The sequence below is a fragment of the Rhipicephalus microplus genome, chromosome 8 (genome assembly GCF_043290135.1).
Source record: "Rhipicephalus microplus isolate Deutch F79 chromosome 8, USDA_Rmic, whole genome shotgun sequence".
Lineage (NCBI taxonomy): Eukaryota > Metazoa > Arthropoda > Arachnida > Ixodida > Ixodidae > Rhipicephalus > Rhipicephalus microplus.
In genome coordinates, this window is record NC_134707.1 from 126,830,267 (window position 1) to 126,902,355 (window position 72,089).

Here is a 72,089-nt window from a genome sequence, read left to right on the forward strand (position 1 = left end):
TTCGTGTCAAATCGAAACAGCGAGACATTCTGACTTTCGCCCAAGTACAGGGTATTGATGTGCTCTTTTAACAAGAGACTAACTTCCGGTCGCCGTTAGAGGTCTCAACCTTCAGAAGCGAGTTCCAGGTGGACGCCTTCTTCTCCATAACTAAATCAAGTGCCTGTGGAGTGGGAGTGGTCTTTATTACGTGACGCTTTCGGCAAAAGGCATTCTGCATCTTCGGTGCCGACGCTCATGTTGAACCTCTACATCAGCGAAAGAAGGATTCGGTCGGAAACGTGTACGCCCCAGCGACGCGGAAGAACACAAACACCTTCTTCCAACAGCTGCATGACCTTCTTTTGGAACCCGTCCCGCACGTCCTGCTGGGGGAATTCAACTGCGTCGTGGACTCGCAGCGCGACGTCAGGGGACCGGGCCGAAGGGGGTCCACGTACTATGCTAGGGAGCTCGTGAAGACTCTTCGACACCTTCGGTTATCCGACGCGGGGCTGATCGCGCACGGCGACCTTTTTGTCGCAACTCGCAACTCGAGCCTCTCACCTCACAGCCATTCGATTAGATCGGATGTATCTCCCCGACTTACTCCTTTCCTCGCTCGTGGCGTGGGAGGTCCTTTCTCCTCCAGCAGACCTAGTGAGTCCGTCAGATCACCTCCCCCTTGTCACTACGCTTAGCGACTCTCCTGGACTCCGTACTGATGACCATGGGTGGCGAGTGGACCCAGCGCTCCTGCAAGACGATGATAGCATCGAACACATTAAGGCGCGGCTGCGGGCCTCCGTGGCGAACGTCCCGGACCTAACCCCACGCTCGTGGGACACCTTGAAAATGGAGTGGAAGGGAATCCTTCAAGACGAAGACAAGGCCAGGAAGCGCCGCATAATCGATAAACTGAATGAGATCCTGCGCAGAATACGCATCCTCGGGGGGGGGGCGGAGACAATGACGACTTGCATGCGCGACTATCTGAACACCCTGGAGGTCGAGTATGCCCGGCGGCTTCAACTGCGCGCGCGCAGACCACCTGGGGAGCGGGGCGCACCCATTAACCACCTCGGAGCGCACCCCAGTGACACAACTGGGAATGGCAGCATAAGAATTACCCGAGTGAAACGCCCGGACGATTCTTCCGCAACTGAACCAGAGGGAATCTGCGATGTCTTCTGCGAGTACTTCTCGGCCCTTTTCCGGGACGCCGACAGTGACGGGGAAACTGGCGGAGAAGACAAGATCAGAGAGGTCTGCCAGCACCTCCCACGGCTGGGAGCAGAGAAGGTTGCGTTACTGAGCACAGAGCCTTAAAGGGGTCGTGCCACAATATTGGTGGCTTGCACGGTGGCTTACTGAGCACAGAAGTGTCTGCAGAAGAGGTTAGGGGCGCGATAACAAGCATGCCCCCGAACTCGGCCCCCGGTACTGACGGTCTCACAGCCAACTTTTACGCCACTTTTTTCGACAATCTAGAGGGAGTGCTTGTCGCACTGGCGAACATGGTGGTTACGAAGCAACTGAAACCCGCATCTTTTGGAGATAAGAGGATTGTCCTCCCACTGAAAGAGGGAGTCCCGCAGGAGGAGCTGTCGGCGTGGCGCCCCATAACCCTGTTGAACGTGGACTATAAAATGGTTGCATCCATCCTTAATAGCCGCCTTAAGCTCCTCTTGCCATCCATCGTCGCTCCCTGGCAGTCCTGTGCGGTTCCAGGCCTCTTGATCTTTGCCAATCTTACCGTAACAAGGGATGCCTTGGAATACATGTCTGCCAAGTCCCTGTCTGGAGCCTTTGTCTCCTTGGACCAGGCAAAGGCATTTGACTGGGTGCGCCATGGATACATGATCAAGGTACACGACCAGTTCGGGTTCCCGACATGCTTCGTAGACACCATCGCCATCCTGTACAGCAACCTCACATGCCACGTAGTAGTAAATGGCACCCCGACGAGTAACTTTGTATACGAGAGAGGGATCCGCCAAGGGTGCCCGCTAGGGCCCTCCTTCTTCGCACTCTCGCTTGAGCCGTTGCTGGTGAACATCGACCAGAACATTCACGCCAGAGGCTTTCCGCTAACGGGGGAGCCCAACATTAAGGTCCTTGCTTACGCTAATGATGTATCCCTGTTCGTCAGGGACCCGGTAAACCTGCATGCTTTTTGGCGAACATTCGCACACTATGCTGACGTCTCAGGTGTGGCCTTGAAGATGAGGAAGAGCAAGGCCTTACCATTTGAAACATTCCCTAACGGCGCTCTTGGAGAATCGGAAAGGGTCGACGCCGTCAAGGTGCTCGGCCTATAGTTTTGCTGCGGTGGCGTCGCTGACCTAACCTGGCCACGAGTGTTCGAGCAAGCACAAGATGCAATAGCATGCCTCCAAACGAAGGATCTCACGCTTCGTGAGAGGGCCATAGCCGCAATGACAACCATATGCGCCTTTCTCTTTTATGTAAGCCGAATGGGAGTGATGCCTACCAAGACTGCGACGCAATTGACAAGTATGATCAGTGCCTACCTGTGGGACGGCAAACCCGCGCCCTTAAGTCGAACGCTCCTGCAACTCCCAGCTTCAGAGGGTGGCCTCGGGCTCACGCATGTCCTTACGAACATGCGTAAGCCCGAGGCCACCAAGGTAAGCAAAGTGCTTACCTTGAAGACCACAAGGAACGAAAAAAGAGAGACTTCGCTGTGTCATAAACGAAGCTTTATCCACACGTTGTTTGGTTCACACAATGCACCCGGACTATACACGCATGTACAACGTATAATTCACTCTATAGCAAGCCTGGAACAGCAACAATAGGCTTTGACAACTTTTGCACGAAACGTCTAAGGAACTCGTGTCGTATAAAACATGGTGCTAGTGTTGCCCATAAATAAAAAGTCCTGATGAAATCAAAATTTACCCACTTCATTGAGCGGCCAGGTCTTTCTTTGTCATTTTCCAAAAGACTAGTAAAGTTCTTGTCACTGTCACTGTTAAGCCATATCAAACCCGGGTCTTTTGAATGGCAATAAAGTCATCTCCCACAGAGCTATGCTCGTGCATCAAACTGCTATTTCTGAATACCTATAAAAGCGTCATGGCGGGGAATACATGTCATCGTGACAATCATTAGTATAAGGTTTTATAGCAATTTCTTTGCCAGAGTCTCTTGTTAAGAAAAACTACTTCGTCGAAATTTACGCAGCTGTATAAGACAAGGGCCATCATACTCGTATCAGGATTCAGGGTTGCAAAAAAGCCAGATAAAACTGTAATTTAATAGAGAATGGCCACACAAGCCGTAGTCAGCACTTGCCACCGGGCTCCATTATTGTCTTTTGTACGTTAGGCGGTGATTGTTCACGATGGATGAACAACTAGCTCAATCTCAAATTTTGCTTCAGTGCTGCCCAAATACGCTGTGTGTTGTTGATTACACCGTCGCATGGACTTCGTTACTCCCAAAGGTATGTCTCTGCTGAAACGAGAGCATGGGTAGGCAATCTCCTTCTTCGGTCGACTCACTCAGACTTACTGGAGCGCAGATCGTGCCGTGGGTCTGAGAGGAGAGCATGCTCATTTTTATTCAATGATGTTCTGTGCTCTATCAGCCTAGTGTTTACTCATGGTCCCGTTTTCGTGATAGAAGAGGCCCCACCAGACAACGCCGTTTCACTCGTAATGTTCGCGGTACAAGAAACAAGACACCTATTATCTTCATGACTAACGCCACTCCATACGTGCCCTTTGTTACATTGCTTCGTAAATCCTACCTTGCACCGCTCCGCATAGGCTAATATAAAAAAAGCATACTCACTGCTGCCTCCTGCATTAGTAAGTGCAATAGCTATCCTATCCTAAAAGAAAAGATAGAAGTGTCACACTAAGACATCAAGATCTCAGCATCACGGAAATCATCAAAGCATATCACATCAAAAAGGAGGGAAGGAGTTGTATCAGCCAGGCGTCATTTAATCTTCTGGAAAAAGAGCGTACCTTCTGGAAAAAGAGATGTCTTGCGAAACTCGCGCTCGCCGTCATAAATGTGTAACCTTCATACACATTCGTTTCATCGTGCAACGCTTATCCGCCTTTTTTATATTTACATATGTATGATGAATACAGATTTCAGTTCGTAGCATGGTGTAAGAATAAGGTAGGTGCGGACAGTCACTGCTCCGCGCAAGGAGAAGGCGCGGGCAGGTTGTGTTCGCCGATGACCTTGCACCATGACTAAGTTTTGTTCAGATAGCACTAGTGTATAAGGCACCATGTATTCGCAGGGCGTTCATTGTGAAACTCACGCGCAAAAGAACGTCTTCATGAAACATTTGTGTGCATAGGATTTTGACATAAAATAACTCGTTGCCTTGTGCCTTTGAGCCCTCTCAGCGTAATTGTTTTGCTGATTCGCACTTATTGACTCAGTGTACTCATACGCACATGTGACTCCGAGTACACGTCAGTGGCCTTGTTGCTGGCTGCGCCTCGAAGTGGGCAAGTGCTGTTTTGTCCCAAATTGCAAGAAGGATGTGGATTTGTAACGTGGATGTGTCGTTTTTCTGGCCTTCGTGCGAATCAGACCACTGGCATGAGTTGCGACGGGCAGTTTCAAGAGCTGACAGAGCCTTGAAGTCTACTGGCCATGTGTGCGCGAAGCATCTGACACAAGAAGCGTTCTGTGCCAGATGAAGACGCGTAGCCAGAGCTTTTTTTGGGTGGGAGAGGGGAGGCACCTTTTTAATTTCAGAAAGGTCCCCCCATATAAATGGTCCTTTTTCGCTTTATATACGAGGTTAAAAAAATTTGCAGATCCCACGTTCAGGGGGAATCGATGATATATGAAGCACTAATTAGAAATGTTGATATGTCACCTTAAAATCGGCAAAAATTACGAGGTGGAGCTCCATTATGCCGTACACTCTAAGCCAAAACGGAGCAACAGGGGTATAGGGGTCGCTCCTTTCAGGGAGCAATTGCATTGCCACTCCCATTACTCTCCTAAAAGGAGTAACTGCAGAGGGAGGAACCGTTGCTCTCCTTTCAGTGCTCCTTCGGGGGATGAGCAGTTACTCCCTCCAGTTCCTCCCTGCAGACCAACAGTTACTCCCACCAGTGGCTCCCTGCCGAACAACCATTACTCCCACCAGTTGCTCTTCTAAGAGCAACAGTTACTCTTTACCGTTCCTCCCACGTGTTCGCAGTTACTCTCTGAAAACCAACTGCACATGCTTCCAGTTACTCCTTGGGGAAATGAGTATTTATCTCGAGTATGCTTGTCACACGCTTAACACATGGCGAGAACTCCTTGGAAGAGCACTGCTTGGGTGCTGCTAACACAAAAAGTGGACAATATTGAAAGGAAAATAAATGCTTTATTGTTCTTTTTATGAGGCGACGTGTGACCACACGTAAAAGTAGACTTCGCCACACCACAGCCAGCACTAAACAAACACCATAATACATCAAAGGTTTTCTGCGTCATCCGTGGAAAAACAATCTTGAATTTCTAGCATAGGGCAGTCTGTGTCATCATTGGTTAAAGAAGGGCAACTTCTCCAATTCTGAAGAACTCAAGTTTCGCAGCTGGTGTTTCCATCAGGCTAGCACAGCAGAACGTCACCGCAGGCATATGTGAAGCATCTCATTGCTGCAAGAAAAAAAATAGAAGTGTGAGGTTAAACACGCCAGAATCAATTCATAACAATGAGTCACACACACTGCAGCAGCGCTTACATTCTAGGATGTATACTGCAAAACGAAATGTGAAAAAATGGAAGGTTCGGCGAAACGTTACTTGGCAAGCCATATAAATGCTGATGTGGTAGGCGCTCTTCACATGATGTCTCAGACAGCAATATTCTGAAAGAAAATGTGCCGCACCTCAACAAGGCATATTTGTAGCAGTTAAGGATACCCTTAGACTCAGTTGACTTGTTTCCTATACACAGCTGAGTGACATTTCTATGAGCCCATTCACCAATGGGCATTCTAAATGAGGTCATGTGTGTGGCAAATAACACGTACTGTCCGCTCATGTTAAAATACTTATTTAGCTCGTGCACATAGTTGCTCTCGATTCTACTGTTCTATCATACGCTGCTGCGTATTGAATTGTGCAATACCTGTAGGCACGTTCAGCGCAGTACGTTCAGCGCAGAGGTGAAGCAAGTGACGCAGTGATGTGGGCAGTTTTTTTTTTAGGCGTGCGGGGAGGAAGGGGGGGGGTCCGCTTATCTGAATAGGCCGGGCAAGCGAATATGGTCGTCAATTTGAGCTCCCTACGCCCGGCCTAAAGAAATTCTGTGCGCAACCGCCTGGCTAAGCCAGTGAAGTGATGCGACAATGATTTGTTCACTTACGGATTTACATACACTTTATATCTCTAAAAAATGTGGCCCAAGGCCCCAACACTCAGCCGTTAACGTTACATAAAGCCAATGGTAGAAAAGTGCCAGTATGAATGCAGCTACAACCCCGCCCCAACGTTTTTTCAAGCGAGGTAGTGTTGCGGAAATCAACTTTTAACTGCAAAAGTACACTGGCACTGCAGTGGTGACAGGGGAAGCAAGAGGGTATGCAGGCGGTAATAGAGGTAACTTAGTCCGATACGGCTAGCAATGGATACGGTGAATAAGAGCAAATCATTTCTCTTTCAATAGCGCAACCACTCAACAATGTATTGTGAGAGCATTAAATGTTGCTGGAAATGCCACTCACCTGCACGCTGATGCATGCACAGTCCTTTGTCCGACGAGCGAACAGGCTTGCAGATAGCTGAAGACGTGTTTACGATGTGTTTGTTCCACCCAGCAGCAAAATCCACAACTACTTCGCGCTCCATAAAGATAAATATACACTAACCTTCATCACGAATAAGTAGAAACGCAAATCTGCGACACACACACACGATCAACACATAGCTCACAAGCTCGCACGTCCATGTGCTCGCCAACCACAGACCATATGAAAATGAGTAAGTAGTGCGAACACGAACCTAGTTGCGCCGAAAAAAAAAAAACGTCGAGCAGTGGCAGCACAGGCATCAGCGCAATAATTTCAGTGTGTTCTCCTAATGCGATTATAAAAAAAAAACTGAGGTACACTAAAACTCATAAATAAATATAAAAAGTTGAGTGTAGTTTTTATTTAGTGCTAGTCAACATAAACACTGAATAAAAATTAATTTGTAACTGACATCGTTTGCTACACTAGCGCCACACTTGTCGTGCGGGCGCAGATGGCGCAGATTTGTCATTCTGCCCTCAAACTACACGGTGAAGCGTGCTACTAAGTGTATGGCTGATGAGAAGCGCGTCTGGGTCCGCTTTTTTTTTTCTTCTCCGATATATCTGGGCGGGGGGGGCTCCTTATGCACGTGTTTTGGTGCTTGATCGACTTTGACGCCCTTACTTCGCGGACGAACGGCGTGTCTAGGCTTTTTTTATTGTTGTTTTGCACGTGTTTCGGCGTTCGGTCCGCTTTGACGTGCCAACTCTCCATTCTGCTGTTGCGTGTGTTAGGTATTTGCCGTACTGTATTCTCAGGCCTTCTGTGTTCAGCCAGCGCTGCTATCTTATTATCTACGGGTGCTAAAATAAATCACTGTTTTCGTTTGGTGAAGTTTGGCACACAGAACAAACAATAACCTGGCCCAGGAATATCAATGTGGGCGGCATGCATATTTGTGTGCGGTGTCCTGCCGGGGATTAACCGTTGCGTGACGAGAGCATTTACAGCGGTTCCTCCTTCCGTTGCTCCCTTACAAACTTAAGATGAATACAGTTGCTCCCCCATTCTCGAACAAGTCGGCCATCTTGTTCCGCTTGGTCTTTTCGGAGAGTAACAGTCGGTCTGAAGGAGTAAAAACAGCCGTTGCTCCCATTTTGGCCATTTTTGGCTTAGAGTGTACATGACTTCCGTGTCATCATTATCATGTTTGGATGTGTGGTTCACTTGCGTCATCAATTCACGTCACGAAATACCGATTTTAGTATATGTGGAGGTAGCGAAACGGCCGTGACCACGCTATGAACGTGGTATGTTGTCATGTTTTTACATGACACGTGTGTCAGGATTATCGCACCACTCATATATTTAGTCATACATTGACGTCACGTAACACCAAATTTGGTACATGTGGAGCTAGCAAGATGGACGCGAGCGCATCGTGAAGGGCCCAATCTACTCCAATGTAGCAATGACGCGCGACCACACTGGGCACACCAACGCTACGTTAGCAAAACGCGAGAACTCTATACGCCAGGCGCGACAAGCGTTCGTCGACGCGGCCCGACGGCAACCGGTGCGAAATGCGACAGGCTGTATTTTGCACCGATGCGCTACCCAGACAACACTGCGTCTCCTTCTTTTTGGGACGGAGGGACACCGGATGGGTGCCACTGGCGTGGCAACGCCGGCGTGACGCTACCAAATGAACGCCGGCAAGGACGCGCACCACGTCATATCGAAATGTATTGGCGCCTTGACTGTGGCATGTAGTCATGTTCTCACATGACAGAGATCTGATGATTATCCTGTTTGCACCAGTCACACACATTTGTCATCCATTGGCGTCAAGTAATACCCAATTCGGCATATGGGAAGCTAGTAAAACGGCCACGAGCGCATCATCAGTGTGGCGTGTATTCATGTTGTTACATGACAGGCATGTCATGAATATTATGTTTAGATGTGTCGTTTGCCTATGCCGTCCATTCGCGCCGCGTAATACCGAGTTTGGTACATGTGAAGCTATCGAAACGACTGCAAGCAAATCATGAGCGTAGCATGTAGTCATGTTACATGACACGCATCTCATGTTTATTATCTTTGCACCAGTATCATACCTTTGTCATCCATTCACGTGTTGTAATATCTAATTTGGTATATGAGACGCGAGCGAAACGGCCGCGAGCGCATCATGAGCGCTGCATGTGGTTATGTTGTTACATGACACGCATGTCATGAATATCATGTTAGGGTGTGCCGCTTGTGTTCGCCATGCAATCATGTCATACCATACCAGTTTTGCAACGTACCGTGTGAACGAAACCACCGCGAGAGCTGCAGGACAATCAAATGTAAATCATGACATTCATGACATACATGTCATAAATTTCATGTCATGACTAGTCAATTTTGTTATTCATACAGTAATGTTATGCCATACCAAGTTTGGTATCGATACCATTATCCAAATGTCTAGGAGAACCAAGAGTCGTAGGCGGCTAGATAGATAGATAGATACGCTCAAAGTCACCGAAGTTCGCTAAATAATGTTTCGCATTTAAAAACATTATGGGGGTGCACGGGCCCGGTCTGCCACACCTGGCTACGCCCCTCGCCACATATCATGCATAATTCAAGGCAAACGTCCTCTTGCACGCATCGAAGAAACCTGCACTCAATTCGGATGCTGTGTCTGCCATTTTACCTCACTCACCAAAGGCCCTGACTGCGCAAGAAAAAACAAGGAAAGCTCTGCGGAAGCGACAAGCACTACTGCCAACTTCTTCGAGGTGACGCAGACCAAGACGTTCAACTCATTTATTCATATATTCATACCTCAAGGGTTCAGAGGAACATTACATTAAAGTTAGGCAAGAAAAGCATAATAGATGAAACATTTAGAAAGCCAAACAGCACTAACAGTAACAACAAAATTGAAAAACAGCCGTAGATCATAAATATAAAGATAAATAATGGCTTTTTACGGCAGTTTAAAATCAGGCGAATTGAGATGACATGTTGATGCGGGTGCGAAAGTCGTTCCAATCTTGCACTGTGTGTAGGAAAAATGAAGGATATAGGGAATAGGGAAGCTGCATCTGAAGTGGATCACCCGATCGCTGAAAGTACACCAATTTGCGCTTGGGGAGAGCGACTCTACAGCAATGCGATGATGAATCAACAGGCACGCATGCGAAATGCAGCGCTTCGACCTCAGCAGCGATGGGCCTCCTCCACATGAAGAGAAGGATGCTTCTCAACACGACACTGATAGTGTGGGCCTGTGCACTGCCGACTGAGTGGTACGCCAAAAAAGCAATTTTTTGTTTTATATCCAGGCACCAACCATTTTTTATCTGCCTTGCCTATGCCTGTTTGGATCAAGAAATAATAAATGTTTTAGAACAAATTATTGTACGTACCATTTCTGGGCTGCAGCTATGTTTCTTTACGCTCACCCTATTCACTCTCAAACCATGACTCTTCACCACCTCTTAATACAAGAAGGCTGCAACATCTACTTTCAGTGGTTACCTAGGCATTGTGGTATCAGCTGAAGTGATTCTGCAGATACTGCTGCTCTCGTGTCACATCTGAAAGCGAACAGCGTTTTCATTACGCTTCCAAGAGCACACGTTGTGAGGCAGATTCGTCAACTGGCCTGCAGTCTCACACTGACTGAGCGGAACACACAAGCATACAACGTACCAGACTACACGAACTTGACCCGTCACTACAGCTCCGTCTCCGCCCGGACTACACCGACGTGAGGCTTCGCTATTCTACCGCCTGTGGTTGGGATTAGCTTTCACCAAAGCTTACACCTGGTTAATCGGAATGAGTCAGTGCGGCACGTGAAGTTTCCGGCACCAATTGAAAATATCTAACACTTTCTGTACCACTGTCCTCGATTTGCTTCAGAGAAACAAGGACTTGCCAATGCATTATGGCGACTGCATAAACGGCCTCTTCTGGTACAGGTGCTATTACAGCACCGTCCGCATCCCTAGACAGCCCAGGGCTCGCCGCTACGGGGCTAACGTGAGTGGAAGCCTGAAACGTCGGCTCCGTCAAACGGTACGTGCTACTCCTACCCAACCTTTCCTACGGTGACTAACTTTAAAACCCGTAATAATTCAATTGGTGAAGAAATGTTAGATATTGCCTTTACGTTTGATTTATTACAGATTGTCGATGACTTTACCAGAGTACAAGGTAGCTCTTCGGCAATCCTTGATCTTTTTTTTTTGTTAGCGGGTCAATTTCTTCCAAGACAGCTTGCAGTGTTTATCCCGAAATATCGGATCACAAGACTGTGCTCCTGGAACTATCAGACGTTTCTCTAAACAAGAACTTAAAAACTAAAGCTTTCCCAAATTTCTCTCGCGCAGATCACACGTCGTCAATCATAGATATGCTGTCTTTTACCTTTGATGCCTTTTCACACAGTAATCTTGACGTTGAAAGTCTTTGAATTTCTTTAAAGATATTGTTAATGAATGTGTCAAGCGATTTGTACCGCGCATCACAAACAAAATGCCAAAGAAAAATCCCTGGATCACTCGGGACACATTACGTTTGAAAAGGCAATTAAAAAGGCAAAAAAAGCAACAGTCACGCAAATGCATTTCTTGTAGAAAAACAAAAATATCTGGATTTAGCTGCAAGCTCAAAATTCAGCTGACTGAAGATAAAAACCGCTCTTATAGTGAGTCTCTCCCAAGGTTTATAGCGACAACCCCTGACGAATTTCGGCAGACAATCAGTCCAACATCTTCAGTCTGTGACGTGTTCGATATTGACGGTGAGCGAGTAAACGATAAATCTATTATTTCTAATGCATTTAACAAGCACTTTAAATCTGTCTTTGTACAAGACAATGGTTTACCTTCGATATTTGAAGCGAATATTCCCCCCATGTCAGACGTAGTAATACCTGAAGAAGGTATTCTTAATATGCTTTTAAAGCTTGATGTAAAAAAAGTCGCCAGGACCAGACAATCTCCCGAACATGTTTTTACAGCGTTACGCAGAATGAACTTCAAAATATTTACATGTCTTGTTTTCGAGATCTTTACATGAGGGAGAATTGCTGAGTGACTGGAGAGCCGCCAGAGTAAAGCCATTACATAAGACAGGATCCAAGCATATGATTAGTAACTAGCGTCAAATTTCTTTAACATCAACTTGCTGCAAATTGTTCGAACACATTATACACAATGACATATCTGAATTTCTGGAAACACATGGTGTACTAACCAATTTTCAACATGGGTTCCGGAAGGGATACTCTACCTGCACCCAGCTGGTACAGACAGTGCATGACTTTGCTATCTCTATTATTAACGGCAATCAAACCGACGCCATATTCATGGATTTCACCAAAGCCTTTGATGAAGTTTCACACCAAAAATTACTTTTCAAACTAGACAAAATTTTCAGGAACAACCAATTACTTAAATGGATCTTAGCATACCTATCAAACCGGGAACAGTTTGTTAATTTTAAAAACAGCTGCTCCTGTAGGCTAACGGTTAGCTCTGGCGTTCCCCAGGGTTCGGTGCTTGGTTCCATACTCTTTCTGGTATATATTAATGATATAGTTGACAATATTCCTGTGAAAATGAAACTTTTTGTAGATGATTGCGTAATTTACTCTGAAATAAGCAGCATGTCAGATCAATTTCTTCTATACAATGCCCTTCAAAGAGTTATCACGTGGTGTGACCAATGGCAGATGGCTGTAAACTTCGATAAAACTGTAGTTATGAGAACCACCCAGAAAAAGAATCCTTTTGTCTTACACTACTCTGTAAACGCAATCACTCTGAGAGAAGTAAATCAATATAAGTACCTTGGTTTATGGATAACTAATAATCTTAATTGGAATAAGCGCATTGATTTTGTGATTGCTGCCGCGAATAGAAAGCTTTTCTTTCTTACACGAGCGCTGAAACTTTCCACTCCTAATGTTCGTTTACTTGCGTACAAATCAGTAGTTCAACCAGCATTAGAATATTGCGTTGTTATCTGGGATCCATACGCAAAGACAAACATCAGCAGGCTGGAAAACGTACAAAAGAAGGCTGCGCGCTACATATTTACCAAATTTGGGCGCACTTCAGTTACCGAACTTCTACGACGAGCCGACTTACCGTCGTTAGCACACAGGAATCTTTTAACGCGACTGAAGTGTTTCTATCAAATAATCAAGGGGCATTATAAAATAGATTTTTCAGATGTGATTTCATTTTCAGCTGGGTACGCGACCAGACAAAGACACCAACTAACAGTTACCCCCATCGCACTTGTACTAACTCCTATAAGTATTCCTTTTTTCCCAGAACTATTTCTGATTGGAATGAACTTCAGAATTCACAAGTTCTACAGCCTTCTCTAAGTTTGTTTGAGTCCCACTCTAATTAGCATTGTATAACAATCCTCTGTTGTTGTTGTATTGTTTGTAACAGCTTTTTGTACCCGAGAAGAAGAGCCATTTCATCTGTGTTGAATTGTACAGTTGTTGTAAACCATGTATCCTTTTTATGCACTGTAACCCCCCTGCTAAAATCTCTATCAGGGATTGCAGTATTTAAAAAAAAATAAATAAATAAATAATAGAATAAGAAGATGCCAGCTGCTTAACGAAAGACGCTGGGTGTTTTCTAAGGCAATGGTTTTATAATCAAAACCATATCGAAACAAGCTTGTAGTTGCCGATGCTCTTTGCCGTCGGTGTGTGCTTGTATGGATGAAGATGCCGAAAGGCGGGCGCGCAGGGCAGCGGCAGCACACACTCGCAGACAGGACCCTGAACTGAGAACGCGTGAGGCAGATGCGCGCCGGGAAGCTGCGTGACGTCGCCGCCAAGATCCTGCTGTACGGGAACAAGAAGCCACATCAGCAAGGCAGCGTCGGCAAGATCCCACCGTACGTGAACAAGAAGATGCAGCGGCACGTCAGCATCGGCAAGATCCTTCCGTACGAGATCGTGAAGCCACATCAACAAGGCAGCGTCTTCAAGATTCCGCCGTACGTGCACAAGAAGCTGCAGCGGCACGTCAGCGTCGGCAAGATCCTTCCGTACGAGATCGCGAAGCCACATCAACAAGGCAGCGTCTTCAAGATTCCGCCGTACGTGAACAAAAAGCTGCAGCAGCACGTCAGCGTCGGCAAGATCCTTCCGTACGAGATCGCGAAGCCACATCAACAAGGCAGCGTCGGCAAGATCCCGCCGTACGTGAACAAGAAGCCGCAGCGGCACGTCAGCGTCGGCAAGATCCTTCCGTACGGGAACCAGAGGCCACATTAGCAAGGCAGCGTCGGCAAGATCCTGCTGTACGGGGACAAGAAGCCACATCAGCAAAGCAGCGTCGGCAAGATTCCGCCATACGTGAACAAGAAGCTGCAGCGGCACGTCAGCGTCGGCAAGATCCTGCTGTACGGGAACAAGAAGCCACATCAAGAAGGCAGCGTCAGCAAGATCCCACCGTACGTAAACAAGACGCTGCAGCGGCACGTCAGCGTCGTCGAGATCCTCCAGTACGGGAACGAGAGGCCGAGACGGCACGTCAACGTCGCGAAGCAGATCTTGAAAACGTTTGGCAATGGGAAGCGGTGAGGAAGCGCGCATATCGCCAGGCGGATTAACGGAAGAAATTTTCACGGTATTACTTCCAGGAGCTTCGCCCAATCTCATCATCATTCAACTCGTGGATCTGCCGTCAATATTTTATTATTTTGTATTCGTGTGTGTTTGCTGTTTTATAAGAAAGATTTACGAGCTTGCCCAAGTAACCCAAATATTCAAGTTTAATTTTTGGATACCTTGAACTTGTCCGCGGACTAACTATCAAGTCTCGTCGAGTGTACAACTCTTTTAGCTTCACTAATCGTGGTAAGTGAGTTCAAGGTTAAGATTGTATCATGACACATCCAGCCAGTAGTATGCCCACCTTATGTGAGCATGCTACTCGGTGGTATAAAACCTTCCCCGAGCCATTCCTGAAAGATCTGAAAGTTTTATTGTCTTAGTCGTATCAACGAGCGAGGTCGCACAGCGGATCCCTTTGCGTCACTTGTGAAGAGAACCATGGAGGGCGTCAGCATCTTGGAGATTTTAGCGCACAATGAAAGACCACCGAATACATCACTGAACACTTCTAGTCGCAAGTTTAACCACTTCTTACAAAGAGTAAAAAAATCGCAGATCCCACGTACAGTGGGAGACAATGATATGTGAAGCACAAATGAGGAAGGTTGATATGTCACTTTGAAATCTTCACAACGTTACGAAGTGGAGGTAAATTATGCCGTACACGACTTCCATGTCATGATTATCATGTTTGGATGTGTCGTTTACCTTCGCCATCTATTCGCCTCACGTGATGCCAAATTTGGTATATGTGAACTTAGCGACACGAACGTGAGCACTCTATGAACGTGGTATGTTATCATGTTCTTACATGACACGTGTGTCATGAATATCATGTTTGCACCAGTCACATATCTACGTCAGCCTTTGACGTCACGTGATACCAAATTTGGCATATGTGAAGCTAGCGAAAAGGCCGTGAGCGCATCATGAGCGTAGTATGTAGTCATGTTGTTACAAGACACGCATCTCATGATTATCATGTTTGCACCGGCGACGTACCTTCGTCATCTATCCACGTACTGTTATACCCAATTTTGTATATGCGACGCTAGCGAAATGGCCGCCAGCGCATCATGCAGGGCATGTAGTCATGTTGTTAAATGACAGGCATATCATGATTTCCACGTTAAGGTCTGTCGCTTGTGTTCACCATGAAATCATCCCACACCATGCCAGTTTTGCAACATTTCATGTGAACGAAACCACCTCAAGAGCAGCAAGAACATTAAATGTAAATCATGAGATTTATGACAAACGTGTCACGATATTTATGTTATGACTAGTCAGATATGCTCGTCATACAGTCATGGTGTGTCATACCAAGGTTGGTATCGATACCATCATCCAAATGGCCTGGAGAGCTAGATGTCCTAGGCGGCTAGATAGATACGCTCAAAGGCGCCGAAGTTCGATAAGAAATGCTTCGCATTTAAAAAATACTGCCCTCCCCCCAACATTCATGGGTCTACGTGCATGGTGGCAAGCCCAGCCCGAACCGCCGCTTGAAAACGTTGGCACGCGGACCCAAGTTTGGATTCTAGCCGAGGCTTTTACCTGCGAAAAAGCTTCGAGCTGTGACGGCTGTTGCAGGTGCATACTAGAAGAGTAGCTAGTGCATGTGCTTAGGCGAATGCGCTTGCTATGTCTCCAGGACTACGCGTCAACCGAGGGTACAAGGACGTTAAAACCTGTAATTGACTATCTCGTGTCAGAGGATATGGGAGACGTTTTGTAGGATAAAGAGGACATGCTTTAGGATTTTACCAGTTGATATGTTTTCACAGAAGGATTTTGAGGCGATATATTGGGATTAGGATTTGTATGCTGAAGGTAGCCAGCGGATCTAGTTAAACGTTCGAAAATATTGTCACGGGGTCGTGACGTGGCCGAAGACAGGAGACTTCTTGTTGGAATTTAACTGTTTATTTGGGCGAACCCTTGCCCGGTAACCAGAAAGTCCAATTACAGCAGCAATCTCGCACAGATAGCAGTCTCAGACTGATAGCGGCGAACGGAGCGTCGGCCTTCGATCAACAACTGACAAGCGGCGAAGCGCGTCGGCATTTATATTCCCGCCGTCGAATGTTCTAGCGCTATCGCTGGTGGCGGCGTGCGTTCCAGAACAATCTGTACCATTCGCACAGTGGGCGTGATCTTATCGAAATGATCTACTATAGTCCGGAGCCCTCTAGAAAACTGCAGGCGCGGTTTGCGCTGAGAATCGTGTGGTGTTTTGGGACGATAACAAAAACTTGGAAAATGGAACGTGGCATTGCCCCCCTCTGAAAAAGACATCGTCTCGATGCTTTAGCTAAAGATGAAGGTACAATAATAATGCAAGAAAGTACAATGAATAAATTACGATACAACAATAATACAAAAAAACACTGTTTCAGTTTGTTAACGCGCATGAAACGGCTTGAGGCGTGCAACATGGACGACGTCAGGTCGCGATCGGCGTCGTTGAGAGTTCGTGATGCCGTCGGGGACAACCTCGTAATCAAGTGGGCCGAGACGTCGAACAACCCTGTACGGTCCGAAGTACCGTCGCAGAAGCATTTCACTTAGTCCACGTCGGCGTTGCGGCGTCCACACCCAAACACGTTCACCGGGCTGGTATTCCACGAAGCGTCGTCGAAGGTTGTAACGGTGGCTGTCGGTTGTCTGTTGATTCTTGATACGGAGCCGCGCAAGTTGTCGGGCTTCTTCGGCGCGATGAAGGTACTCGCTCACATCGAGGTTTTCTTCGTCGGTGACGTTGGGTAACATGGCATCGAGCGTCGTTGTCGGGCTCCTTCCGTAGACCGATTTGTATGGAGATATCTGCGTCGTCTCCTGCACCGCCGTGTTGTATGCGAAGGTCACATACGGAAGAATGGCATCCCACGTCTTGTGTTCGACATCGACGTACATTGACAGCATGTCGGCGATCGTCTTGTTAAGCCGCTCGATGAGGCCGTTGGTCTGTGGGTGGTACGCTGTCGTCCGGCGGTGGTTTGTTTGGCTGTATGCCAAGATCGCTTGAGTTAAGTCGGCAGTGAATGCCGTTCCTCTGTCGGTGATAAGGACTTCCGGGGCGCCGTGACGTAGGACGATATTTTCGACGAAGAACTTAGCTACCTCGGATGCACTACCTTTTGGCAGGGTTTTTGTCTCGGCGTAGCGGGTGAGGTAGTCGGTGGCTACCACGATCCACTTGTTTCCGAAAGCCGACGTCGGGAACGGCCCCAATAGGTCCATACCAATCTGCTGGAAAGGTCGGCAAGGTGGATCAATTGGCTGCAGATGTCCCGCTGGCCTTGTCGGCGGTGTCTTGCGTCGCTGACAGTCCCGGCATGTCCTCACATGACGAGTGACGTCAGTTGTAAGACGCGGCCAGTAGTACCTTTCTTGTATCCTCGCGAGTGTGCGAGAAACACCGAGGTGCCCTGCCGTCGGATCGTCGTGCAGGGCCTGCAGGAGTTCTGGTCGCAGAGCTGAAGGCACCACAAGGAGATAATTAGCCCGAAGCGGTGAAAAGTTTTTCTTTTGTAGAAGACCGTTTCGTAGAAAAAACGACGCAAGTGCGCGCTTGAATACCTTCGGGACTTCGGCGGTCCTGCCTTCGAGGTATTCTATTAGGGCCTTAAGTTCCGGGTCGGCCTGCTGTCATTCAGCGAAGTCGTCGGTAGTTATCGTTCCCAAGAAGTAGTCGTCATCCGGGTCGTCGGGTAGCGGTTGGTCGACAGGCGTACGAGAGAGACAGTCGGCGTCGGAGTGTTTTTTGCCGGACTTGTAAATGACAGTAATGTCATATTCTTGAAGTCTCAGGCTCCATCGTGCGAGGCGACCTGAAGGGTCCTTCAAAGTGGCTAGGCAACACAAAGCGTGGTAGTCGCTCACAACTTTGAAGAGCCTGCCGTAGAGGTATGGGCGAAATTTCGACGTAGCCCAGATGATGGCGAGGCACTCCTTTTCTGTTGTGGAATAATTTGCTTCTGCTTTGGATAGCGATCGGCTGGCGTAACTAATAACCCTTTCAAGTCCGTCAGCCATATGCACAAGAACGGCGCCAAGACCTACGCTGCTTGCGTCAGTATGTATTTCTGTCTCGGCGAATTCGTCGAAATGGGCAAGTAACGGAGGCGTCTGGAGGCGATGTTTAAGCTCCTGGAAAGCGTGTTCCTGTGGCGTTTCCCACTTGAACTCCACGTCGGCCTTGGTAAGGTTAGTGAGAGGATCGGCGATGCGGGCGAAGTTTTTCACGAACCGCCTATAATAGGCGCAGAGGCCCAGAAATCGGCGCACGGCTTTCTTGTCAGTGGGCGGCGGGAATTCGGCGATGGCGGCTGTTTTCCGTGGGTCAGGACGAACTCCTGACTTGCTGATAACGTGCCCCAGAAACAAGAGCTCTTCATACGCAAATCTGCACTTTTCTGGCTTCAGTGTGAGTCCGGAAGTCTTGATGGCTTGAAGTACAGCTTCAAGGCGCCGAAGATGCTCGTCGAAACTCGAGAAAAACACGACGACGTCGTCCAAGTACACAAAGCAAGTCTGCCACTTCAATCCTGCCAGTACTGCATCCATAATGCGTTGAAAAGTTGCAGGCGCTGAGCAAAGGCCGAAGGGCATCACCTTAAACTCGAAGAGGCCGTCCGGTGTTATAAACGCCGTCTTCTCTCGGTCTCTTTCGTCGACTTCGATTTGCCAATAGCCAGTCTTGAGGTCCATTGACGAAAAGTACTCGGCGTTATGGAGCCGATCAAGTGCATCGTCTATTCGTGGGAGAGGATACACGTCCTTTCTTGTGATTTTGTTCAGGCGGCGATAATCGACGCAGAAACGTAGGGTCCCATCCTTTTTCTTCACTAACACCACGGGATTTGCCCATGGGCTCTTGGACGGCTGGAGAGGTACTGGGATCGTTACCCAGCACCTCCACCAAATGTCACGGGGTCGTGACGTGGCCGAAGACAGGAGACTTCTTGTTGGAATTGAACTGTTTATTTGGGCGAACCTATGCCCGGTAAACAGAAAGTCCAATTACAGCAGCAGTCTCGCACAGATAGCAGTCTCAGACTGATAGCGGCGAACGCAGCGTCGGCCTTCGATCAACAACTGACAAGCGGCGAAGCGCGTCGGCATTTATATTCCCGCCGTCGAATGTTCTAGCGCTATCGCTGGCGGCGGCGTGCGTTCTAGAACAATCTGTACCATTCGCACAGTGGGCGTGATCTTATCGAAATGATCTACTACAGTCCGGAGCCCTCTAGAAAACTGCAGGCGTGGTTTGCGCTGAGAATCGTGTGGTGTTTTGGGACGATAACAAAAACTTGGGAAATGGAACGTGGCAATATTTTCGCTCTAGTAAAATATTAGGCCACATGCTCCAAGCGACGTGTCTTCATCAGCTGAATCTTGATTGCCTGACGTTCAATGTAAAAAGAGCTAAGAAACTTCAGTTGGAAGTTTTCTGTTCTGCCAAGACACATTAACCAGCCACGCATACTGTGATTATTGTATCAGGTAGGTGCAATTGGCAGCTCGCAGTTTCCATGCACTTATCTCCCAAACATATTTTTGAGAATTCAAGACTGAATTCTGGTTCAAACTTCCGAAGCTGTTAAGACAAGAAACGAGACTTTCGGGAATGCATATCCCTAAGTACTGATAGGTCAGACCTATACTACTAATTTTCCTAAAACGAGCTGGTGGAATGTGTAAAATATTGCCTTCTAGAAAATGATAAAATAAAATTTGGAAGAGTGTGTGGTGTTTTAAAAGGATATTTTCCCGAAGCGTTGTCTTTGCATTGCAGGTCCGCAGTAGTTGAATGGGACAACAAATGCTTTCTGCAGCACAGTGAGTTTTGTATTTGTTTCAAGGTCGCAGCGATTCTAAACACTTTTCTTAGTTTTGTAGACAAGGCTGAAAAGCAGAAGTTGAAAGATTTGGCTAGTCTAATGTGTAGATATGTGGATGGAAATTTATTTAAAAAATAAGTGAAGGTTTTGCACAAATTGCTTGTTGTGTCCTGGAAGTGTTCCAAGAATGTGGTAGAGTTCGTAATGAAGTTCCACAAAGAAACAAACTGCCATTCCTGGACCTGTTTTCAGAGTTGGAACTCTATTAGGTATGTGGGCTGTATAAGTCGAGGACCGCGAAGCCTTTGCACGAAGTTGATACTCCATCCCGCCATATACCTTGAGATTAACGATTCGGTGCCGTAACCACTAGACCACTGCGGCGGGACAGCAGCTAAAAGGTTCCAGATACCTCCGTCTCTCTGTTTTTTTTACACATTGTTTGCGTATTAGGTGGTTACAATTACCTGTGTTTCATTTTTCAGCTGAAAAAACATTTTGTGCATCTTCATTCGGCGGCTTTCAGGAAAAGTTCACCACCCTTTTTTTTCACCGTGGTTCAATTGACATCGTTAACTGTAAATAAACTAGCACAAGAAACGCCACAGTATAGCTTCCAACAAACTTCATTTACCGGGTTCATTTTCTGAACCATTCACGCGACTTCGTACTTGTTTTTCACATTGCATTTCGTTAGCTGGTATGCAGCATGCAATAAGGCGGAAAAGAAAACGGTTCCTGTTCTACATGGTAATCAGATGAGAAGCTACTGAAACTGGCTGGACGTGCAGTCGAGCTAATCTCTGGAAACGCCGTGCCGCTAATCTCTGGGTGACCGTTTCTAGCGGTGTCGTGTATCCACCGTGGCCTTCGGATAAGACGCAGTTGGTGTCACCCATGGTTCTGCCTTACACATTGCGCAGTAAAGGATTACTTTAGGCACAACCTGTGACCTTACTGGAGCAGAGACGACTTTAGGAGTATGCCACAGGGTGTTTTGCGGTGGTGTGTCAACTCTCTTTACACGGATACGTGAACGGTGCGCGGTGATATAGAGCCAGGATACATGGCCTACTTCCAGAGGCTGAAGATCCATGTGTCCGTGGCCATCGTGCTTGTGCTTGTCTCTGCAGCGACGGAAGTTGAAGCCACAGAATTTCAGGGTCTGAAAGACCTGAAAACACAGGTGAGCGACTTAGCGAAAAGGTGGCATGAGTGTAGCGTATCGCTAACTGGTATGGCCGAGGTTCCCGGTGAGCTAAAGGATTTGAAAGCGCAAGTGGAAGCAATGAAAAATAAGAGATACAATACAGCGTCCAACTTAATACCCCCTGTGCCGGGTCTGAGCATTGATGCAGCGTTCAAGAAGGTTCTAGAGATCGATAAAAGACTTAGTGCAATGGAGGTAGAAAACAAAAGTTTACGCGAAGCTATGGAACAGATGAAACGAGACATGCATTCAGAGCGGCTTGAAAGGAAGAGCAGCGTGCAGGCTGTACGAGCTGAAGCAAGGAGTGTTGCGGAACTGCTGGTGCCGGAAGTGAAACAAACGTTAGTGGAGCTTCCATCGATGGTAGCGAAAATGAAACGTTTTTTCAGAACTGGCAGAGACGTAATGCAGTTTTTGTCACCAACAAGATCTCCAAATGATACGGCCGATCAAGACAAGTTGAACACCGTTCAGATGGAGAGAAATTCAGTAGCTGTGCCAGAGGAAGAAACCAGCGAACCCACCAATGAACTAGACGCCGAGGTTAACGCTGCGGCCTATAATCAACGCGGTAACGTGCCACACCACAGCTCTCTACAGAAGTTTGAAATTGGGAGTGGTATTCAAGAAAAGATCTATAATAGTACTATTCCGACACTTGTCACTCATTTTGCTGAAAATGACTCCTATACACAGCCAAACTTTACTGAAACAGCATTACACAGCGAAGCATTGAAAAACACAAGATATGGCAATGTCAGTGAAATTGAGTTTGTTGGACAAGAAAGAAATTTTTCTATTTCCATCACAGACGGCAAAGTAACCAGCTGCATGGAATACGGTTCGAACAGTTACAACATATCAAATTCTAGCACGGAGCCTTGTGATGGTTTTAGAGTCGAAATGGATTTTGGAGGGCACGGAACAGGAGAGCGAATGGTGCCTATATCTGATGACTTCACTAAACACAGGTGGTCTATTGAAAACGCCATCGTGTTCATGGCCATAGAACTGCAAAGGTTAAGGAAAAGAGTTGCCGAGGAGGCGTTAAACGACAGAGATGAACGGCTTGAGGAGATTGCCGAAAACATGATGAGAAAGATGAATGAAATGAAATATTCTATCGAAGGCGAAATGGAACAAGGCCTTGTGAACATCAGCGTTAAGATTGAAGAAATTATAGGGGTTTTAACACAATATAATTTGACTCACCTTGAAGGCACAACTCAAGAAATAGCAAGGAACACTAGTTCACTTTGGGAGAGTATACACAATGCACATAATAAAATGCAGCATGTGCAGCACCAATTTTCAGAAGCTATAGAAAGTAGCAATGTTGGCAACAACGCCTCTTTTCATTTGATGAAAGAAAACCTCGCATTATCTGTGAGCCAACTTGAAGCGCTGAATAAGTCACTGCAGAGATTTGTTGCAGAAAGGGAAACGGTACTCAAGGGCAAACTGGAAGTGTTGAATTCTGCAATAGAACTTAATATGAGGCAGCTTACCGAAACTGTACAAGAGTGTTGCTCGGCAGTTGAGGGGCTTAATGGGACCACTCAGGGAGTCCAGGCTTCTTCTCTATATGAGTTAAGCAAAAATAATAACAGCAGCATCGCTTCCACGGAAATCAAACTGCAAGCACGGATGGATGATCTGGATCACAGGTTGCTCAGTGAAATCGAGCACCTAAAGGAAATGATGAAGATGAAGTCACCTGCTCAACTGCCAATCTTCAGTGGATGGCACCCAGGTATTGACTTGCCATGCTAAAAGTCTTATTTAAAGAAAGTGCAACGTTTTACGAATGATTATTCAACTATAATATGATTGTTTTGGATGATACTCATTCTTCATAACATGTTTAAAGTACGCATCACAAGATGTGTTTAAATAAAAAGAATTAGTTCAATCCCCGCTTTCGCTACACATTGTACATGCGACATCTTTTCCCCACATTTTTTTTAAACTAAAAGCACATGTAAGCAATGTCAGATCTACGAGTTGAACCTGTCAAAATGTCGACCTTGTCGGCTACATTCTGATAACTGGTTGCGCAGTAATACCACATTAACTGCTGTGAAATATGTTCATTGCGCGTGATTGCGATGGGACACAAGAAAGAAGAGAGTTGAATGTTCGTCACCCGAATCCTGTCAATCTTCATTTACGACGTTTCTTTCTAGACACCTTTCTTTATCAGTGAGTGTTTCAAGCGAGCAGAAACTTGAAAAAAAAAAGGCAGATCCCACGTACAGTGGGAATCGATGATATGGAAAGCATGACTGGGGAAGGTCGATATGTCACTCTAAAATCAGCACTATATTACTAGGTGGAGGTCAATGAGGCCGTAATGGCTTACTTGTCATGATTATCATGTTTGAATGTATCGTTCACTTTCGTCATCTATTCACATCACGTGATATCAAACTATGTGGAGCTAGCGAAACAGCCGCGAGCATGCTACAAGCGTGCTTTGTTGTCATTGTCTAAAATGACATGCTTGTCAGCATTATCATGATTGCACCAGTCGTATACTTTCGTCATTCATTGACGTCACGTAATACCAAGTTTGTTACATGTGGACATATCAAAATGGCCGGGAGCGCATCATAAAGGGCCCAATATACTCTAATGTAGCGTTGACGCACGCACACGCTGTGCACAGCGACACTACGTTAGCAAAACGCGAGATTCTATAGTCTGACTCCAGGCGCAACCGGCACGGCCAACGTCAATCGGCGCGGTCCGAAGGCAACCGGTGCGAAATGCGACGTGCTCAATTCGCGCCGATGCCTTACCTAGACCAACGCCTCCTCTAGAAATATGCCTGAGCAATGGCTCGGGCTCCCAGCAGAGTTGGCCTGCGTTCAGTTTTAAACAAGCTCCGCGCGGTGGCGCTCGCGATTGACACTATTATCACGGCGACGGGCGGTACCAGCTAAGCGTTTGTCATCTGCGGCACAAAGCGGCGCGTCAATCGAGAGTTGTTCGAGACCTGCAACTGTGCACCACTATTTCGGAGGCTATGAAAAGTGTTGCGTTGTTGCACCGTCCGCCACAGGTGACGCTAGTGACTGAGAACATTTTCGAAATGAAGGAGGGAAAGAGTGTGGCAGCTGATTTTTTTCTCATGCGGCAGGCATCTTCCTAGAGGAGGCGTTGCCCAGACACGCTGCGTTCCATAACAGCATCTCCCTCTTTTCGTGATGAAGGAACGCTGGACGCGCTGAAACGCGCATGCGTCAAAGCAACACAGCGCGGCGCGCGCCTGCGAGTATATGGCTAGAGCGGCGCCTTACGTGGCAACACTTGCGTGACGTGACGAAATGAGTGCCAATAAGCACGCGCACCGCATCACGTCAAAGTGTATTAGAGCCTTGACTGTGGTATGTGGTCATGTTCGCACATGACACAAATCTCATGATTATCATGTTTGCATCAGTCACATACCTTCATCACCCATTCACGTCACGTAATGCAAAATTTGGCATATGTAAAGCTAGCGGAATGGCCGCGAGCACATCGTGAGTGTGGCATGTAGTCATGGTGGTACATGACACACATGTCATGATTATCATGTTTGGATGTGTCATTTACCTGTGTCGTTCATTCGCGTCGCGCACTACCGAGTTCGTTACATGTGAAGCTAGCGAAATGGCCGCGAGCGCATCATGAGCGTAGCACGTAGTCATGTTGTTACATGACACACATCTCATGTTTATCATGTTTGCACCAGTATCACACTTTCGTCATCCATTCACGTCTCGTACTACCAAATTCGGTATAAGTGAAGCTAGCGACACGGCTGCCAGCGCATCATGATGATGGCATGTAGTCATGTCACACGACACGCACCTCAAGATTATTATGTTTCAACCCCTTACATACGTTCATCACCCATGCATATACCGTAATGCCAAATTTGGTATATGTGACGCTAGCGACACAGCCGTGAGCGCGTAATGAGCGTGGTATGTAGTCATGTTGTTACATGACATGCATGTCATATTTTCACGTTAGGGTCAATTTCTTGTGTTCAGCATGCAATCATGTCATGCCATACAAGTTTTGCACCATGCCATGTGAACGAAACCACCGCAAGTGCTACTGTACCATTAAATGTAAATCGTGACATTCATGACATACATGTCATGATTTCCATGTTATGACTAGTCAAATATGTTCTTCATACAGTGATGGTATGCCATACCAAGTTTGGTATTGATACCATTATCGAAACGGCCAGGATAGCTGAAAGTCGAATGGCTAGATAGATAGATAGATAGATAGATAGATAGATAGATAGATAGATAGATAGATAGATAGATAGATAGATAGATAGATAGATAGATAGATAGATAGATAGATAGATAGATAGATAGATAGATAGATAGATAGATACGCTCAAAGTCGCTCGAGTTCGCTAAAAAATGCTTCGCATTTCTTGATTGATTCCATGTGAGACTGATGCCGAGCCGTCTTAGAACGTGCGTGTTTCGAAGTTACAGGAATCAATTAAATCTCAGACAACGCCCAGCCTATTGGCTGTAGTAGCCAAAATAGCGCTCGCATCCCTCCTGTGTTCTCTAAGATGATCACACAGGCGCCTACCAGTTAGCCTGCATAACATTTACCCGACGATCTTGTAGACAGCCCTAAGACCACCGTAGTAATTTACTGGTTTGGTGCTCGAGTGCTAACCTACATGCCACGGGAGCAAATTGTGGCCGCGGGGGCCGCATTTTCGATCGAGGCGAAAATACTCGAGACCAGTGTACTTAATTTAGGTGCACCTTAGAAAACAACACGGTGGTCGAAATTTCAGGAGCCTTCCAGTACGGCGTCTCTTCTAATTATACAATGGTTTAGAAACAGCCAATTGTTCCTCTAAATTATTTTTATTATTATCATTATTATTGTGGGCAACAAAAACACTGCATCTTCTCGGGGTTCAGGTGATATGCTTTTAAAGACGATAGTCTTTCTTGGGGACCTTCGACGCAAAAATTTTGGTCTGTCTTTCTGTACACTTGTCTGTTTGTCCACTCTTACCGGCATCGGGTACTTGAAACGGCCTACCCCATTCCCAGTGACCACCGATCACTGTTCCTTTAAGTTGAGCGTTCATGCTAGTGCAATTGTCAATTAAAAAGCAAATATTGTGCATGTCTGGGGCACCGTAATTACCCGCATATTTTCTGCATATACATATCTTACAAGAAAACGCATACATAAGTAATTTTAAGGACCGTAGCGCTTATCACGCTGCGCTTACCATGCAACGCTTGCATGGAACGGAAGTGTTTTCAACGGCCCCGCCACGGTGGTCTAGTGGCTAAGGTACTCAGCTGCTGACCCCCAGATCGCAGGATCGAATCCCAGCTGTGGCGGCTGCATTTCCGTTGGAGGCGGAAATGTTGTAGGCTCGTGTGCTCAGATTTGGGTGCACGTTAAAAAACACCAGGTAATCGAAATTTCCGGAGCCCTCCCCTACGGCGTCTCTCATAATCATATGGTGGTTTTGGGACGTTAAACCCCACATATCCATCAAAATCAACTGTTTCCAATGCTTTGCTAAGACGAGATGGTGGTGGCACCTACCTATCGCCTCGCGTTCTACAGCTTATCATCTCTGAGATGGGCACGCACGGCCATGCGCTTTGTTTTCTAAAATAAACTGCCAGATGACGCTCATGACTCACGTGTGTCATGACTTGATGCGCTCGTGAGCCTCTGTTGCACGCTCGAGGCACTTTAACAGAGCGCCTCCGGAATACCCTTGATCAATTGTCTTACGCAGAACATCAAATAAATGTTTTCTTCACTCCCTCCACACGCAAGACTCTCGTCTTTGGACGACAGCTGCAGATTACATGCAGATACGGGGCCAATTTTTTTATTGTTGGTGTCTTTCTCCTCCGCTCTATATCACACGTACTTTTTAAAAGCTCGTATGGTAGTAAAAAACAACATAATTCAAAATTTGAAGCTGTCTCCTATGGGCGGATAAAGACACCATGAATGAACGGCGCCGCCAAAGAGCGCTTGCTCGGACGCCTTGTTTTTCGATGACGTATGTACCCTGTTCGACCTCTATAAAAGGCTGGGAAAAGTGAGTAGTCCACAATTATTGTTGCTTGGTTTTCATCATCTGCTTCGAGTTGTCAGTGAATTCACCCTCGCACTCCCAATGGCTAGCTTTCCGCTAAGCTTCATTGTTAAAGGGACCACACCGAAAGGGAGTCTGTCCTGGGTTCGAACACTGAACCTGGACGAATTGAGCGGCCATCATAATCTTTTGTTGCTCAGAAATTCGTTCAATTTTTCTGTGGCTCTATTACACAAACACGTGGTTTTCTATTATTTCTTTACATCTCATATAGGTAATAAATAAAACTTCTGAAGATTTATGCGGCGAAACCGTAATACGACTTTGAAACACGCCACGGTGTGGAATCTTTATAAACTTCGACAACTATGACCAGAATTTGGAGAGATTCACACGTAGCGCCATCTATAGTCGGTCACAGCGGCCTTCCGTAACTGAAGGGAGAGAGGTGAAGAAATTACATTTTATAAAAAAAAGCTAGTTATCAAAATGATTTCAGGTGAAAATCACAGTGTCACACTACAAACCGCGTGGCTCCTCAAAGTTGTATTTTACAATGGGTTCTTACGTACTTCAAATAGGTGGTGTTCGACTATCCTGGGAAGCCAGATGGTTTGAACTGAAATACTGAAGTGTCCCAATTGTTTTTCTAGTAGATTTCTGCTGTGCAGACCCCGGAGTCATTTAAGCTAACTCGATTAATTTTTTAAAAAGAATGAATTTCTTTTACCATTTCCCGTTCATTATTGCAAGGACGTCATTACTGCCACCTGCAGATGGCAGTAGGTATACAGGTCCCGCAGTCCTGGTAATGCTGGAGTCCACTTCCAGCGGTAATTTTGATTTTCACTGGATCTAGGTACACGGCTACATCTCTTCGCCGCCATCAAAACTCAGCCTTCGTGGATGGTAATTGAGCCCATGATTTACATTTTCACAGATGTGTATCATTTGGTCATGTCCAACCTCAGAAAAATGTGTGACAAACATCACGCCCATGTTTTAACGCAACTGAACACACCTTCATTTGGCTGTTTAACAAACTCGGAAGTAACTGTATTTCTGAGGTAAAAGAAGTGTTAAGCGAAGTTGTATGATTTGCTCATACAATTACCCTAAACAGCTCCTTGATTGTGCATTCTGTGGGGTCATGTTTCATTGTGTGTGTTGGCATTTTAGTCCCAATAGTGTTTCAAGGAAACCAGCAGATTAGTATTCGGGACGAGAGATGTGTATATAGGGCTAAATAAGTGTTTTATTCTACGTCGACGACTGTAACGCACCAGAAAGCTTGAGTTGTGAGCAGCGAATGAGCATGAGTTTTTATGTCCGCTTCGTGTAGATGATGCGGCGGACTGCCCGGGACTGGATGTCCTCGCTACTGACGACCGCTTGATACTATCTCCCCACAACAGCGGCCGCTATCGGGCTCCGCACCTGCCGTCTGATCCAATGCCTGTCGGCTCAGTTGTTCGCTTTCGATGTGTTCCTGCTGGCAGCCACAAGTTGATTGGCGCGGTGGAGATACGCTGCCTGGGTGCCAAGCGTTGGTCGAGTAAACCACCCAGATGCCAGCCACTTCTTACATTGGAACAGATGATGAGTAAGTACCGGTTTTCCTCAGCCTCAAACGATAGCCCTCACTGACCATTATTGTGTACAGTTGTTTGATGCTTCGTTGGGGAAAGGCGCAAAAAAAGTGCTGTGACAGCTCAAAAGCCTAGTAAGAGGTCCACCCAATGCGGTGCGAAGCCAGCTGAGTGTGACATCCCTACCACAGTATAATAGAAAAGAGAGAGAAGTTTAGTTGCGTAGTTCAATATAATCACGCTGCGCTGCGTCCCTGTTACAAGCATGACACAGCCAGCGACCCGTGTCTCCCGGCAAGACACTTGTGTGACAGTTATTTCTTTCTTTTCTTCATTTATATTTTGTTGGGGTGGAGTGGGGGGTGGAGTGGAGGCACCGTATGGGTGGTCGGTACGTGCTTAGGGAGATTACAGAAAATAACTGACGGGATGTGATGAAACAATACAATGGCACCGAAAGCACCCTCATTGTGCCGGCTATGTTGAGATGTCTTCAATATTGCTTCATTTATATGTAAGGTATTGCACACAGCAGGTATATTTACCGGTATATTTACCGGAGATACACTATTTATAAGAGAAATAAATGTAGATGCCGCAGCACAACGCTCCTGCAGCTGCACTGTCACACACTTATGCGAGCTGTGAACTCTATAAACACCCTTAGTGCTTACACGCTTTCTAGGATTTCGTTTAAGTCGGAAGAATACTAACCTTGTGGATTCACTGAAGGAAACGACTCCAAAGTAATAGTTCAAGAGATCGAGAATGGATATATCGTATCGCCCAGTCCTGCCTAAGGCCTCATGTGAGAGGTTGGCAGTATTTCTGAAATAAATAAATATATGTGAGGAGCAACAAGCAAGAAAAACACAGTGTCTGTTGCGAATGCAAGATGGAGTCACAGGTGAAACAACCTCTATCTTTCATTGCAAGAGCAGTAATATGACCATTTTCGGTGGCTTTTTGCCTTCGCAGTTTGTGTGATGTTATGTATAAAGTACAAATCCATAACATATCCCCCATCCCATGTTCTAGCATTGAGTAAATGAGTGCAAGCAAAGGCAATGAATGCCGCTTTAGCTGAAGTGAAACGATATAGTCATCTCGTTGATGTGGAAGGCGTAAATGATAACATGAACCTGCCTGCAAGACCTGCCATCGACAGCTCCTCCAGCGGTGAAGCGCACCGCCCACTTTCAAGGAGCAGAAAGGGACACCGGAGGAGTAGGGGGCTGTGTGGCTCCAGCAACCACTGTGAACTTTTGTTGTAAAATTGTGGTTGCGATAGCTGCCACGGCTCGTATCGACCGCGAGAACATAGCATGGCGCAACATACGTTGCGACGACTCTCATAAGATGCCGGTGTATGTCGTTTCCTGGAACACCTAATTCACTGCGCTTGTGCCACCATGCCTTTTTGTTGTGCGCATTTTGCGTGCCTCCCCCTTGCAATGAAGCTCATTTGTTTGAAAAAACGGGACGGCATGACAATCCGCATAAGCAAACCGCGATAGGTGCCCATGCTGGCATCTATGTGTAGCATGCTACAATCGTCACCTCAAGCTGGTTTGATTTATGTCGAAGGGTATCGAGTGCAATTGATGGCGCGAAAACTTAGCTGCTGACACGCTGTTAAACGCCTTCTCTGCGTGATTTTTCGAACTCTCCACGAAGCGAATGATTGAACTTGCCCCAACTAGCGAAACGAGCCGCTTAACAGTAATACCCCCGCGCGCGGGAGGCGCAAATACACAATTGCCAACGAATGCGCGAGAACGGCGAACGGAGTAATTCGCCACACAATATTAGAAATACTGGCTGAATCTTCAAAACACAAAGCCGATTTTCCCTTCACCACTCATTTTCGTTGTGCCTAATCTGATTGAAGATCGTTGTCATTAACCTTTTTGTGTGTTTTTACTACTCATAAGTTTACTTTATTCTTTAGCTTAGAATTGTCGACAACGTATTCATGTTAAATTTTCGCGCCTTCGATGAGATGGTAAATGTGACATATGTTTCTTTCGTAAGGACGAGACCAGGGGAGATATTTGAGATGCGGGTGCGCTTTCTTTACAAAAGTTGTTAATTTGCAGTGCATGAGCTGGTGGTTCTCCAACATTAGTAAATTTGTCGACAAACCCCCACGATGAGCTCCAAAAAGCGTTCCTGATCATACGTCCGCTTTTACCGAACGTTCTAGCAGCGGTGGCGTACATGAAATTCTGGTCACAAAATTGGTCTCTGCGGACCAGCGAGTTTGCGTTGGCGCCTTTTTACCATTCTTGACTTTACCAGCTAAATGCCTCACATTTTTTGTTGCATGTGGGTAATGATCAAAACTAGCTTACAGCGGGATCTGCAAAATGCGTCTGGCACATTGGCATCGAAAAATGCAGTAAGGATTTAGTGGTTTTAAATGAAGAAACGAAAACAAACTGGAGTCCGGCAACTGTCTCGAGCAAAGCGGGACACCTCAGCAGTGGTTCACAATGGGAAGGCTAAGAAGGAATTAAAAGAGATAGAGAGAAAAGTAAATAATATAAGATGGTTTGAAACGTCCGTGGACGGAAACCATATCGGCGAGCGGTCGTCGAATAGAGGGCGTCGCGCATGGGACAATCGTCAGCTGTGAAATTCACTGAGCGTCAGAAGTTGCTTGCAGTCTCCGCAGTAGTGTTGCAGCGGTATACCCGGCTGCTGACCCGGAGGTCATGAATTTGATCCCGGCACCGGCTGTTATATTTGTATAGATGCCAAATTCTGGAGGCCCGTGCAGTGGGCGATGCCAGTGCACGGTATATGCATGCCAAATGGCGTGCACGCCCGATGACATGCACGCCATTTTACAGCGACGGCGATGAGCGACAACGACGAGCAACACGATTTGTTGTAGCGCAGGCCCATCCCTCGCCGTCACTTGTTGCATCACGGGTTTCCGGAAAACTGAAAAAAAAAATACTTGTTGCTCGAAAGTGCACGTGATGATCTCCGCCAACATGACGGCCGGGACTCCGGATTCTCGCTTCGGTTGCGATTCGCTGTCAATGTTTGCTATCCGTAGGTGTTCGAAGGACCCCAAAGTATTTACTACCTTCTTCGTAGTCACATATAACACTGATAGGCAGGCAGCAACCTTATTTAGTTATGAACCTTCTTATCGGTAGTTTGTAGTTATCTTTTGATGTTGGTTTCATTGCAATAGTGACAGCTTTCTGCAACCTGAAATCTTCATGCAAAGTGCATCACAGCCGTCGTAGCGTGAGCTTGTGGGTACCCCATGAGGAGAAAACGGATAATATTGTCATGGTGAAAAGTTTGGATTGCGAAAAAGTAGAAAGCCGCAAAACTGTACATTGGCTTCCTTGTGCCACACTAGACAGTAACGAATTGGGCATGTTCTCATCGGTGCACTTTTAAATTTTATTCTTTGATTGATCTACATGTACGTGATAGTGTTTATTCTAGCAACAGCGACGCTTTCTTGTCCAGACTTGTGGTTGAAGCTATGAATTAGAAGCGTAATTTCCTATGACACGTCGAGGAGGTGGGGATTTGTAGGTTGGCTAAAGCAAACGCCTGTAGATGCTACTGGGGGTGTTGCTGCACTTTTTTCGAGTCGTCGGTTTTTATAGTGCCGGTTTTCACACGATTTACGTCTGTTTGTCTAATGTGTACGACTTTGTATGCGAAAAACCGATGCAGTATTTATTTTTTTCTCTGAGGCTTCGATGTAGGACACCGAAAAGAAAAACAGAAACGTTTCATGCCATGAAATGGGCTCCAAAATGCCAAGAAATTTTGTTAACTCTGGTCCTGTAACAGACTTTAATATACGAAACTTTTACCACAATGAATACGCACCCATCAAGACCATTTTTTTTCGTAAGCTTTCTGGTGTAACAACAGAGGGCTGACGTTGCTCTACACTGTAACATTTCTGGGAAGCAGGAATTCTGATGAAGATTTGTGGGGTTTAGCGTCCCAAAACCACCGTATGATTATGAGAGACGCCGTAGTGGAGAGCTCCGGAAATTTTGACCACCTGGGGTTCTTTACTGTGCACCCAAATCTGAGTACAGGGGCCTACAACATTTCCGCCTCCATCGGAAATGCAGCCGCCACAGCCTGGATTTGAACCCGCGACCTGCGGGTCAGCAGTCAAGTACCTTAGCCACCAGACCACCGTGGCGGGGCGAAGCAGGCATTCTAAATGTTGTGCGAGATATTGTGGCATGAGATCGTTAACTGCGATATCCATAAGTTTCGCCGGTAATCGCTGAACGCCGTGTCGATATCCTGTCTGTAGTGCGCACTTCAATAACTTAATGCATACTTTTTACAATGCTAGTCGAATTGAATAAATTGTGCATTACTACAATGTAATCGATAAAGTTCATAGCGGTTTGTGTCAGTAAAACTTTTTAATAGATTGCACTCAGTCTAATGAATAGCGTGCTTCAAACTATGAGCACTTATGCAAATGAAATGCTTTTGATTTTTCTATGCACCCACGTCGTGGTCTTAAGGAAATATGCTCAGTAACGTATCTGTCATTTTGATATAGGTGGCTGGCTTTTAATCACAGAGTGGTTGTGATAGTCACATATTTTGACAGCCGATCGTTTGTACCATACATTGCTACTGCAATATTGCATGTTGTATTTTGAAGCTTTTATACACGACGCGTGTGTTTGGTTATGTATGCAAACATAGTGGCTGATCCTGTATTTAGGAATCGGTCAAACACGAAATTGAAATACCTCTTCGCCGAAGAACTTGAGCGCTTATTTTGCGTTGTTTTGCCATAAGGCCAAACATATCACTGCTCCAGCCACTAATTTCAAAGTCACGCGAAGAACCGCAAGCGAAAGCACCTCGAAGCTTGCAACGGGAACATCAAACAGTAAGCGCACTGTAAATTAGCACACACAGGGCGAGCACTGCATAAGAACGGTCAGAGCTTGACATTTTAAGCGCGCTGTATGAACAGAAAGAAAGGTGCACGAAACAAACGCCCAAGTATACACATGACAAGCACGGACAGTTCTCACAACGCTTGCTTCGTGTGTGAGCAGCGTACTTCTTTCGTAAATGCGTTTGTGGCAGCGAGCGAACTATCTTTCACTCTCTCAAAACATGAGTCTGATAAGGGCGCGCGCAGGAGAGACCACGCTTCGCGGAGGCGCCGCTCTGAGAAACGCGAGATACGATGACGAGCGGGCCCAACGCGCACTCGTCGCGTCATCTCGCTACTGATGGCGAAAACGCACTGAATCTGTGGAGGTGTGAGGACAATGAAATGGTATATGGTGTATATAAACGACTTGCCGTTAGCGCACCCTTGACTGAATGCGCATTGTGTTGTAATAGTTATAGCCACGCGTTGCTGTTTGGATGGTCATTGATTTGACGTGTGCGAAAGAGCTTCTGCATATCATTTCTTTTCTTTGCACTCTGTTGTATATATATACACTATTATATATACACTATTATATTCGTGATGAAAGTACGTCGGCGGAGCCATGACTCTGGCATAAAGCACTTTTTGTTAAAACATTTGTACCGCATTTCTAAGGATTGTTCTTAACCCTCCATGTCCCAGCAGATGGGTGGGGAAAAGGGCGCACTCATTTTGTGCTCTGCCTGGGGTTTTCGTGTGTCTTTCTTGGCGTTCAAACACTTTGTCACAAGTGTCAACGAAGCAGATAGGGGTGACTTGGGGAGGTTCCCGAGCCTTCATCTTTTCATATGTTACGTGGCGACGTTTCCATCGAGCTTCAGCTCCCTTGCAAGAACGAAGTTAAGGATTGGTTCACCACAGTGGTATATACAGCTTGATTAAATTATATTCAGAGCTTAACGTCCCAAAACCACCATATGTATATGAGAGACACCATAGTGAAGGGCTTCGGAAATTTTGACGACCTGCAGTTCTTTCGCGTGCAGCTGAGTGTGAGCACACGGGCGTACAGCATTTTCGGCTTCATGTAAATTGCAGCTGCCGCAGCCGAGATTTTATCTCGCTACCTGCGAATCAGCAGTCGAGCCACCAGACCACCACGGCGGGACCTCGGTCATGGCGCTCCCACTGCGTTTTTTTTAGATTTAATAAGGCTTTCGACACTCTTTTACCAGCTACTACTAATGAAAATGAGCCTACTAAACCTCTTGTGTAATTTACTCAAGCGAATGGAGTGTTTTTTATCTGACATAGGTCAATATGTTAATGCTAACAATCAAAATTCGTCATCTGCGGCGGTGCACTCAGGCGTACCACAATGTTCAGTCCATGGTCCGCTTTTGTTCCTTATTTTTAATAACGGCCTCACGTCTTCTATTTCTTCTAACACTCATCTTCGCGTATATAATTGCGTTACTTTTCATAAAATAACCAGTGGTAATGACCGTTAATTCTTTAAATCCGATCTTAACACCATGGCAGCGTGGTGAAGCACATGGTGAGTGGATTTAAACATTGACAAACGTAAAGTGATGCACGTAACAAGAACAGCCAACACCCCCCTGAGAGAACAACCATCCGCCTGACGCGGTCAGCTTGTATACATTCTTGGGTATTATTATCACGTTGAACCTATCTTGGGCACCTCATATCGAATACATTATAATAACGCCAGTCGTACGTAAGGCTACATGCGGCGTAAAAAAAAAGCACCATCAGCCCTAAGAAACCTCCTATATAAGAAATTAGTAAGGTGCAAGCTTCAATATGCATCTTCAGTGTGGGATTCTCATCACGATAACTTGAATACTTCCATAGAACTTGTAGAGAATAACTCTGTCACTTTAATAATTTCAAACTATAATCGCAATGCAAGTATAACTATAACAAAATCCACCCCAGGCCTTCCTTCTCTGGCATTTTATTGTAAAATATCCCGCTTGGACACATTTCACAAATTATTCTATCATTCCACTCTTTATAACCAACCAATATTCATTCCTCAGAACATATCCCATCGTATCAACCACCGTCATGAGGTTGGCATCACATCATGTAAATCCCAGTGTTTTTATCGGTCATTAATACCTCGTACATCCGCAGATTGACACTGCCAATGGTCCAACCTAATGGACTTTCGCCAGGAAGGAGTACTTCCTTCTGATGTCCCGTGTTTGTTGTTACCCCTATTCAACAAAAGATAATACCAACAGACGCACCAGGATGGTGTTAATACTGTCACAAAATATTGCTATATTTATACTTTTTTTAGGAGCCTATGGGAGCCCAAATGAGATAATCTATTCTATATGAGCGAAACCGAAATTTTATCCTATGATACGGAGGATAGTGAAAGATTAAATTCCAGTCACAATTTTATTCGGTTGTATGTTATTGACTTGTGTACGCCGGCAAAAAAAATGTTGGAGCAGGCTCTACTATATTGCCAGCAGCGAAAGCATTTATTTTGCTCACGTATTTCTAAAGTGTACTATACGCTCTTTTAGAAAAAAATGCGCAGCTCGCACTAAGGCGTGCAAGGCTTGAAAGAACTAAACAAGATGATTTTGGAGATTACTCTGGCTGCTTCACTCTAGGCCTTAGCTAGGTGGTGTGGGTTGTTTTTCGGTTGCTTCTATAAATCCTCACTAGGCATTATCCCGTATTCACAGATGCTCCCGGACTCGTAACTCGACCTCTAGGATTCATGAGACTTTTCAAGTCAGAATAGGCAACGATAAAACCTCAAGGATCCCTTGAGGTCGAGTTCTGAGTCGAAAAGCATTTGTGAATGTGGACCTTTATCTTGGGGATGCTCTATTGGGTCCACCTTGTAGTAAGTGAAAAGAGGTTTGAAATAAACGACAGACAGTCACAGACACGAAACGGAAGTTCGAACTCATGCTATAGCTAAGCGTTCACGCCTCTCGAAATTGTACGGACACGTCATAGTTGGCGTAGGTCTTCCATTCCTTCGGTGTCATCTAGCAGCCGCTGTTGTCTTTCTCGTTTCTCAGCCTTGTCTCGATGTACATAATCGGGCTCCTTGGCTCACCGCTGTATCTTCACAGCCTTTTGTTGTGTGAACAGTTGCCTTATTTTCTAAAATCGTAGTGACTGCAGTTTACGTAATTGTGACTGTGTCGCAGATTCAATGTAAACTTAAGATTCTCATAGCTCCTTCTATTCCAATTATGCAGCGGGCAACAAAACGGACATGACGCCATCCATACTTTACCATGGGCTAATCGGCGACGAGCTGGCCTCTGCGGACGACAATGACAGCTTGGTGGTTCGACCTGAGACAACCTTGCTACTCAAGTGTCTCTACCCTCGGCAACGCGGCAACGTTACCTGGCTTCATAACGGAACTGTCCCGCGTGATGCCACTCTCGCCTGGGCCCAGGAAGGTCCAGCAGATCTTGGCGAAAACGTATACTTGTTGCAGATTAACCGCACTTTACCTGAGCACTCTGGGACTTACCGCTGCGAAACGCCTGATGGCATGAATCACTCCATCAAAATCAAGATATCAGGTACGTCGAAAATGTTTTAATAACCTCTGCAGTATAGGAAAACACCTATAAAGCTGCAAGAAATTTGGTACACGCTCAAGAAAGGATACCGCGTTCTACTGCGTATCTCCATTGCCCATGAGACAACTATTTTAGATACCTGTAGTTTTAAGTATGCCTCGTCCACAAGATCACGAAATAGCTATGGGTCAACCATGCATGGAAAACCATGAAAGTAAAGCATTGTATTAACGGGTGTTTGTCAGAGGCTGCTGCTGTGGAATGCTGTCCGCTATGTCTACCACGGCCTCCCAAATAGTGAGGCAGTCGCACCTCAACTTATCGGAAAGGCATTACGCTTAAATTCTCATTAGAGAATATTGTAAACGTAAGTGCATTTTATTTGTTCTTCTTTTGAATATGCATATGTCTACTGTTTTAGGTCGGAGAGACGTGGTTCTACGCACCTGCGGGGCATACACCAGATAATGTAGTATCGATTTAAATATTGCCTTAAAAGCTTCATACAAGACAGTGCCTATAAATATGACCCTGAAAGCGCCTAGTATGTTTTGGCCATAATGTCGGCTTTGTTTTGCAATACCGTATGAATTGTGTTTGGTTTGTTGTACGTTCACTTAAGTACTACCTTCCCCAATTTCGACTGAGTTTAGGTGCTAAAAGTAGATTATTCTTCTGTTTTTCGGCTACAGCTGCATTCTAGGAAAGCTTTGGAATGTTCTATTGAATCGTTCATTACAGCACCTTTTTAGTGGGTCATCCCTTTTGTTTTTTTTTCGGTAGAAATGACATTTGTGCTGAGATTGCGCGCTGCACTGGTCTGCCATGATAATGCAGCGGTTACGGAGCTTGTCTCTTCGCTCGAAGATCGTGGGTTGGATCCTGGCTGCAGCCGTTGCAGGTTATTGGAAGCGAAATGGCTTAGAGGTCTATGCACTGTGCGATGTCAGTGTACTCTAAAAACACCTGGTAGTCGAAATTCCTAGAGCCCTCCACTACGGCCTCCTCCACAATCATGTTGGGGCTTTGGGACGTAGTTTTATCATTATTATTCTTATAGCGCTGCAGCAATGGCCGTCCAATAAATACCTTTACAGGGTTAAAGAGACAATAAACAGAAAGAATAAATATGCTTATAGTAATATTTCGTACTGTTAGAACTCCAATATCAGTAATTTTGCATCATAGGTTTATTAAGGAGGTGAAAATTAGGTTCAGAGTTTTGTTTTTAATTTTTGTGCCACCATTGTCGCGTGGCACGTAACTGATGTGAAAGCGCATTTGGGCACCTATACACAGCAATTGCCTTAAACTTGGCGTAGTAAGTGTGTAGTGCCTTCAGCGGGCAATGCACTTCCTCTTTTACCAATTAAAAACTACCTAAGACTCAGGAGGCACCCTCAAAATATGTGACGTCATTGCCAATGATGTGGGAGGTCACCAACCACAATTTTTCCTGTGTTGTCTCGTTTACTGAGCGTCTTCTTGTGGGGGAAGTGTTGTATTTTTCGGTACCATGAAGCAGTAGTGTATTGATAGGAAAACAGAATTGTTTTCCTCTTTTAGTGCCCCTCAGTGTGCTGCAAAACTTCCTTCCAAAAAATGCGTTCAAGGAACTAGTTCTTTCTGAGAAGACCAGAGAAATTCAACCGTTCCACTGAGAATTGGTAGAAGCGTAACGGCGACTCGTAACGTTCACGAGAGTTATGGAGCGTGCAAACTTTGCAAGTTGGTAGGACATAACTGAATATATGAACAGCGCAACCTAACAGTAATCACAGTGTAACTACGGAAGCAAAGATACAAGAATAGTATCTTTCGGTTCTTGTATCTTAGCTTCCATAGCTACACTGTAACTACTTTTAGGTTGCGCTGTTCGTATATTCAGTTCACGAGAGAATAGCAAAGTGATCGGCATTACCTCTGTAAAGTTTCAATGGCATTGAGCTGGCCCACGCTGGTGGCATCATGCAGAATAGGGCTGACGGGTCACCCTGTGAGGGGCGAGTATGTACCGGTGGCCCGTCAGTTGACTGCGATGCATCTTGGTTTTCATTTAAAGGAACCCACCAGGAATTCGGGGAAGTGTGTGCACCAAGGCTGACCACAATACAGAGGAACAACAGTCAGTTTTTTTATCGCAACATTCTTACCTGAAGAATGCTGTCATAGTGGAAAAAGTTACCTTCATAATCAACGGCCACTGGCTCTGTTCGTTCTCTTCTTTTTTCTTCTGCTGTGAACATGTACTGATTTGTTGTCTATCTTGAGATTCAGTAAGTGGGATAGGCGAGAAAGCGAGTGCGGAGAGAGACATAAACAATGAGAGAAAAAAAAGACAGAAAAATATTGCCTTGGAAAATTGGAGAGGTAAAATTCGAATCCTTGTATCCACGGCCCGGAGGCGAGTGTGTTATTTACTTGGTTACTCACTTCTTTATATTATGATACTTATTAACATACATGGTACTTGAAATCAAGTGATTGATTGATTGATTGATTGATTGATTGATTGATTGATTGATATGTGAGGTTTCACGTCCCAAAACCAGGATATGATTATGCGAGACGCCGTAGTGTAGAGCTCCGGAAATTTAGACCACCTGGGGTTCTTAAACGTGCACCCAAATCTGAGCACACGGGCCTACAACGCTTCCGCCTCCATCGGAATTGCAGACGACGCAGCTGGAATTCAATCCCGCGTCATTTGGGTCAGTAGCCGAGTACCTTAGCCACTAGACCACCGCTGCGAGGTGGAATCTATTCAATACAGACCAAGAACTTATGACAAACACACTGCACTAAAGAATTCACAATTTTCTCTAGAGTGGATACATCAAGTAGGGGCTTTGTTATTTGAAAAGGGGCGCTAACTAAAACCACCTTGTCAATACAATATTTCCACGCGCGTTTTTCATTATGCCTTTTGTTTGATTTGGATATCGCCAACAAAGCGTAGGTCAAGAATGCTCAGCGCAAACTTTACCTGAATGTTCAAGAAGGCTCGCGGTCATTGTAGATCGTTTTATTCTGATTACCCACAAGACGCGAACGCTCGATATTATTCGAGAGCTTGTGCGCAGACCAGTGATAAGGCTGGAATATTCGACGACACGTAAATAAATGCCACCGCATTTCGCTGCTTGTCAGTTTACCGATGGCTGACGCTCTGTTCGGCGCTATCAATGTCAGTGTCTTGTTGGCTTTACTTTCACGTGGCCACAAGTTTTGCACATTAAGTAGTTTTTTATATCCATATATACCTTAAAGGCCCAATCGGGTATTACATAGGGAGGTTCTAGTTGTACAATAAACTTGCAAATTAAAACATTGTTAATATATATTGAAAAATGGCAAACAAAATAAAAAACAGTTCTACAGGAAAAGATGCAGTAGGGAAAAAAATGGAGACATGAATGAGAACTCAATAAGAGGGGCATATCTATAGTGCAAAACATTATAAATAAATAAGCAAAAAAATCCCTAAAACAAATACAATAACAATAAAGAAAAATAAGCATAAATACATACACAAAACACGTACAAAAGGTAATTGTTATTAAATACTAATAGTTAAATAGTTAACCAGAACACCCAGGGCGCTCCCTTCGTCCGCGTCAGGACCCGTGAAAATATGCTCTTCTGGCTCACTTTCCATCGACTCGTATACACCTTTCTCTCAAAACGTTTATTCTAAAGCCAGTCTAATGAATTGGGCGGTTGAGTAAGTTACTAGCTCGGTGCTTCTCAGCGACAGGTGCGCACGCTGGCAGAGCTCAACATAGTTGGGGAGAGAGATTGAGGTTGAGGAGAAAAGAAACGAGATGAGGAGAACTAGTATAGAGAGATACAGAGAGAGGGAGGGGGAAAAAGACAAAGAGAAGAAGCAAAACAGAAAGAAAGACAAGAAAGATCGAACAAAGAGAGACGGCGAAAGAACGACTACAGCGAGAGACAGAAAGAAGGAGGTATAAAAAAGAGAAACAGAAGCAAAAAATGGAAAACAGGGCAGAAAGAAGAAAAAGATAGGAAAACAGAGAAATAAATACACAAAAATATGTTCCCTTCCTGCAAGCCAAGTACTTAAGCGAGTGGTTCATATGTGTTTTGGACATTATTTTTCATTCATATAAAGATATTGGGTCAGCAGTCATGAAGCGGCTAAAGTATTACGGTTTTCTGTTCAAGAAATGTATTTCAAATGGCACGTGTGGGAAGCTTTTGAATGTTCCAATTTTCGAATACCTGGAGCCCAGTATCCTGACTGCGCATTTGATGACCGTCGCGGAAAATGCGAGATGTCTCGGACTTGTCATAGACGAGCACATAAATACATTTATACATATATGTAGTATGGCAGGTTTTTCTGAAAAATCAATGTATGGGAGTTAATTCCTATTTTTTTTCTACATATAAACGACTCTAGGCAATGTTAGTTTGTAAATGTTATGCGTTTAGATGTGCGTCTTAATATGGCCACTTTGTTTTGCCTCAGGACTCTCACATTGTGTATTTTGATTGAAACGTTAAAAGTAACGGTAATGTAACGATTCGTCCCAGCTTTCAAAAAATAACTGTAATGACTACCTTTCACATTTCAGGACTTGTAAATAAAACTTGTTTAAAAATTGGGAGCAACATAGAACCAGCTTTTGTTACTGTTTTAAAAGAATGCATTCAAAACTAATGTTCCTTTAACAAACGAGATCAGAAGTTCCGCTGCCTGACAGAAGAGCTAACAGTTTCACAGCCCCCGTGGCTTTCACGATGCGAAATTGCCAATATTATTACAGAAATGAAGTAAAGGAAGAAGAAAGACACAATCAGCTCAGAGGTGCGCGAGCTTGCCAATCAGCCATTGTGACTCTTGCTTGTGGCTTTTCCTGTGTAAAAATATTTTGTACAGAAGTCACCGACTCTGTAACATATTGGTGAGAAGGGCTGGGTAACCGTTAGGCAACGGAGCTCCGCAGCGGATGTCGCATCGGTTTTTCAGCCATGGCCAATGCTGAGCCCTTCGCATGAACGTCCGCGTCTCCGACGAACATGGCGTCACAACCATACGTTTTCACGCTACTTAAGGATCCCAGTACATTCTGAGGGACTGATGACGTTGACGTTGACGATTGTTTGGCCATGTTTGAACGAGTGAGTGTGCTCAACAGATGGGATCCCACACTTCAGTTGGCTAATGTGCTGTTTTGCTTGAGAGGCACTGCCAAGGTATGGTATGAAAGCAACGAAGAAGAACTCAGAAGCTGGGACCAATGCAAAGAAAAAATGTGAGAGGTGTTCGGCAAAACCGCCGGTCGTAAGGTCGCCGCCAAAAAGTAATTGGCCTGCCGTGCCCAATCTCCAACGGAATCATGCCTCGCATACATTCAGGACGTGCTGGCCCTCTGCCGAAAGGCTGAAAGCGACATAACAGAAGGTGACAAGGTCGGGCATGTCCTGAAGGGGACTGCCGACGACGCGTTCAATTTCGTGATGTGCAAGGAATGTTCCACCGTGTACGCGATCATCAAAGAGTGTCATCTGTTTGAGCAAGTCAAAAGCCGCCACATTCTGCAAACATTCACCAGACTTCCAAACACCGCTGCAACATTGACTTCCGAGGACCAGTCCGCACCACAACGTCTTCGCCACCAGGAGACCTGACACGCATTGTTCGTCGTGAACTGAAAGCAATGGTGCCTCGGCCGTCTATCCGCGCAGTACTGCTTTCCCTTCTGTTACTGTTCCTTTTGTTCAAGCCATCGTGCGCCAGGAGCTTGAAAACATCGGAGTGTATTCCGTGTGCCATGTCACTGCGCCCAGAGCCAGCGAACGCGCTTTCAAAATGCTCTCCTTAAAGTGACGGTTTTCTCCACGTACCGCAACCCGGCTGAGTGGCTAACTGCTGACGACCGCCTTATATGTTTTAACTGCCACCGCGTTGGACATATTTCTTGTTACTGCCACAACACATGGTCCTCGGCACCTCATGCAACGACCCATACGACCCGTTTCGACGGTACCGCCTGCAACTTTTCACCTGCCGAAGCGTCCAATGCCGTTGACCAATCTCGCAACACTGGGTACAGCCACTCGCCTTCACCACGTGGACACCAGTCTCGTTCGCCTGAAATACGCCATCCATCGTCCCGTTCGCCGCAGCCACGGCGATTCTCGTCCCCCGTGACTTCCGGCCGCATCATCTCGGAAAACTGAGAATTGCAGCCGCCGGAGGTGGTGCTGCATTGACGACTTCCGCAGCAAATCATCTCTCCGTTCCCACCATGCAGACGAAGTGTAATAGACGTTAAAGTAGACGGCATACCTGTACAAGCATCTGTAGACACCGGCGCAAGCATTTCGGTCATGAGTTCAAGCCTTGAAGAAAGTTGCGACACCAGAGGTTGCATAAATGCTCCTTGTGGCCGATGGCGGCACGCCGATGATTCTCGGTATTTGCACTGCCCACTTAAGTATTAAGGACTACACTACTGTCATTTTAACAGTGATTGACCACTGCCCTTATGACGTTATCCTAGGCCTGGACTTCTTGTCGAATCATTCTGCTCTTATCGATTGTGCTACCAGCATCCCTCAGCTAGAGCTGCCTCCGATAGTTGCTGAACCGCAGACTGCCCCGCCGTGCCTGTGCTCTCTTCAGGATGTACGACTGTCACCACAGGCAGTCCCTTACGTCGTTTTGACCGCACAGCCACAGGTTCCCGATGGTAAATGGTCCTTCTTCCTTTCTCTGACGTCTTTTTGAGCCGCAACATCGCCATTCCCCATATGCTTGCGACTGCCACTGACAACTGTACCTCACTGCCACTTCTCAATTTCAGCTTGTGATCTCAAGTGCTTCCTCTCGGCGTGTTCTTGGCCAGCGTATCTGATGCTAACGAATTCAAAATAGCGGCTCTCACCACAGAGATTTATTTACTTCAGGCTCCTGTAAATAACAGGACCTGTTCTCTGCCAAATAATTTCTCGAAGATTATTGTACCCGAACTCAATTCTGCGGAAGCCAACTACATCCATCGCCTTCTCGCGTCATATACCGACATTTTTGATTTCGACGACAGACTTCAAGGGCTAACATCCAGTGTTCAGCACCGTATAAACACTGGTGACGCCACTCATATTCGCCGATGCCCCAGTGGTGTCTCTCAAGCTGAGCGCAGAGTTATCAAAGCGGAAGTTGACAAAATGCTCAACAAAGGTGTAATAAAAACCATCAAAAAGTATTCGGGCCTCTTCTGTCGTCCTTGTGAAAAAAAAAGATGGTACCTGGCAAATTTCCGTTGACTATCGCCACATCAACAAGATCACGCGAAAAGACGTATACCCGCTACCACGCATCGACGATGTGTTCGACTGCTTGCACGGCGCTACATACTTCTCGTCTATTGATCTTTGGTCCGGCTACTGATAGATTTCTGTCGATGAGATGGACCACGAGAAGACGGCCTTCACTACACCGGGTGGTTTGCACCAGTTTAAGGTCATGCCTTTTGGACTATGTAACACCCCTGCCACAATCGAACGAACGAAGGACTCTCTCCTGCGTGGGTATAGGTGGTCTACTTGTCTCTGTTATCTAGACGATGTGATAGTCTTTCATCTACTTTTGATAGCCACCTGACCCCTCTTGCTGCAATTCTCGCAGTCTTCAGAGCAGCTGGGCTACAACTCAACTCGAGGAAATGCCGATTTGGCCGCTGTCAAATTACCATTCTGGGCCATCTTGTGAGCGCCGATGGTGTCCAACCAGATTCCGAAAAGATCCACACCGTCCGTAGCTTTCCGGAGCCCCGTTCTACATCGGACGTCCGGAGCTTCATCGGCTTATCATCATCATCAGCCTGACTACGTCCACTGCAGGACAAATGCCTCTCCCATGTTTCGCCAGTTAACCCGGTCCTGTGCTTGCTGCTGCCAATTTATACCCGCAAACTTCTTAATCTCATCTGCCCACCTAATCTTCTGTCTCCCCCTAACCCGCTTCCCTTCTCTGGGAATCCAGTCAGTTACCCTTAATGACCAGCGGTTATCCTGTCTACGCGTTACATGCCCTGCCCATGTCCATTTCTTCTTCTTGATTTCAGCTATGATATCCTTAACCCCCGTTTGCTCCCTAATCGATTCTGCTCTCTTCTTGTCTCTTAAGGTTACACCTACCATTTTTCTTTCCATTGCTCGCTGCGTCGTCCTCAATTTAAGCTGAACCCTCTTTGTAAGTCTCCAGGTTTCTGCTCCGTAGCTAAGTACCGGCAAGATACAGCTGTTATATACCTTCCTCTTGAGGGATAGTGGCAATCTACCTGTCATAATTTGAGAGTGCTTGCCGAATGTGCTCCACCCCATTCTTATTCTTCTAGTTACTTCAATCTCGTGGTTCGGCTCTGCGGTTATTACCTGCCCTAAGTAGACATAGTCTTTTACAACTTCAAGTGCACTATTACCTATCTCGAAGCGCTGCTCCTTACCGAGGTTGTTGTACATTACTTTCGTTTTCTGCAGATTAATTTTAAGACCCACCTTTCTGCTCTCCTTGTCTAACTCCGTAATCATGAGTTGCAATTCGTCCCCTGAGTTACTCAGCAATGCGATGTCATCGGCGACGCGCAGGTTACTAAGGTATTCTCCATTGATTCTTATCCCTAACTGTTCCCATTCTAGGCTTCTGAAAACCTCCTGTAAGCATGCGGTAAATAGCATTGAGGAAATTGTGTCCCCCTGCCTTACACCCTTCTTGATTGGTATTCTGTTGCTTTCTTTATGAAGCACTATGGTAGCAGTTGATCCCCTGTAGATTTCTTCCAGAATGTTTATATATACTTCATCTACGCCCTGATTCCGCAGTGTTTGCATGACGGCTGATATTTCTACTGAATCAAACGCCATCTCGTAATCTATGAATGCTATGTATAGTGGTTGGTTATACTCTGAGCATTTCTCTATTACCTGATTGATAGTATGAATGTGGTCAATTGTTGAGTAGCCTGTTCGAAATCCTGCTTGTTCATTTGGTTGATTGAATTCTAATGTTTTCTTTACTCTGTTAGCAATTACCTTTGTAAATAGCTTGTATACTACAGAGAGCAAGCTGATCGGCCTGTATTTCTTCAAGTCCTTGTCATCTCCTTTCTTATGTATTAAGATGATGTTAGCGTTCTTCCAAGACTCTGGTACTCTTCCCGTCAGAAGACACCTCGTAAACAGGGTGGATAGTTTTTCTAACACAATCTGTCCTTCATCTTTAAGCAGATCTGATGTTACCTGATCCTCACCAGCAGCTTTGCCTCTTTGCATGCTCTCCGAAGCTTTTCTGACTTCTTCTATCATTACTGGTGGGGTGTAATCTGGGTTACTGCTAGTTCTTATAGTATTAAGGTCGTGGTTGCCTCGACTACTGTACAGATATCTGTAAAACTCCTCCGCTATTTTAACTATCCTATCCATATTGGTAGTTATTTTGCCTTCTTTGTCAGCTTATGTTCCTACCTAAATCGTTTTGTGAACAGCTTCGCCGACGTTGCCAGGCCACCCACCTAATTTCGGAAGAAGGAGACTACATTTTCATGGGGCCCTGAGCAGGCTCAAACATTCACTGCTCTCATCGGCTACTTAACTACGCCCCCAATACTTGCCCACTTTAATCCTGCTGCTGCCATAGAAGTTCGCACTGACGCCACTGGCCACGGTATTGGCGCAGTTCTCGCTCAGCGGCACCACGGCAGACAGTGCTGATAGCTTGCGCCTGTCGCCTGCCTTCTACCCCTGAGAAGAATTATTCCATCACCAAGAGAGAGTGTTTAGCTTTAGTTTGGACCGCCGCCAAGTTCTGACCATACTTATATGGTCGCATAATATCACTCGTTACGGACCACCACGCCCTCCACTGGCTGACTTCTCTGAAGGACCCGACTGGACGTCTGGGTCGCTGAGCTCTTAGGCTCCAGGAACTTTCGTTTAGCGTCAGCTACAAGTCTGGCCGTTTGCACAAGAACGCAGACTGTCCTAGTTATCCGGTGGATCCTCCTGATGACGTTACGACTGACCTGGAGAGCAGCGTAATGGCGTTTACTGATATCGGCGATATGCGCATTTAACAACGGCGGGATGAGTCAGTGCGCATTATAATCGACGCCATCCAGTCTGACAGCCATGACGCTGAATCCCCTACGTTCGTGCTTCATGTCAGCACCCTTTACCGCAGCAACGTCAGCACCGAAGGCCATGAGCTTCTGCTTGTCATTCCTCGTCATCTACAGCCTGCGTACTTCAACAACTTCACGACGCACCAACAGCGAGACACCTCAGCGTTTCCCGCGCATACGACTGCATGCGACGTCCCTTTTTCTGTCCAGGACTTTACCGCAGCGTGCGTCGATATGTCCCCACTTGCGGCCTCTGCCAGCGCCTGGAAACACCTCTTGTGCTGCCAGCTGGATATCTTCACCCAATCGAAGTCTCCTCTGAACCATTTCATCGCGTGGGACTCGAACTTCTTGGCCCTTTTTCGACGACGATACAGGGAAATAAATGGATCGCCGTCACAACAGATTATGCGACCCGTTATACGATAACAAAGGCCATTGCAACCAGTTGCGCCACAGACGTCGGGGATTTTCTTCTTCATGACGTCATCTTACACCACGGTGCACCTCGACAGCTGCTTACGGGCCGCGGCCACTCTTTCTTGTCCAAAGTTGTCGACGACCTCCTTCGATCGTGTGCTACAGTGCATAAGCTATCTACCGCCTACCATCAGCAAACTAATGGCCTAACTGAACGACTCAACCGCACGCTCACAGAGATGCTTTCGACGTACATCTCCGAAGATCATCGTGACTGGGACACCACCATGGCCTATTTGACTTTCGTATATAATTCCTCTCGACATGACAGCACGGGATTCTCAACTTTTTATCTGTTGTATGGTCGCGATCCCATATTGCCATTTAAAACCACCCTAACTCTGAAGCCATCTGCTTCCGAGTGCGCTCGCGAAGTCATTGATCAGGCTCACAGGGCTTGTAAACTTGTCCAGTCTCATCTCACCAGGTCACAGGATATGCAAAAAGCCCGCTACAACCATCGGGATCGTAATATAACGCTTGCCCCAGGTGACAGCGTGCTCCTCTGGTCACCGTGTCGCTGTGTAGGTCTCTCCGGAAAACGTTTGCCCCGATACGCAGGACCCTATGGAGTTTTACGTCAGGTTTGCGACGTCAACTACGAGATAGCGCCATTTCACTCCAATACGTCACCAATTTCGTCGCTTGCTGACATTGTCCATGTTTCGCGCCTAAAGACCTACTTCTGTCGCACTTCTCCGGACTCGCACCGAGACTGCGCTGCAGCGCCCGGGGGTCCTGTTACGGAAAGGAAGTAAAGGAAGAGGAAGGACCCAATCAGCTGAGGGGGTGCGCGAGCTTGCCAATCAGTCATTGTGACTCTTGCCGGTGGGTTTTCCTCTGTAACAACATTTTGTACAGAAGTCACCGACTCCGTAACAACAATTTTAGGTGTTCGGCTTCCTAATTGAAATCACGGCTCGGCTACACCGTCATCGCAGTGAGCAATGATTCAAAGGCACGTGCCATGATCCCTGTACGGAAAATTTCGTACATTTACATGAGCTATCCGCGGGACTGAAGCCGCACAAATCTTCTGGACCCCCAGTCAAGCTGTTTAATTGCAGCGTTTAGCCCAGGAGGCCATCCAGAATGTTATGTTTTCGTTTTATTCTGGGACATAAAGAGAAATAAAAAAAGAAAGAAAGAAAGAGAGAAAGAAAGAAAGAAGTAGCGTAACTGCTGCATCCTGCAGCGTACCTCCACGGTTACCAAATGACAGAATTTTGCTAGCGGACATGATAAGTGGTAAAGATTATTGTGATTTAGTTTGGTCCATTTGCCATTAAATTCTACTATTTGCAAGCACCCGTACCACCGCGATTTCACTGTTGCAGCAATAAACTTCGATTGGAACTGCAGGTCGCGGCATTTAATCTCGGTGGCGGCGAGTTCATTTCCGATGGTAGGCCTGTGTGCTGAAATTTGGGTGCACGTTAAAGAACCCCAGGAGGTCAAAATTTCCGGAGCCCTCCACTACGGCATCTCTCATAATCATATGGTGGTTTTGGAACGTTAGACCCCAGATATCAAAATTCGAATGTACTACTTTGTTCGGTGTTGATATACGGGGTCGCTTGTGTTTGAAAGCAGCTATTGCTGCGATAGTGTTCTATCCGTCAACCGGGAACACCCTGGCATCAAGAGATCACCTGTTGTTGTACTGTATGGATACGGTATTTTTCGACAATGCAGGTAACGTACTATGGTCAGTCTGGATTCACCTGCGCGCACAACTCAAGCCTAGCCGCAAACTTCCCCGTGATTACCTGTTATGTACCAATGTGTGCATGATACTCTAGTCCTTTCTGCAAGCCTGCCCCTTCCGAAAGTACGAGGAAAGGCTCAAACTTCTGTTTTGAAATTGATCCATTTCTACGCCATTAGCGGGTTCGATAGTTCGAACAAATAATTGTCGTCGAAGCATCCAAGAGTCATGCCCGTTCATTCGCAATTTACGACCCAGGTGACGAGTGGCTTCACTTGAAGTAAGTTGTGTCTAGCGAAGCTTGCTATAGCAGGGATGCAACTTAATCATAATGAAACGTAATGAATGGTGTGAAAGTCTTAATGAATGGTGAAAATGGTGAAAATCTTAATGAATGGTGTGATGATAAATAATGAGTTCCTTAAGAAACAATTAACCCATAGCGTTTTTCCCATTTGCAGATGTGACCTGTCAAGCACCCATCGCCCCTGAGAATGGTCACGTGGACATACCCTCTGCAGGAGGGGCCGTTGTGGGAAGCACAGCTCGATTCCGCTGCTCCTTAGGATATGAACTACATGGGCCCAATGAAAGCACTTGCCTGGGAAGCGGTCGTTGGTCAGAGCTGTCGAAGTGTCAGGAAATAGGCGAGTATTTTTCATGCCAGTCATATTTTTAGAGGACGCAACTGTGGGTTATCCTCAGCTGGCGGTGACACCGAGAGTAAATATGCCCCATAACAATAAAAATGGCACCCACGCAGTGCAAAAACACATATTGGTTGGTTCAGTCACTACTCACTACTTCGTCATATAGAGTGACAGTAAACTGACAATCACAAGAAATCGGAGGATGGCGGACGTGCAATGTTTTATTAGGTAGATTGATTTCTTGGCTGCAAACCGAAGAAAACAAGAAAAACTGGAAATTGTGCACTAACTATAAAGACCAGTTTTCGAAAGTTAGACACATACAATTTAATGTTAGTGCCAAGTTGCGCGAAGCCTTGTCAGAGAGAAACACGCGCAGAGCAAGCCCGCTGCTACTCGATGATACAAAAAACACGTTGCACGTTTATACAAAAAAAAAAACGTGTGCTAGCGAAAAGATCATTGTGAACTTACGTGGTCACTCGCTACGCAAACGAATGTTTTAGTCGTTACGTGATACTCCACTTATGACGGATGCGAGTACAGACTGAACGCAGCTTACCTTTAGCGTTTGAAAGTTACTCTCGGTTGCATGCTAAAGGCGCAAGCGGGAAAACTCTATTCATATAAGATTCCGGTTTGCTTGCTGCTATTGCAGTGATGTATTCACCATTGTGACAAAATATACCTTTTTTTCATTGTTGATGTGCTGTTCTAACTGGCTTTCAATGTTGCCTGTATTAATAATATACACGGCGCCGCAGCGCTCTACAGGATGGTAGGTAGGTTTTTCATTCTAAGATAATGTTTGACACCTAGCAGCAGATGGTACCGTTATGTTGGACGTCAATAATCAGTGAAACGTAGGAAAGACATTTCTCACACCGGGCATAATAGGTGAAGAACAGCGGGTCATTTTGTTTTGTCAGCGCATGGCCAGTCAAAGCACACAGCCCGGCAGACGTAACAGAATACGAAAATGCTGCTATATATCACTGGACCAGAAATATTGGCTAGTTAGTACTAATTATATATGCAAGAACAACAACTCTGAGAACAGATAACGACAATGAAGGACACAAGTTTGTCGTGTTCTTTATTGTTCTTGTCTGATCTAGCACCGTTGTAATTTATTTATTTAGTAATAAAGCCAACACTCATGGAGGCTCATAACAAAGAGGACAATACAATGACATATTTTTGTAAAGTACGCTTATAACTGCATAATACAGAAGAATTATATCTACTTATATTAAAGAATAGTAATACTTAGCAGTATTTAGCATTCTTCGCCTAGTGTATGAAAATGTTTCAGCTTATCAATCTTTTGTTCGTACATTACCTAAAGAAATACATCCATCCTAAATTTCTTTCTACGTTGTTCAGGAGAATTTATGTTGCGTTTCCACAACATCAGCGTGACTGATACCGATTCTTTTGGTATATTTCACAAATAAAATTCACCGTTAGTCTCTGCATTCTTCCCAGCTTTATCTTAATGGTTACGTTATGGGGATTCCAAACAACACCTGAAAATTATTGTATAGTCCTAACGAAGGTGGTATATGCAATGTATTTTACGTAACACGATGCATGTTTCAGTTTGTCCTCAATGTATATATAACTTCCAATGGACTTTCATGCAGACGTTATTTGTATAGTCATTCTATGTTAGTTTTCATGTAATCGCCACCGTGACCCAGCTAAACTGGTGCGCACATACCAACAAGTGTCTAATAATGCTGTGCAAAAAGGAACGATTAGCTTTCTTTTTGGTGATGTGTGCATATGCAGATTCGGAATAATTTATCGTCATCTTGCTTTTTCCACACCAGTTATTTAAATTTAGCAAACGATTCTGAGCTTTGAGATGGTTTTCCAGTATGCCCTCTTCTGCTATGCTATTGATATAAGACATGCATGAGAACCAATAGTGGTCCGAATACAGAGCCTTGTGGCACTCCTGCAAATAAAACTAAAGTATCTAATAAATGTTCATCCGGTTTGACTATCCGCGTACGGTTGATTAAATATCCTTCAGTCCGTTTTATTACGAGTTTGTTTATTCTTGCATTACGTAATTTGAAGATTTATGGGCCATAGGCTACTCCTTCAAATGCTTTCGTAAAATCTACACAAACCACGTTAAGCTCTTGCCTTATATCTACAGCAGCCTAAAAATCATTAACTCTTTCTGTTAAATGTGTCAGAGTTGATAGCCGTGTCCTGAAACTATGTTGGAAAGGGTACAGGAAAGTTATCTGATCAAGAAACCTGAGTATATGTTTTGTATGTTTTGCTATTATATGCTCGAACACATTGCGAGGGAGTGAAGTAAGTGACTTTGTACGGTAACTTGTGGCCTCTTTTCGGTTTCCTTCCTTAAATGCAAGAATTACGAAAGTGATGCACCAATCTTGTGGCAGTGAGTGCGTTGTATATAATTTTGGAAAGATGGTAGTTAAATTAGGTGGCGCCCATTCCACATATCACTTCAAAAGTACAGTTCATATGTCGACGGGACCACTAGATTTTTTCGTTTCTAAATTGATTAGTTGTTTGAATTCCTCTGCTCTTGATATTTCAAGTTTTTCTATTCGGACAGTAGCTGGAATTCTGCTATCTTCATCCGTACGGACTGTAGCTTTTGAGAGGTTGAATACAGACTGCAGAATTGTGTTAATGTGGTTTGAGATCTCATCCTTTTTTTCTGTAATCACAATACCAACATTATATTTGATCAGCCATTTATTTCCTGTCCCTAAAGTACCGCCTAGAAATCTGAACTCGAAATCTGAGGAAGTCACTGAAATATATTTCAAAGAATATTTTTCCAGCCTTAGCCAGGGTATGCTTGAGTTCAGTTTTTTTGATTTGTCAGAACGACGGGCGACTCGCTCAATCGAGGCCATCTCGTAATTTTCTTTTCATTTGAATTATATCTCGGGTGATCCGTGGACTTTTTTTTATTTTTTTACACGATGAGGCATATTCATTTATGCGTTATTTTTCAACCCAATAAAATTCTGGCCATAACTCCTCAATATATTTTGAACCAAAGGTGCGCTAGGAATTTGGAAATGGGGTGTCCAAATATTGAAGAATTAAAATATCGTTGTCCTTATGGCATAGTCTTAAATTTTTACTGGTACATGGCTCTTCGCATGTCGCAGTGCTCGGACAGGCAGATCAAGACAGATCAGCCTGTGGTCCATTATGCCATCTTCCAACGTCACCTTTCAAACTAACTTCTTTGGTAGCACTAACTCGTCACCTCTCAATCTAACTTATTCGGTAACTTATTTAGTAGTATATAACTACTAAATTATTTGGTAGCAAAACCAAGCATATAGTATTGACTTTGACATCGGCGTAAATCTGGTCTCTTCAAGCGCTACTTCTTTCGTAATGAAACATAATGAAACATAATGGCTAGCATTATTTCAGCGTTTGCTCGCTTGCGACAACCGTAAGAAAATATTTTTCAGTTTATTTGTGGCATAATAAAAGCATTAGTCATTACCAAGTAGTATTCTTATTTACGAGCACACAAAACTTCTTCAAGGATTCCCGGAACTCCGGGGAGCTGGAGAGAGGCCGATATGGATGTTCCTGCAGAATGTATCACAACCATAAGCGCGCGTATGGGCTGGAGGCATGGCAGATGGCGGCCGCCTGCCTGCCCCACACCTCGACTTAGTGAGAGAGGAGTGTGCTGTGAAGGGCCTTCGCTCCCTTCCTCCTGATTGGGGACCCCTCACACGCCTAAGAACAACGCTACGTCAATCACGGTTACCGCTAAAACGCAAAAATGCCAAAGTGATAGCAGTGACAAAAAGTGGTGGCGTATCTGCATGCTCCGCTGGCAAAGGTCGTCGAAAGACAACGGTCTTCTGCATGGAGAGAGAGAATAAAAGGTTTATTTCACGGTCTGCGCGAAAAAACTAGCATGTAGGCATTGCGTGAATTATGGACGCCATGCAGCAGTAATTTGAAGCAACGAAGTTTTTGTACCCCGCAAACTCACTAGTATGTGCGTGTACCAAGTAGATTTCGTGAAATGAAGGAAATACTTGTTTGTCTTTTATCTTAGCGTCGCATTGCCAGCGCTGCGCAATAAGTACTGCGGTTTTTATAATCACGTATCTATGTATTAAAAATATTGTAACAGAGTAACAGACTACCTACGCACCCCGTACTGATGTTGCGCCAAAATATTCGTAATACCTTGTTTTGAATTGACAATGTCAGCACCTATGAACGCAACAAGCGGATCAAGATGGCTGGTCGCTTGAAAGAGGGTGAAACGGGTGACAGACAGAAAAGCAGGAAAGACACACGCACACATACAGAAAGAAAGAGCAAATTTTCAGCGTCGAGATCTCTCAAGAAAGAGAACATCTTTGATATCATCTTTAATAACGTAGTAGCAATATCGCACTGCTCATTTCTCCTCACCCCATTCGAAGGAATCTATTTTATGAGGAATCTCAGTCAATCACGTGATGAACGTACCGTTATATTTCTTGGTATCTGCGCTTGTACCGTTTTAGATAGTTAAACCACTCGGCATATTAAATTTTATTCTGTGGACAAAAAAAATGCCGTAAAAGTTTACTTCTCATAATACCCTAGCACATCTCTGTAATGGTAGTAGCAAAGGCAAAAGTGATGCCTGTGCTACTAACCCTGTAGAAGTATCTTAAGTATTGTAGTTTCCCTTGAAATTTCGAACACGGCCTTTTCAGTTTGCAACGTTCGCACACAATTTGCGCCTTTTCCACGCAGATGGTTTCTCGCTGCCGAAAGGATCCTGCCTGCGACCGGTCATTCCAGAGGAGTTCTCTTTGAGTCCCGACAAGGACTGGTATGAGACGGGCCAACGCATTACCTACCGCTGCCAGGGAGGCAAGGTTCTTATTGGCATGCCTACCGCCACGTGCCACGAAGGCCAATGGATAGGTCAAAACCGACGCTGCCTGTGACATGCATCGCAACCGAAGGACAATATTCTTCCGATTTCAATAATGAACATAAAACAACAAGTTAAAACATCCCGTGTCCTGAATTTCTTGTTCAGAGGAGATTTATGGATTGCAGTTAAAAACTTACGAAATAATATTGCAGAACGTTTCACTACACGCGGGGTATTTGATAAACAATTGCAAAAAGAAAACCGAAGAGAGAAAGATAGAGAAGGGCGAAGGAAAGGCCGGGTGGGTAAACAGATTGTACTCGGTTTGCTAATCTACATGGCGGGAGGGAAAAGGGAAGAAAACGAAAGTGTAACGTCACGTAATGTAAAGAACATATATCATGCTGGCATGTTCTTCAAATCAAAATAAACTAAGCAGGTATGCCAGTTTCTCTATTCATAGAAGTCTGCGAAAACATGCCACATTGCGCAGATGACCAGTTCTGTGTGCCTCGACGGCCGCAACTGCACACATTTTTGATGCTTTCACCCTCCATGGAACCACGTTGTGTGATGTGCTTGGGCGTAAGTCAAACTTGATGACACTGTAAGAGCCTTCCCAGACAGTGAGCCTAGGACATTAAATTTTCTATTTCAATTCCTGAACTGTCCCGCTTGGGCTCTTGAAAATGGATTAGAGATGCAAAGAAATCACGCCAGTAAACATGAAGTCCTCAAGCGAACTGTCTTAGGTGCGCAGAATTTTATGGGCAAGCTCAATCTGGTGTGCAGCGTGACTACCCCTATTGCGCACGCGAGCCCCTTCCGCTTTTTTTTCTCACTAGGCTCTTCCTCTCGCTCGCCTTGCAACGCCGACGCAGGCAGAGTCTGCTATCCTATGTTTGCTCCTCCCTCTCTCTGCTCCAGGCATCCCTCTTAGGGCCGTTCACACCTTATTCGCGGAAGTGCGTTCCCTCCCGCCCTCTCTCTGCTCTCCGACGCGCCTCCTCTCTAGCTTCGCAACGCCGCAGCAGGCGACTTCTGCTAGCGAGTCTCTTAATGAAAAAAAAAACCGACTTTTTGCGCTGTGAAACTGTTCGCTGGCCACCCCGCATATATAAGCACTAGATCTTCGTCTCCAAGAGTGCCAGTGGGATATTTCTCCTGTGAATTGTTGAACAATAAAAATTCGCCGCTTGCGCGTTAAGTAAATGTGGACTGCCGGTATTTGTGTCCTATTGGAGTCTTCTGTCTCTCGTTGCCCATTACCAGCGTTAGGCATATTCTTGTAGAGACAGCGATTCATCACTGCGTGCTTTGCGCCTTCTTTGGTTTCGCTCTTGCGCAATGCCATGATTGCCACCGGCATCAACGCGTCGACCAGACTAGATGTTAAGGACCCGTGCTTTGCACGTACACATGGTTCCTTTTAGCGGGTAATGGTGCAGTCCTTTACTGCAGTGTCCTCTTGCCTAATACTGTCCTCTTGCCTGTTATCGTGCGTAAAAGCTCACATGCGTCATCTTTTATTGTGCAACGAATATGCCTTCCTGCAGCACCAGAGTTGGGTGGTGGTTTGTTCGTCACCGTCTCTGTACGTCATGCGGCTTTGTACGTTTGGATAAATTGAAAGAACAATCTGAAAAAAAGTGTCAGCTTTGCCGCAAAGGCGAAGCAATCAACTTGATAGCAACGAATTGGACGGTCACGCGCAGAATGGCAAGTACATTTAAACGTCTCCCGCGTTTCGCACGCACAAATGTCGCACGAAACGTACTAACAAGTACAGATGAACGAGAATAAGCGTCTCAGTTGTTACTTTGGTGTGTCTGAAAAGTACGCCCTTTTCGCAAACGGAGGCTGTGCTATGATTGCAGGGACCTTTGTGTGTTTGTGTGCCTCGTAAGTACAACGGAATCGTTCTAGGGCAAGCCGAACGCTAGCCATGACGTATGACACTCCTCATAATTAATAAATAAGAGCGCCGAGAGATCATCAACTCCCCTCCTCTCCGCGCGCCAAAGTACGCGGGAAAGGTAAGAGCCGCAGCGCGCTAATTGCGCCATCTTGCTGGTAATGCTGAAAACACGATCGTTCCCTCCCGAAATGCCCACCGACACTGGTAAGTGGCAGATATGAACAGCTCTCTATTAGAACGGTGAAGAAGGTACCTATTGATGGCTCAGTGATTGAACCCTCGCATTCACATCGAAGAGGTTCCACGTTAGATTCCACGCACCAGAGCCCTTTTTCTGACTTTTTCTTTCTTCCATTTTCACACACACACACACACACACACAGATATATATATATATATATATATATATATATATATATATATATATATATATATATATATATATATATATATATATATATATATAGTGGGAGTAATAATTCAATGGGCCAGTTAGTCTTTGTGAAGGTATGGGATATGGCACAACGGGAGCGTTGTCAACAAGGATAAATATACTTATTTCCCAACAGTTTCGGCAGGGGTCCTCCCTTCATCAGGGGATGAGTTATACTGACATGAATTTCCAAACTTCGTTCCTGCCGCGTCCCTCTCGCCTTGAAACATGTTTGCGAGAGTAAGAGGGAACTAGGAAAAAAAGGGGGAAAGAAGAAATAGAAAGAAAAGAAAGAAAGTAAAAAAGAGGAAGAACCACTGTCAACACTGAGAACGAAACCAACTGTCCGTGTACGTCCACATAAGTTTCTTATCACGTGCTGTTCAGTTCTCGACGTGTGTCGGGCCACCCAAGATTGTCGTCACGGTGCCCGGAGGGTTGTGACGGCGTGCGTAACGAAAGGTTTTCCCCGTAATGGGTCGGTCGGCATGCGGCGTGCGTAAAAGAAGGGTCTCCCGTTGATGGGTCGGTCGGCTCTTTTTACCTTTAATCTTCGTCCGTTTCCCCTCAATGGTCATCAAGTGGTAGGCCAACGAAAACACTTTGTATGTGCATGTGGAAAAAGGAAGAAAAGAAAAAATGAATGAAGAAAAAAAAGAATGGACAGTGTACACGTACGAGTCAGTCAGAAAAAAGCATGGTCTCCAGCTATCAATCTTTGTCACCAATTTCCTCCTGGCTTACTTCTCGGAGGCAGTTGAGTTTACTGGGGTCCTCGTTGATGCCGGCTACTAGTGTTCAAAATTTGAAAATCAAATATGCCTCACGCTGTTCGCGCTCGCGTCTGTTTGAGAAACCGGACTGCAAAAGAGTTACGCTGATATTTTCAAAACTGTGGTTTGGCAGGCGCAGATGTCTAGATAAAGGTAGCTTCGGCAGTGAAGTGGCGTGGTACCGGTGATTGTTGAACCGCAGCCAAAATGGCGTGTCTTTTTGGCCGATATATCCTTGTCCGCAGATGTTGCAATGTAGCATGTATATTACGTTACTGGAGTCACAATTGAGGCTTTCAGTTATGCAGACTTTGAAATCCGAGAAGTTCGCTTTGGATTCACGTGTTGAGACCATCTGTGGGTATACCTTGCATCGAGCTTTTCCGCAGGGACGGCACCCTGATTGAAATTCGGGGGTGGTTGTTTTTGCTCTTACAAGAATGTCCTTCAGATTTTAATCCCGGCGGTACACCACGTGAGGTGGCTTCGCGAAGAGAGAAGTTAATCGTTTGCTTTGCCTGATTATGTTGAAATGGCCGGACAGTATGTTGTTGATTCGAGGCGCTGATGAGGAGTAAGTTAGTACAAGGTTCGTTTGGGAAGTCGTTTTAGATACTCCGTTTGTTCCCTTAATATTATCGTTCCGGTTCACGTTGCGAGCACGTAGTATGGCATCGTCAATAATGTCTTCCGGATAATTTTGTGTCAATAAAGAATGCTTTAGGTGTTCCAGGTGTCTGTCAAATTCCCGCATATCGGTGCATATTCTTCGGTACCGGTAGGCCTGAGAATATGGAATACCCGTTTTGCAATGCTCTGGGTGGCTGCTGTTGAAATGTAGGTACATTTGACGGTCTGTAGACTTTTTGTAAAGGTTTGTTGACAAGTGGTCATTTTCGACCGTGACAGTGACGTCCAAAAAGTTAATGCAAGTTTTGGAAATTTTGTGCGTGAATTTTATTGACGGGTGGCACTTGTTAAAATTCTCTATGAAGGGGAAAAGACTTCTCTCATCATGGTTTATATCATAAAAATATCGTCTAAGTATCTTCTGTAGTAGAAAGGATTCAAGGTGCGTCCCTCAATGAATGAGATTTCAAGTGAAGCCATAAAGGTGCTCGCAAAGTTTGGGGCCATTTTCGTGCCCATTTCAGTGCCACTGACCTGAAGGAAATCCTTGCAATTGAATTCAAATAGGTTATAATTTAGTACAAGTTCAAGAAGTGTAAACAGTACCTCGCCACTTACACTAGTTGATGAGGCAGGTTTTACATATTCAGAAACCATAGCCGCTATTCCGTCATGGTGGGGTATGTTGGTGTACAGTGAGCAGACTACCATGGTCACCAGAAAACTGCCTCCTGGGATGTCGAGACTTGAAGGTTCGCAGATGAAGTGGTTTGTGTCCTTTAGGTAATAGGAAAAATTTGGGGGGATGTTTTTTCATTAAGAAATTGATGAATTCTGATATATTTTCTGTTGATGTGCTGTTACTGGATACTATCGGACGTCCCGGATTACCTGCCTTGTGTATTTTGGGGAGCAAATATAATCGACCGCGTACAGAATGGGCCGGTAACATTGCTTTTAACATTTTGCCGGTAATTTTCTCGTCCCGGTGGAGATTGTTTAGGGTTACTTTTATCTCCCTTTTAAATTCGGGAGTCGGGTCAGTTGGAAGTTCTTTGTAGAATTTTGTGTCTGATAGCTGTCGTTCCCCTTCCTTTAAGTAGTCCAACGTGTTTAGAATTACTATGCAGCCCCCTTTATCAGCCGCTTTGATAGTAATTTCAGTGTTTTTTCGTAGTTCATCGAGTGCCCTTCGTTCTGACTTTGATATGTTGTTTCGAAATGGCCGATTTTTTTCATACGCTCTGATGATATCTTTTTGAACTGCTGATATATACATATCGAGGTGTTTGTCCCTCTGCCCACCCGGACACCACGATTTGTCACCACCAATCACTCTATTCTCGTCCGTACAGATCTTGCGATCATGAAAGTATTCACGGAGGCGGAGATTACGCGCAAAGTTATCGAGGTCTGGGTACAGTTCAAATTCATTGAATCTGCCGGATGATGGACAAAAGGTTAAGCCTCTCGACAAAAGTTGAAGCTGAGCGGGTGTAAGTGTTGTGTTTGATAGATTGAGGACATTTTTCTCATAACTTTTCGGCTGCTTTTGGCTATCACGTGGCACGGGAGTGTCAGCGTCATATTCGAGAGCAAGAATGTTTTGATTAGAATTGCACTGTAGTTTCGAGTTCCCATTTTTCTCCTCAAAGTTAGGTTGTGGTACGGGTGGTCCCTGGCGTGCTTGTACGGCCTCATTCCTATTTTCCTCTTGCAGAGCAGTGGAGCTACTGCAGTCCCGCTTGAATTTTCTATCTTTTACTACTGAAATTTTGCCTCTCTTTTTTAGTTCTTATCTTTCCAGTTCTCTTGCCTCATGCTCTCCGAGATTGGATACCAATTTCTGCGTGGCCTCCGTGACCCTGTATTCGGCGGCCTTACGCTCACTATGGTCCGCAATGACCCGAGTCAGTTGCAAGGACGCTTCTAGTAATATTTTTTCCCACTTCCCCCTTTCTGCTTCACTTAGTGTAGACATTGAGGGGTTGCAGGCTAGGCGGAGGCCCTTACGTGATATTTCGTGAGACAGACATTTGGGCAGTTGTTCCGCGTGTTTTTTGTATTGCACCCGCTTTTCAATTATTTTCCTAATCGATAGAAATGAGTGAGACCATGCGTGTTTAAGACGGCCCGTACCTTTTGTTTCCCCGTGTCATTTGGAAGCCGCCGCCTTCGTCTTCGCCGCATTCGTCCGCCTGGTGTTGTAAGGCCTCGCTGGTGGGAGTGGCGACGTCATCACTGCTGGGACCCTAGATGGCTCTTTGTGTCCCTCGGCTCCCTGTTGTTGAGTGGGTTTGGCACTGGGGTTTGCCGTGCAAGCCGTTGCCGCCGATCTCTGACTCACTGGTGGGACCCAGCGAGTCAGAGATATCAGTGAGTCAGAGATATCAGTGAGTTAGAGTTGAAAATATCAGCGTAACTCTTTTGCAGTCCGGTTTCTCAAACAGACGCGAGCGCGAACAGCGTGAAGCATATTTTATTTTCAAATTTCGAACACTAGTAGCCGGCATCAACGAGGACCCCGATAAACTCAACTGCCTCTGAGAAGTAAGCCAGGAGGAAATTGGTGACAAAGATTGATAGCTGGAGACCATGCTTTTTTCTGACTGACTCGTACGTGTACACTGTCCATTCTTTTTCTTCATTCATTTTTTCTTTTCTTCCTTTTTCCACATGCACATACAAAGTGTTTTCGTTGGCCTACCACTTGATGACCATTGAGGGGAAACGGACGAAGATTAAAGGTAAAAAGAGCCGACCGAACCATTAACGGAAGACCCTTCCTTTACGCACGCCGCATGCCGACCGACCCATTACGGGGAAACCCTTTCGTTACGCACGCCGTCACGGACCCTCCCGACACCGCGGCGACAATCTTGGGTGGCCCTACACACGTCGAGAACTGAACAGCACTATGTGGACGTACACGGACAGTTGGTTTCGTTGTCAGTGTTGACAGTGGTTCTTCCTCTTTTTTACTTTCTTTCTTTTTTTTTCTTTTTCTTCTTTCCCCACCCCCTGTTTTTTCCTAAATCCCTCTTACTCTCGCAAACATGTTTCAAAGCGAGATGGACGCGGCAGAAACGAAGTTTGGAAATTCATGTCAGTATAACTCATCCCCTGCTGAAGGGAGGACCCCTCCCGAAACTGTTGGGAAATAAATATATTTATCCTTGTTGACAACGCTCCCGTTGTGCCATATCCCATACCTATATATATATATATATATATATATTTATATATATATATATATATATATATATATATATATATATATATATATATATAAGGTGCATGCAATCAGCTCCGACACCGGCGGGGAAATCCAGAAGAGACTAGCCATATCATTGCTATCAAAATAAAATACAGTTAATATATTCACGAACACAGGAACCGAACAAGGAGACAAGAAAGCGGTTAGACTACCAACTGGTTATTCACCTACGCTTCGCTCAAGTATATATATCCGTGCGGTGCCGTGGCCAAGCTAAGAGCTCTTAACGAAAATTGAAAATTACAATAAACTGACGTACGACCACTGTATGCATTGTTCGCCCTACTAATCGCTCAAGATTACAGAAAACATTCCAGATAACTTTTTTTTCTTCCTGCGCAATACCACGAAGCTATCTCTACAACATGCCTCGCCATTCTTTGCAATGTGAATAGATTCAAGTATCATACACGTGCCATTTTTTTCTGGATTCTACACAAAATCCCGATTTTGTTGAGCACTGGTTTATATTTGCACTGTTTACAATAGAGGACTAAATCAAAGTCCATTCTTTTCTCTAAATGTTTAAAAAGTTCAGGCCCTAATACCCAGACAACGACCCGTTGCGCTAATGTAAACCATCCCCCAATATAGTGGAATTTTATACCCCGCACAAACAACACAATTCCCAAACGTCCGCCCAAGCTTCGCTTCACACTGTGGCTTCTTCTTCTTCCAGATGCATGCGCATAAACCACTCTGTTTCATCGGTGCCGAAAATACCATGGCCACATCTTCCCTAACGGGACCTTTTTTTCAGGCCATGCGCAACACGGTGCGCATAGCGCACCACTTGTGGTCTCCTCTGCTGAGGAGGTTTGCGTGTTTTCTTTTAAATGCGACGCATTTCTTAGCGAGCTTGGGCGACCTTGAGCGTATCTATCTATCTATCTATCTATCTATCTATCTATCTATCTATCTATCTATCTATCTATCTATCTATCTATCTATCTATCTATCTATCTATCTATCTAGCCGTCTACTACTTTTACATCTCCTGTACCGCTTCGATAATGGTAATAATACCAAACTTGGTATGGCATAATATGACTGTATGGAGAACATATTTGACTAGTCATAACGTGAAAATCATGAAATGCATGTCATGACTTACATTTCATGGTCCTGCAGCTCTTGCGGTGGATTTGTTCACAAAGCATGCTGCAAAACTGGCAGGGTTTGCTGCATGATTGCATGGCGAAAACAAGCGACAAACTCTAACGTGAAAATTATGACAATTTGTCATGTAACAACATGACTAGCATGTCATGCTCATGATGCGCTCGCGGCTGTTTCGCTAGCATCACATACACCAAATTTGGTAATACAGTACGTGAATGGATGATGAAGGTATGTTGTTGACGAAGGTATGTTGAACTGATGCAAACATGATAATCATGACATGCGTATCATGTAGCAACATGACTACATGCCATGCTCGTGATGCACTGGGGGACGTTTCGCTAGCTTCACTTGTACCAAATTTGGTATTATGGAGCGTGAATGGATAGCGAAGGTATGATACAGGTGAAAATATAATAAACATAGGATACGTGTCATGTAACAACATGACTAAATGCTACACTAATGATTCGCTCGCGGCCGTTTTGCAAGCTTCCCATGAACGAAACTCAGTATTACGCTACGCAACGGACGACATGGTTAAATGACATATGCAAACATCATAATCACGACATGCGTGTCATGTAACATCATGACTACATGCCACTCTGATGATGTGCTCGCGGCAGTTTCACTAGCTTTACGTAAGCCAAATTTGGTATTACGTGACGCCAATTAATGCCGAAGGTATGTGACTGGTGCAAACGTGATAATCATGAGATGTATGTCATGTAAGAACATGGCTACATGCCGCAGTCAAAGCGCCAATACATTACGACATGACGCGGTGCACGTGTTCCCCGGCATTCATTTCGTCGCGTCACGCCTGCGTTACCACGCCAGGCGCTGGTCCTGCCATATACTCGCAGGTGCGCGCCACGCTGCGTTGCTTTGACGCATTTCAGTGCGTCCGGCGTCCCTCCGTCACGAAACGAAGGAGGCGCAGTGTTGTCTCAAATGCGACATGCTGCGTTTGGCGCCGACGGACGCTGGTCGCGCCTGGCGTCAGACTATAGAGTGTTCGCGTTTTGCTAACGCAGCGTCGCTGTGCACAGCGTGCGCGCGCGTCAACGCTACATTAAAGCTTATTGGGCTCTTCATGATGCGCTCACGGCCGTTTTGCTAGCTCCACATATACGAAATTTAGTGTTACGTGAAGTCAATGGATGACGAAATATATGACTGGTGCAAACATGATAATCCTGCCTTGCATTTCATGTAAGAACATAACATGCCACGCTCATAGCTTGCTCGCGGCCGTGTCGCTAGCTCCACAGATGCTATAAATTAATTATGTATCACGTGACGTGAATAGATGACGAATGTATGCGACACATCTAAACATGATAATAATGACATGGAAGTCATGTACAGCACCATTTACCTCCACCTCGTAACGTTGTGCTGATATTAAAGTGAGATAACATTTCTCATCCGCGCTACGCATGTCATCGATTCCCACTGTACGTGGGAACTGGCAATTTTTTCCCTTTTATTTTTTTTGTAGCAAAAAACAAACTGGATGGTTTATGCGCATGCAGTGACAATAAGAAGCCCCAGTGTGAAGCGAAGCATGGGCAGACGTCTGGGAAATGTGTTGTTGGCGTGGTGCATAAAATTCTACTTACTTGGGGGATGGTGTACATTAGCCAAACGGGTCGTTGTGTGAATTTTAGGGTCTGTGAACGTTTTTATATGTTAGAGAAAGTTACATGCTTCAATTTACCTTTCATTGTGAACACTGGAAATGTAAGCTAGTACTGAAGAATATCGGTTTTTAGGGCAGAAGCCATGAAAAATATTTGCTCCGTATCTGCATTTTATTCTGAAAATGTCGTCCACACACGATGGTCATGCGTGTGGAGAGAATGAACAAAATATTTATTTGATGTTCTGCACAAGAAAAATGGTGAATGGTATTCTGAAGGCGCTGCGTTAGAGTGCTTCGAGTGTGCAGCGGAGGCAAACGAGGGCATCAAGTGAAGTCACGCGTGAGACAAAAACGCCATCTGCCAGTCTTTTTTTTTTTTTTTGAACAAAAGCGCGCGACCCTGAGACGGGCAAGTACGCCCGTCTCAGAGGTCATAATGTGTATAACGCAAACCGACTGGTAGGTGCCTCCACCATGTCGTCTTAGCAAAGCGTCAGAAACAGTGGCCTTTTCTTGTAAGCAATGCATGATCAGCACAGCGTGATAAACGCAACGATCCTTAGAATTACTTATGTATGATTTTATAGAAAAAAAACGCACATGCAGAATATATACGTGTTGTTATGGTGCCTCAGAACTGCACAATAATTGCTTTTTAATTTACAATCGCACAAGTATGGCCACTTAATGTTGAGCAACATTGGTGGACGTTGCAGATGAGGTTAGCCGTTTGTGGTATCGGCTGGTGCCGTTTAAAGTACCCGGTTTGCGTTAAGGGTGGACAAACAGACAAATGTATAGACAGAAAACCAGACCAAAAGTTTTACGTCGAAGGTCCTCAAGAAAGACTATCGTCTTTAAAAGGGCACGTGCATGAGACTTGAATCTTTTCACATTGCAAACAATGACAAGGCATGTTGTAGTGATAGCTCCGTGGCGTTGCGCAGGATAGAAAAAGTTTTCCTCGAATCTTTTGTATTTTCCAGAGGGATTAGTAGGGCGAAGAATCCATGCAGTGATTGTACGTCAGTTTATTGTGTTTTGGAATTTTCGTGAAGAGCTTGTAGCATGACCACTTGACCGCATGAGTACTTATACTTGAGCTACGCTTACGGTAATAGTTCGTACTCTAGCCACTTTCCTCTACCCTTCTATGTGTCCTGTGTTTGATAATTTATTGAATGGATCTTTTTTTTATCAGATGCAATGCACCAGCTAGCCTAACAGCGAGTGGTATTTAAATTGCTTACCCATTATTTTGCTGTAGTTTATACATTCTAATTCAAGCCATCTCTGCACGTGTGCGCTAGTACCCTCGGCACGGTTTTTAGACAGCTGCACCTGATTGCTTATGAAGCACATGTGCGTATTACCGTTCAGTTTACCACCTTGTTTCGTTAAATGGCACTTATTGAGCGGCCAGAGTGCGCTCGTGCGTACTGGGTATTAAAAAAGTGGCTCTAGAATCAGCAATAAATAAAAGCAAGAAAATACAGTACCAAGGTGGTGACAAACTGACAAGTGGTGAAGCGCCGAGACATTTATACATTTACCGTTACAAATTCTAGTGTTATATCTAGCGGCTACGTAAGCTCCAGAATAAACTGAGAGTTTCTTTGATTTACACATCCCGGATGAATTCGGACGGCCCCGGACGCCGGCGACACAATCGATTTTCTCGGGGACCAACCGGAATCTCCACCCACTGGTCCAGGACCACTCGGACGCTTGTTCTTTTAACGCGACAGCTTTAAATAGCTCGTGTCGTAGAAAACCCGCCACCTGCGTCAGCCCCATTGGTTGTGAGCGAAAATCGTCTGTGCGTCTGGGACCGAAAAACGAAGTTACCGAGATAGCCACGGGAGGCCGCTACTTGTCCACGCGTGCGCGCGCGGTCACACTGAGAAGCCGCGCATTCGATGAAAAAAAAAGTGTTCAAGGCACGAGGTGCGGTAGTTTCTTTGCCCTGTCACCCTTCCCGGCTTAGCTTCCAGCGCTTTCATTGGGACGAGAAAACAGATAATGCAAATGCAGCATGCGACAAACCTTTGTAACTCTACTCGCATTGGACGGATTCTTAAAATTTTGGGGGCATTGAATTCTTCAGGCAATAAGCCATCATAGTGAATTATTTCCATGGTTACTTGAAAAAGTGTTTCAGGGCCCCTTTGAGGCATTTTGTTCGACAGGTGTCACGACGAAAACGAGCCCATTTGGCGATAATAGCGCGCGCTGGTACAATCTACTGTGTGCGTGTTAGTGTGCGTGCGTGTGTATGTAATAAAACATATGAATAAGTATGCACTTAGCGGTCGAAGGCTGCACTAGGGGCTGGATTTTATTATCATTTTCCACTCTTACAGGCAAATTTTTTTCGCGTGCTTGGATGTCTGCAAGCGCCCCGGGACTGTTCTAATGATTTCTTGATTGATTGATTGATATGTGGGGTTTAACGTCCCAAAACCACTGATGATTACGAGAGACGCCGTAGTGGAGGGCTCCGGAAATTTCGACCACCTGGGGTTCTTTAACGTGCACCCAAATCTGAGCACACGGGCCTACAACATTTCCGCCTCCATCGGAAATGCAGCCGCCGCAGCCGGGATTCGAACCCGCGCCCTGCGGGTCAGCAGCCGAGTACCTTAGCCACTATACCACCGCGGCGGGGCCTAATGATTTCTTTCGGGCAAATGACATACGACAGTGCGTGCGCATGGCTGTGCGACCATCTTAAGTTAAACAAGAGAAAGTTTTCATTTGTTCCTGCTCTCTCTTTGCTTTTCTGTCCGCTTCTCGCAGGTTTTTGGATCTCACATTGTCTTCGCACCCAGTTCTTTTCGTCGGTGTTTTGAGCCACGTCGAGTGCGTGCGTATTGGGCAAACACGCATAATACTCACCAGGAGAGGCTGATTAGGAATGACCGCGTGGGTCTACGATGCGTGCGTACTCAAGTAGTTCACTTGCAGCAAGTTTGATTGATATGTGGTGTTTAACACCCAAAACTTTCAGAAGAATATGAGAGATGCTATAGTCGAGGACTCCGCAAATTTCGACTAGCTGGGGCTTTTTAACGTGTACCAAAATCTGAGCACACGTGTCTACAACTTACAGCAAGTTGCATCACAACCTTAATAGGTCTAATTCATTATCAAATTACTGTTGAAGTAGGAATTGTGCCAGCGTTGTGTCATGTGTTGCTACCATGGATATATCTGAATAGAGCAGACGGCATAGCAGACGCAAACACCACCGACGCAAACAGTATCAAGCACGCAGATGGCGTGAGACCACTTGGACTGGCCAGGGACTTTTGCATCATATGCATGGGACGTAGCTGCCTACGAGCCGATGCGCCCGCGGGCCGCCGGCTAGTATTCAGGAACTTGGTATAGCGACGAAGCTCTGTAATGTTCGCATTAGGTGCGCATTCGCATTGGAAGCTTTCATGGTTATCTTGATGATTCGTAGTCACTCGACGCGGTTTGCGCAAGGTTTAGGATTAGGATTAGGATGTAGTAGGAAGCTGCAGATCTAGCCTTGCATAATTTGCAGGCAATTTCCCCGCCCGGTTTTCTTTTCGGGAACTGTATCTAATATCCTTTCGTTTGTTTACTTTTTAACAAAGCACGATCAGGCTCTTAAAAAAAAAGCCGGCGGCCTCTGTGCTATTCCACATGCAGTATTGTGCCACTACTCTTTTTAACTCCACCATACCCCAAACAGAATTGTCACTCATCACCAGTAACTTGCGTGGTCTGTAGCAGTCAAAAATTTCAAAAGAAGTCGTGACACCTGTTTCCTAACGATCAAGTGATCACGCGGAAACACAATATCAGTCGCGCTGTCACATGGCGAGCCTAAACGTTGCAGTTCTTTTTTAAGGTCATCACACTTGAGCAAATAGTGTTTTATATAAGCATTTTTCTTGCACTTTGGCCACAAGGGCGTCGCGGAGAGTGTTATATTGTGAAGCCTTGCTGGTGTACCCGCTGGTCCCGTTCAGATGCGATAAAGCAAGCAGGCCTCTTCCCTTGATAGCCCTTTTGTCACACATGGCTGGCGAGGCGTCAGCCATAATGAGTGAAAATGCTTATTGTTAGCTTCTCGTAAAATACGCTGATTGTCTTTGGGAGGCTTCTTCGTTGTAAGCTCTAGAGCATTCCGGGCAAGTCTGTCAGCCGCATCATTACCCGCTATACCAACGTGTGATGGAATCCAACAAAACTTAATGTTTATACCAATGCTACGCAGGTCTTCAAGGATTCGCAGAGAACTTTGAGTGCATCAAATCAAAACAAATTTATGTTTTATCCGCTGAAAAGAGGGCTTGCTATTCAAAAACAGCACGACTTGCTGCCCACAAAACTTCACTTTCTTCAGGGCTGCCTCAATTGCCACGTTTTCACACGCTGTCGATAAAACAATGCACTCGAGTCGCGCTGCCCAGGACGCCTTTAGAGATGGGATCACAAACTTTGCAACGCATTCTCCGCGCACTATGTCGACCGACCGATCCATCGGTGAAAACTTTCAAGTGATTGATTGATTGATATGTGGGGTTTAACGTCCCAAAACCACCATATGAATCTGAGAGACGCCGTAGTGGTGGGCTCCGGAAATTTCGACCACCTGGGGCTCTTTACGTACATTCAAATCTGAGCACACGGGCCTCCAACATTTCCGCCTCCATCGGGAAATGCAGCCACCGCAGCCGGGATTCGAACCTGCGAAATGGCTTTAGCCACTAGACCACCGCGGCGGGGCAACCTTCAAATGATCGGTGTACATTTTTTCCATTTATTCAAGTACCAAAGAACGTAAATCTGCTGTGGGTGTGGAACGCTTTCTGTGCATTTAAGGAATTGTCACCTGACAGTCGACATCCTCATGTGACCAAGTGGGCCCTATCGAATATGCCTGTGTTTTGGGAAATCGATGCCCAGGTGGCGAAGAGTGTTCTGTGCCACGAAAGTTCACAATTCCGTGCATTGCCGAAGGCAACCAGTAGTGCTCGCCCCTGAGCTCGATTAGCTAAGTCGGCAATGCTGGGTCAGCAGCCATTGCCATGCGAGAAAACGTAACGGCGGAAGACGGAGAAGGAAGAAAGTTTAAGCGGGAAGACAGGGAGGTTAGCCAGTTCTTAGACCGGCTGGCTACCCTGTGCTGGGGAAAGGGGTCAGGGGAATAAAAGATGCCAAAAAGAAATGTCGCGAAGAGAAAGAGAGAGAAATTACAAAAAATGCGATAGAAGAAAGGCAACATCAACGAGTATAAAACACGATAGTCTGTCTCTGAGGCCAGTTGTCCGCAAAAAGCTCAGCAAAGCTTTCAAAGCCTTCTGGCCTGAGGATGGGCTTGGCCAATGACCCAGAATTCTATGTTTCGACGAGCTTCGTGAAGCATTTTTATGCTCGCTGCAAACTTTGGCACTCCCAAAGCAACTCTGAAGCCTTTACGATGAAGTGTTTCCAGCCTTTCGAAGAGATACAATTGGAAGAGCACACGATTGACAATTACTGCCGCGTGTAATTTTATCATTGACGCGGGGTGGCTCCCCCAGCTTGTTCCTGCCATCCTTCGAAGATTGTTTACACAGGGTGACAGCGCTGACATCGTCTTGTCTACTGCACGTCGCCAATTCATCCAAATGTCTAGTGTAACTCCAAAAAAATTCATGTACTTAGCTCGCCTAATTGATACATCAGGGAGTAATATTTTCATCCTTGTTTCTCGTCTTTGCAAACCTGGGAATAGCATGAATCGAGACTTTTCAGCTGATATTGTTAGTCTAATATAGATTCAAAATAGGTTTGTGCGGAGAGTATAACTCTTTGGCCACTCATTTCCATCACTTATGATGATATCCAGACAGCAAGATGCATACGTCGTCGGCATAAATTGACATTTGAACTGCCTTGCTCACATCCTTGAGAGCATTAGTAAAATCAGCCAAGGCCACGTTGAACAACATTGGAGACAGGAAACTGCCCTGCGGCACTCCTCTGATGATTTCCCTGAGCTACAGAGCACTGTCCCTAACTTTACCTGCATTAGGAATCACTAAAAATGCCTCAACAAAGCGTGAAAGGTGCCCTGTTATTCCCTTAGACGCAAGTTCACATATTATCGCACCTTAAAACACGTAGTCGAACGTTTTTGAAATGTCCAGAATTATTTCCAGCGTTGAAAAGCCGTATCCTCGTTGGTGTTCTATGTGACTGACCATGCCCAAGATGTTGTCCTGTGCACTGAATCTTTGCCGAAACCCAGTCATACATGCTGGGAGAGCCTTGTGATTCTCCATCCACCATGTCAGCCGAACACAGGCCAGGTTCTCCATCAGCTTCGCTGCGCACTAAGTTAGCGATACTGGTCTATATGATGAAAGGTCTGTCCTGTCTTTACCTGGCTTCAGCACTGGCACGACCCAGGCCATTTTGCAGGCTTGAGGAATGTTTGCCCACTCCCAAACATAGTTGAAATACATCAGAAGCCTGCTCTTCACTTCCACAGACAAATTTGAGATCATTTGTTTTTTAATTTCGTCATGTCCAGGAGCACAGCGTCAATGGTGATAACTTATGGCTGACGTAAGTTCCCGCATCGTGAAAGCTGCATCAATGGCAGATGTAGAATTGAGTGGATGTTGGTAAGGTGGTTCACTTTCTTTTTGAATTACAGAGCCGTCATCAAACTCTTTGGCTAGAGGTGGTATCGATGACTTTTTAAATAACACAGGGGCAATCAA

The 72,089-nt window shown here is 45.5% G+C and overlaps 1 protein-coding gene across 3 annotated transcripts; it reads left to right on the forward strand.

The window, feature by feature from the left end:
- The first annotated feature begins 21,099 nt into the window (after window positions 1-21,099).
- Window positions 21,100-55,675, forward strand: LOC119164560 (locomotion-related protein Hikaru genki). Of its 3 annotated transcripts, none has more exons than XM_075872579.1 (5): window positions 21,100-23,179; window positions 28,881-29,141; window positions 37,294-37,629; window positions 50,433-50,618; window positions 55,410-55,675. In XM_075872579.1, exons 1-5 carry the CDS (start codon window positions 21,283-21,285, stop codon window positions 55,604-55,606), a joined length of 2,877 nt encoding a protein of 958 aa, XP_075728694.1. In that variant the 5' UTR covers window positions 21,100-21,282; the 3' UTR covers window positions 55,607-55,675. The 3 variants fall into 3 exon arrangements, with proteins under 3 accessions (XP_075728694.1, XP_075728695.1, XP_037272676.2); XM_075872580.1 differs by having other exon boundaries at window positions 21,102-21,402; XM_037416779.2 differs by having other exon boundaries at window positions 21,102-21,402; window positions 28,954-29,141.
- Window positions 55,676-72,089: the final 16,414 nt, after the last annotated feature.

What these genes read in the sequence shown, in the direction of transcription:
- LOC119164560 (XM_075872579.1), top strand. Translation starts at nt 21,283, where the DNA reads ATGGCCTACTTCCAGAGGCTGAAGATCCATGTGTCCGTGGCCATCGTG. An exon ending in CTTCAGTGGATGGCACCCAG is followed by an intron (nt 23,180 to 28,880) that starts GTATTGACTTGC and finishes CGCTTCGTGTAG; the next exon opens with ATGATGCGGCGGACTGCCCG. An exon ending in TACATTGGAACAGATGATGA is followed by an intron (nt 29,142 to 37,293) that starts GTAAGTACCGGT and finishes CCAATTATGCAG; the next exon opens with CGGGCAACAAAACGGACATG.